We start from the raw sequence: 71,785 nt of genomic DNA on the forward strand, positions 1-71,785 counted from the left end.
TTTGCTGGGATGCTCCTTGAATATTGCAATCATTTTAAGCCCTTGCTCTAGCTTGACCTACACAAACCCATTAGTTTGCTGTTTAGACATGCAAACCAAATAAGATTAAAAGGCAAAGACAAGAATTATAAGTAAAATTACCTCTTGTGTGTCCCTACTGTTAGTGACAGGTTTGTTGTCATTGTTCTCAAGGGCAATGTGCTTCAACAAACTGTTGGGAATATCCTTTACAATATGCCACTTAACAGGGAAGCAGCCTTTCCATTTGTCTTGTTGCCAGTACTCCACATTCTTGTCAAAATCAACTGGCCCCACCATCTCCGCAAGGCCAACAAATTGCCCACTAGTGTTGACCTAAATAAGAATTCAGAAACATTGTTGAAAACCAATTTAAACCATAAAATAATGAAAGGCCAGTATGTATAGATAATTAGATGCTTACCGAGAAGAGAAGGAATACAGGGCAACCAGCCTCCTGGTATGCTGCCTGAAGCTTCTTGTTGCCATTTGGGGTACTGGCCCAAACATTATACTTAATGCTCTTATGGACATCATCCTCGCTATATGACTTAATAATGAAGAACTTAGCATCAGTACAGTCTCCAGGGAAATCTTCTCTGTTGAACTGTTCTTGGTCTGGCATCTCACTCGTCTTATCCTTTTCCTCACCATTAGTTTCAATTGAAGGCAAGTTCTGGCCCTCTGCTAAGACAGTGGGCACAGATTCATTTTGGTTCTTAAAACCTTTGCCACCTCTAGGCCCCTTCTTCAACTCATTCAAACAGTCCACATCATTAGCATAGCCAACATACCCATTGACTCGTCCCCTGTGTTTAAACTTAGGGTCAACTCCTAGATATCCACGCCGGTATGTTTGCGTATCATAACTATTGTATCCAAAGCCCATCCCATATCTAGCTATGTTTCCATAATGACCATGAAACTTGTACGGATAATTATTATTCATAAACCCATAAGCTGCACCAATGCCGGACATTAGTATTGGATCATGGAAACCCTGCAGCAACAAATAAGAAAATTCCTTATAGGACCTCCAGTAAAACTTTAAAAATCAGGTTATGACATAGGCTCTGAAAACCAAACTAAATTGATCACAAGTAGGATAGGCAGACAGTTTGGTCAGGGTCAACAAAACTTTTTTGGTTGGTAAGTTACAGACAGAACTCACCCTGTATCAGGGTTTACAGTTGTATAGCCAGTATAGTCTATGAAGGATCCACAGTCAACCACAAAGTTTTGGGACTAATGCTTTGTTGTTAGTAAGTTACACACAAATCCCATGAGTCTTGAACCCACGAACTTACCCTCCGTCCCAATTGTGGGAAAAGGACATGCCATTTAATCTAGAGCTTATTGGCCCCAACAGAACTTTCATGGGTTGAACCAGACAAATTATTCTAGTAATTTTTTTTTTAATTGATGAATTAGGTCTTGAACTCATGACCTCACCCTCCACCTTACTATTACAAGGGGAGGAGGTTCCATATGAGCTATGGGTCATTGGTCAAATTATTCTAGTCATATGATATAACAATATCAGATAGGTTCATGCAATCATTCAAAATTTACACTGTAAACTTAGTGAATGCTGCAGATTGCATTTCTAACCATTCTATTTGCGGATGCTGTCTGAATTTTATGAGATCAACACCAGCATCGCTATGCAGAAATTAAGTCCCAACTGAAGATGGCAATGTGGAATCTTTCTTACCATGAAGTGAGAATTCGGTTGGAAATTCTGGTTCTTTGAAGACAGAATGTTGTTGACATTTGACATTGACTTTTTGGAACCAGTCACAGGCCTGGGCTTCTCATCTGAAAATACAGGGCCATCAAACCTTGGGACGGGATACCTCACCCCATCAAAAGTAGATCTTGGATCCTGATAACCATAAGCATATATACTCCCTGGCAGGAAAGAATTTTCAAATGTTGGTTTTGAGAAAGCTGAGCCATTTTTACCTTTCAGACCCCCACAACTTGAAACATTAGAAGTTTCCACAGTTAAAGGCTTCTGGTCAGCAGCCATTGAGGTGGTAACATCCTCTTGGGAAGGAGCAACAGGACTAGGGGTGTGTGGCCTGCTGGTTGTAGTCAGCGACTGGAAATAGTGAGGATACTGGTAGTGCTGATGCCCATATAGCTGATCACCATTTCCCATAGTCGAAAAAGGGGGCCCTGCTACTGAATATGGATCATAGGGTGCATAGCCATAACCATAGGGATGCATAAAAGACCAATTTTCCCCGTATACTCCCTAAAAATAGACACCATAGACAAGGCAACTATTAGATTATAAGAAACTTTCTCAGTGAAGGCTACAATTAAAACACATGAAAGAGTATTAGGAATTCTAAGATGAAAAGTATAACCAACTACAGTGCCCACTTTTGAACATATTTATGCACAAATTAAACACAAACTTACAGAAGCCATTTTCATGCCATCTGGATTTACATTTGTTGAGTAAGTATTAGAATACCCCTCAGTACCAGTCCCATCATACCCTACAAAATATATACAAGAACATTAATACAATACAACATACCCTTCAATACACAAACTTCATCCACAATATAGACAATATACTACACCAATGATTTATGCTGTTAACATTTTGATATAGTTTGCACCTCCATCCATTGAAGCAAGCTTTGGTTGCATCAAATATAACACAAAGCATTCTCATATGATGAATATCATATGTTAACTTACCTCCAGAATAATGGGCAGTAGGTGAATAAACATTAGGGAAATTGCGCATGGTTGGATCCATAAGATCTGGTGACAATGGGGTTGCAGACCGCTGATATGGCCGGAACTCCTTGGTAAAAGGCTGCATATAAAATACATCAACCTTAATGCCAAAAATATATACCTCTAAAAATTTACACACCGAGTTATTCTCAAAAACAGGTTTTCACAATAAAATTTCCCTCGGGAGCATAACGACTGTTACATTCTAATCAACACAGAATGATTACAGAGAGACAACCTTCTAATTGATAATTGGTGAAGTCTAAAGTGAAATTTACCTTCTTAGCAGGCTCAGAAACTTCGGATGCCTTTGTCTGGGAATCTAATGACAAATCCTGCTGCAAGTCTGCAGCTTCTAAAGAGAGGGAAAAAAAAAATACAAGAAATCAATAACTCTGTACCTTCATGACCTTATTCTCTTAACTACATTTGCTTATCCAAGAAACACAGAGAATTTGAAAACTCAATAACACATGTTATTGTCATCATGCATTTAACACTTCATCTTTCTATAACCCAAACACAACTAACAACACAAAACCTTAACCCTTCAATCCAGAATAAAGCACCAAACTTTTTGTAATAAAACCAAGCCCAAAACACAAAATTGATTAACCAAAACTAGATTTTTTTTTTTTTTTTTTTTTAAATGTCCATTCAAACAGTTTTGAGTAATTAGCACAATCAAAAATTTCATAGATCACCAAACCCATCTACAATAGCATCTCAAAAACCACAACCAAATAACATAACACAATATTTCACATCTATGAAACTATAAACAAGACTACAAAAACTAGCCTACAAAACAATAAAATCTAATAAAGCAAAAGCTTCAAGAGCCATACACAACACTGAAACACCCAAAACACAGTAATTTCCAGAAACACATCATACACAAAGGCAACATACAAGAAGGTAAAAAACCCAGTTTGGATCCATAGGCAGGCATAGAAGAAGAGATCAGAAACTAAGGAACAACAGCAAAGAAAACCCAGAAACCAAAGTATACCCAGATGAGCAAATTGAGCAAAGATACGACCTTCAAGAGGAGCAACGGTGGCCATGACCAAAGAGAGAGAGTTTTGAAGCTTTAGAGAACAACAGGGCTCGTAGCCGCCTAAAGGGTTTTGGGTTTTTGGAATGATACACTTACTCAGAGTCACAGGGTTTTTATTGGTGTGTAAACTCAGCCAAAATAAATGAAAGTTTTATTTTACTATGCTACGCAATCATTTATGGATTTTTTTTTCCTTTCTGCCAAAATTATTAGATATATATATAATATAATATAAATAAGTTTTATATATATATACACACACAAAATAAATGAAAGTTTTATTTTATTATGCTTCGCAATCATTTATGGATTTTTTTTTCCTTTCTGCCAAAATTATTAGATATATACAATATATAATATAAGGAAGTGATGAATTTAGTCTTTAACTATACTACTACCACACTCACAGATTAACAAGCCTACCACCCAAGTATTTTGTGATATTACTTCTCAAAAACCCAAAAAAAAAAAAAAAAAATGTATATTGTGATGGTGCCAAAATTATTCTAGTTCTTGGAAATTGGGAATTTTATTCCTAGATTTTTTTTAAAAAAAATTCTTAATTGAAAAGGTTCAAACCTATACGATAGGCCTTGCGTCTTTGATTAGGAGAAAGTAACAAGGCTTTATAAAATCACCATTTTACAATATGTGAATATCACACGCTTATGAATGAATGGCTTTGTAGAACAATTATATAAGATAATTTTCCTTAAGACAAAAGGACTAATGACCATACACTTTTATCTTACTATTATTGAAAAAGACAACGTCAGTTGAGCTGGAATTAAAACTTATTGATGTCCATTTTTAAAACTATACGGCAAGACTTAAAATACCTAAAAGAAAATAAGTAAACAAATAAAGATCACGTATTCTTGTATATACTAAAAAGACAATAGTTGAATTTTTATTTTGTTTCCTCATACCAAAGAATGTATTTTTTAAAATATTTTATTTTGCTTGCTTAGGCAGTCATTTATGAAATAACATCTTTTTCTTTTTGTCAAAATTATGACTTTACTTGCAAATTTATTTCTAGTTTTTCCCCCCTTAATTGATTAGTTACTAACCTATCTAACACATCTCGCACTGCCACTTAGGACTAAGAGGAAATATCGAGACTCCATAAAGTCATCCTCTCAATCTCATAACAGATAAGACCTACACATTTGTGAATGAGTGATTTTATGGAACAAATTCATAAGGTAATTTTCTTTATGATTAGAGTGCCTTATTCTTTATCTCATTATATTTTAAGAATACAACAGCATTTGAATTGGAATTTGAAACTCATTGCCATCTATTTTTGGAATTATATGGCAAAACTTAAAATAGAAAAATAAAAGGGTAAACAAATATATATCACCATATATGTGTGATAATTATAGAGTATGTATATATACTCTATATATTTGAGAAAATAGTTGAATTTTTATTTTATTTTACTTGGCACAAAAATAGGGTTTTATTTTATTTTGTTTGCTTAGGTGGTCATTTATGGGGTTTTTTTTATTTGGGTTTCTTTTTTCTTAATTTATTAGTTACAAACTTATCAAATAGGTGAATAGGTCTTGCTTCTAGGACTCATAGGAAGTATTAAGGCTCCATAAAGGCATCATCTCATGGTATATTGGATCTACAGGCATGTGAAGGGGTGGCTTTATGGAACAACTTCATAAGGTTATTTTGCTAGGGTTAGAGGACCATATTCTTTATCTCATTATTATTGAAAAAGTCAGCGTCATTTTTTTTTTTTTTTTTTTTTTTAGAATCAAGTCAGCGTCATTTGAGTTGGAATTTAACATTGGATTTTGAAATTATATGGCAAGAGATAATTACAATATGCTAATAATCTCGCAATTCGAACCATTTCTTCCCTAGACCTCCAGCACTTTGTTCATGGAGAGGGGTCAATTCAGTTACGCTATATACTATATATGATTTATAGAGTATATATACTTGTATATACTTGAGAAAATAGTTGAATTTTTATTTGTTTTACTCAGCCAAAAAAAAAACAGGTTTTATGTTATTTTATTTTTACTTGCTTGCTTAGCTGATCATTTATAAAAGGCAAATTATGAAATCACTTGCCAGTCTATTTCTAGATTTTTTTTTTTTTTCTTTCCTTAATTGATAAGCAACAAATCTATTTAATAGGTCGTGCCTAGGATTAAGAGGAAGTGTTGAGACTCCATGAAACCATCCTCTCATAGCATAAGGGTGCCACAAATATGTGAGGAGATGACTTTATGGAATGGCTTCATAAAGTAATTTTCCCTAGAACCATGAATCTACTCTCTCTCTCTCTCTCTCGTTATCATTGAAAAAGACTACGTCATCTGAGTTGGAATTTGTAATTCGTTGATATCTATTTTTGAAATTATATGGCAAGATTTATATACTTAAAGAAAATAGTTGAATCTACTACAAGTGTTTGTCTTATTGTAAACGAGCTCTACCTAAGAAAATGATAATGAAAGATTATATACTCTTAAGTAACGTTGCTTAGGCGTAGAGATGCAGATGATCTTTCTGCATACTACTACTACTACTTCTTAAAGGACACAGGCCACTACAGTATCTGTAGGGAATTAACCCGAATTGCCAACATGTGAGAAACAAAAAAAATAGAAAAAACACACGTCAAAGAAAAACAATTACACGCACAAGACAGTATTTACGTGGTTTGGCAATTTGCCTACGTCCACGTAGTTGCAGGGATTTCACTATTATCAGAGAAAAGTACAAAGTGCGGCTATAATTTTTCTCTCACTCAACAAATATGACAACAACAAACCCTATTCACAAAATTGCATTTTCTACATCCTGAGCACAGGAATTCACAGTGGGCTACAAAACGGACCAAAAATTTTCTATCTGCCCAAGCCTCCGCTCCATGGACCAAGCCTCAAAAAATCTCCCATTAAAAACCACACAACATTATTCGGGTCAGGTCAGGTCGTCAACCAGATCAAACACAACTAGGCTCCACAATGCCCAACAGTATCCAACTATTTATCTCATTTATTTAGGAAAATAAAGAATTTGATTGGTATTAAAAAAAAAATGATAAATGAAGCATTATCTAGCAATGAGATAACTAATTCGACAAATGGATCAACAACTATGTGTGGAGTAATCAAGTAGAAGCATGAAGTGGGTAAATTGAACAAAACCAATGGTGACATTCAAAATCATTCGACTATTTTTGTTTTATACAAAAAAATTTTGAGAAAGGGCAAGGCAATTATTGACCCCCCTCATTGTAGATAATGAAACTGCAAGAATCAATAAAAGTAATGTTATGCATTTGAAGGGTATGAAATGAGGGGTTTGGGATTCTCAAAAAAAAAAACAAAAACAAAGGTTCTGATTTTAGTTTTTAGTTTGATGACTTATTAAAGTACAAGAGAACAAGGGTTTCTTAATCATAAAATTAATGGGGATTTGAGTTTTGTTAATATGTAGATCTGGAATGATTAAATGTAAAATATTATACCAATTCCATATCATTTCAAATGTTTTTATTAGAGCAAAACCCCCAAAACTCAATCATCTTGGGTTGAGAAGTTCATATCAAATTATTATACTAATTGTTTTTCAAATTTCTTGATGTTAAATTTTCAAATCCAAATGTAACCTTACATGATCTATATTGCTTAACTTATTGTCGTGAAAATCTCCTGATATTGAATATGGAACAAGTTTGTGTTCTAAATCTTGTTGTTCACATAAATAGAAGTTATTTTAAATGATTCTCATTCAATGCCTTATCCTTTAGCAGCAATTAATTCACAAGTGTAGTCAAGTTTTTGGGAAGCAAGAAAGAGTGGAATACAAGATACAAAAAATATACACCTCAAAGTTTTATTTTATTTTTTTATTTATTATAAATTGATAATTACAATAATGATGGAAGGGGATTCAAACCTCGATTCTTCTCATAAAGAAAAACAAGCAACACCACTAAGTTACAAGACTCTAGTTAGACCTTAAGCTTTAATATAACACAAAATTGGCAGTAACCTTTGTCCTTTGGTGGAAGGTATGTGAAAAAAAATAGAGTAGTTGATTAAATTGCAAGAAACAGCTTCACCACCCTAAATAAGTTAATGTCAAAATGCATAGCAGTTAAGGAGCTCTAAGCGCAAGAACCATTACTAAGAAACTACGGAGCTTTTAGCACCCAAACAAAACAACAACAACAACAAAAAACCTATGGAGCTTTGCTAATGCAAGAAAATGCAATAATAATAGATTCTATCTAGTATCTTGATGTAGAATGGTGCAAATCACCTTTCATTGTGTAGATAATAGGTATAGGATAGTGGTAGGGGGGCTTCAAAGTTCAAATAGCTCAACTAAAAAAGTATATTGTCATCAAATTGACCTGGATGGTGGCTGAATCTTCCACCCACTTCTATGGCTTCCAAATTTTTATGATTATTTCTTGGTCATGTAATTCAATTTAACAAATCATATATATAAGCTCAAACTTTAAAAAAATTATACATAAGTCAAATAAATTAAATAAGCTCATGCAAACTTTTGCAACACTATCTTTTAAAAAACAATTGCTATATTGCTATTTTGGTTTTATCGCATGTTTTTTTTTTTTTAAACCCTCTTTCATTGTTTAGCCATAAGTTTATAGAATAATAATTTTATTGAGAAACTTTAACTAAGTGTTACGTAGATTGAATAAAATTCGGTGCTTTAAAAATCTGTAAATAATCTTTAAAAAAAATATGTAAATAATAAATTAATTATGATAATTTCCTCACATAATCATAGATAATTTAGTGCTAATTGTTATTCATTAGAATTTGAATTCTATATTAGAAATTATTATAAAACACTAGACTCATTACACGCGCTTTGCACGTGCAATAATGCTATTTCTTTTTGGTTATTTGATTTTTGGTTTAGTGTTATAATGTGGTAAGGTAATGTGAAATAATATTTAAAAATGAGATAGATAACCATAAGAAGTTGAAACCTAATGGACATTTGAATTTATTGATTGGGATAAGAATTGTAATAAGTAAAAATTTTGAGATTTAAGCAAAAGAAAGATCATATATGCTAATGTAAATGGATGAGGATTTGTAATAACTGTATAGAATTTGGATAACAAAAATTTTGGAATGTTTTAAAGAATAAAAATAAAAATAAAATAAAATAAAATAACTATAGAAATTTCGGGATAAGAATTAATAGCTTTTACATGAGGTAGTAGATTTTTTTTTTTTTTTTGGGAATAAGTAATTTTGTATTTTTTTTTATAAAGATAATTGAAGTATTTAAATTTAAATAGATAACAAATACATATAGGAATCAAACATTTGAATACAAATGGATGGTAAGAATAACGGGGTTTTTTTTTTTTTTTTTCATATTTTGTACATGAGATAGTATTACTGTTTTAACCTTTTTCTTTTTTATTTTTTTGGTAGGAAAAAATAAATAAACTAAAGGGTATGTTATTTCAGAATTTGTATAAGGATATTTTGGTATGTCAAAAATTGAAGACGAAATAGGAGAATCTTCTTATTAATAGTATAGATTAGGAGTGTTCACCAAACCGCACAAACCGCACCAAAACCACCCGCAAAATAGCATAACCGCACCGCACTGCAAATAATAGTGCACCGCACCACACCGCATGGTGCAGTGCGGTTTGCGGTTTTATAATAAGAAAACCACACCACATCGCACCCTCTCTATATATTAATATATTTAATTATTTTTAATATTAAATATATTATTAATAGTTTAATAACCCTAGTTTTCAAAAAAAAAAAAAAAGTTTGATAACCCTAGCAAGTGTTGATTAAGAAAGTTAGACCAAAATAAAGAAAAATTAGCTTAATAGTTTAAAACTTCGACCAAAATAAAGGAAAAAATTAGTTTTGGGTTGGGTAGAAAAAGCCAAAAATTTGAAAAATATACCAATTTCAAATCATTCAAACCGCATCTTATACACCGCACCGTATATGTGACCACAAAAATGAGTTGCAGTGCGGTTATGGTTTTTGCTAAACTTTAAACCGCACCACAAAAATAAGATGCGGTGCAGTTATGGTTTTATCTAAACCGCACCGTAAAGTACGGTGCTAAAAATGACCCAAAACCGTACCGCACCGCACCGCGAACACCCCTAGTATAGATGATACCTATATTATCTAATTATATATATCTCACATAAGATTAAAAACAATCTCAAACTAATCCAATAAGAACCCTCAAATAAAATAAAATAAAAACTAATCCAATAAGTATTAATAATTAGAGTTATGTTAGGACTTTTGTATAAATCTAACTAAATTTTCTAATGAAAAGAAAGGTTGTGACAATAAACAACTGTATCTTACAAACATAAGACTTTATTAGAAATCTTATAGAATTGAAATCCTAATTTTTAATATGATAAGTTCAACTTATACAACGTTGACAACTTTTTTATTTGAGCTAAATTAAGATAATGAGATAGTAAAAAATGAGATAAAGTAATATTTCTTATATGAGTTGTATCCTTAAAAAAATTACTATATTCAAACAAATATTACTTTATCCCTTTTTTATTTATCTTCAATTAATATAATAGATTTTATTGTTCTTTTTATACTTGTGCTCAAAGTAAAAAACGAGTCCTCTGACTCAGCAATCTTATCTACAGCTCATTTATTATATAGACATATCGTCCATGAATTATGTTTTACCGCACGTTTTTTTTTTTTTTTCATTGCATATTGTACCCAAAAGCCCAGAAGAAAAGCCACAAACACCAGTTGTTTTTTCTTGAGGTGCAAATATCATTTATTGCCTATCAAAATTTTTGACTTTTTCCCTGAATGTGCATGTGAACGCTACTTGCCCATTGTGACAACCAGGAATATTTACTCAGTACAGCATTTCCTTTTCATCCAAAGATGAGAAAAGTCCAACAGCAATAATGCATAAAATGATAGAGCTGCCACTCTGATGTATGATTTACAAGTTATTATCAGGAAACAGTTTTACCGGTAAAAGCTTTTTACTTTTCTATTTTTTCCTTGATTAGTAAACACTTTCTACTTCAAGCACATACACGAGCTGTCCGTAGAAAGAATATAATCATTATGTTATGCAGACCCCCTAAATGAGTATTATTTTATTTTCAACAAAAAAATTGACCAAAATTTGAAAACAAAGCAGACAATAATACCATAGTAAACAGAGGACAATGATAACAACAGCAACAATTGCAAAATATAAAAGGAAATCTTCTTAAACTCTTGACTATATTGTGCAGTATTTTCCCACCTTGCTTCTAGCTCTCTTACAAATACAAAAGCAAAGCTGCCCCCTCGACAAAGTAGATCTAGATTTACAAGATAGGAAATTGCCAAGAAAAAGGAAAACCAAAAAAAAAAAAAAAAGGAAAAAAAAAAGGAAGAGAAAAGAAAACATGAAGATAACAATATAAAAGCCACTAAGACATAACCCCCTAAACCCAAAATCCTAGCGAATCAAAACCTGTTAGGAGCTACCACTTTAAAACAGACCCAAAGAAGCCCTCCTTGCCTTCACCATAGCTTTGAAAAAAACTAAAGATGACATTCTATTGCTTAACTTTAAGCAAGAGCAAGACAGACAAGAGATGGCGGCCCATAAGATATGGAAACTAAGCCAGTGGTTAGTTCTGTATTATACATAAACCAACATAACTTCTGGCTAAGTTCCTCATGAGAAACTTCAGTGCACATGGACCACCATTGTGTGAGGCAGAGACTAGCAACCATTTGCAACACCATTAGCTAGAATCCTCTTCTCTGACACAACTGGTTTAGCTCCCTTAGGTGCATCTCCAGTTTTTGCAACTGAACCATTATCCAAAATCTTGGGGTCCTCATTAGCCTGCACAGAAGGGATAGGCTCCTTGATCAAATCTGAGGCAGCCTCCACCGAATTTTGGGTTTTCAGTTCACCATTTACCCTTTCTTTCTTCTCATCAGTATGCTTTCCTTCCCATACCTGCATTCACAAGATCAGTAAGTATACAATACTATTTTAACCTCACATGACAAACAATGTCAAATCTTGTCTACAAAAGAAAACCAATTTGACCGCAATTATTAGGATATATCTAATAAGAAATTCATTGTTACTACAAAGGACAGAATGAGTATGAAAAGCTTATAACAAGGAAGAGAAGGCTTAAGAGTTAAGAGTCTTGCCTGTTTTGGAAACTGCAGTTGCTTAGCCTTCTTCTCCTGAATTGTTTTCTGGCGGGCCTCATAAAACCCAAAGTCATCCAAAATGCATGTTTTGCTGGAATGCTCCTTGAATATTTTAATCAATTTAAGCCCTGGCTCTAACTTGACCTGCACAAAGACATTCATAGCTGTTTAGAAAGGAAAAACAAAGAAAACCAGGCAACAACAAAAGCAAGAACTAATATTACCTCTTGAGTGTCCCTACTGTTCGTCACAGGTTTGTTCTCATTGTTATCAAGGGTAATGTGCTTCAACAAACTGTTAGGAACATCCTTAACAATGTGCCACTTAACAGGGAAGCAGCCGTTCCACTTATCTTGTTGCCAATACTCCAAACTCTTCTCAAAATCAACTGGTCCAACCATTTCCGCAAGGCCAACAAACTGCCCACTTGTATTGACCTAAACAAGAATTCAAAAGACAATGCTAAGGAGCAATCAAGGAATTAAAAGAAATAAACCCATTAAATTCTTGCATCCATATTCTCACCGAGAAGAAAAGAAACACGGGGCAATCCCCAGATTTCTCCTGAGCCTCCTGGTATGCTGCATGAAGCTTCTTATTGCCATTTTGTGTGCTGGCCCAAACATTATACTTAATGCTCTTATGGACATCATCCTCACTGTATGACTTTATAATATAAAATTTGGCATCAGTATACTCCTCTGGGAAATCTGGTCTGTTGTACTGTTCACGATCTGGAACAACACTAGTCTTATCCTTCTCCTCATCACTAGTTGCATTTATTGTCTCATTCTGACCCTTTGCTGCCAAGACATTGGGTGAAAAACCCTTATGGTTTTTGGGGCCACCCTTAAATCTAGGTCCTTTGTTCAGTTCATTCAAACCATCTGAGTTCTCATTACCATAGCCAAATCGTCCTCTTGGTTTATGCTTACTATCAAACACCAACCATGGACGTCCATTTGCTCTTGAATCATATCCATGAGATCCAAAGCCCATACCAGATCTAACAGTATTCCCATACTGACCATATAACTTGTTTGGTTGGTACACCCTACCCATAAACCCAGGAGTACTCATTCCAGGCATCGGTCTTGGATGGTGCAAACCCTGTCAGATAAAACAAACCCTTCAGTAAGCAACATATAAAAAGGCAACCTTATCAACAACCAAAAATAAAAAATTAGATCCTCCAGTGAAATCATAATAAATCTGTGTACGACAACAATCATAGGAGAATTTCTAAGATCAATTTTATCATCACATTATATGTTCACCAGAAAGGCAGACAAAACAGTATGCTCCAGAGTCCAGACATTTATACAAGCCAGTTAAACCTTTATTGGTGGAAATTGAAGTTTGGAATCAGCCCACAAGTGGAACTAACAAAAGATATCTAATAACACATTTTCTTGTAAGCTATGGGTTTAAACTGTCTGCACAATGGCCATAACTTAATCCAAACAGCAGGAAATCTAGTTCATCTTTCAAAAGTTCCCATAGCAGGAAAGCACTGGCAATCAAACTACCTGTTCAATTACAATATGAAACATTAAAACTATAAAAACCAAATGAAATAATATGCGACTCATGCATACCATGTAATTAGTATTTGGACGGAAACTTTGATTCCTAGAAGATTGAAGGCTATTGCCATTTGAAAATGAAGAAGGGATTGTTGTGCTGCTCACAGGCCTAGGCTGCCCATCTGAAAGTAGTGGGCCATCTAACAATGGGAACGGTGACCTCAACATATCAAAATTAAATCTTCCATCCTGATAATTGGAAGTAGGACCACGCCCTGGCACAGCACCCCTTCCATATGAACCATTAGAGACAAACGAATTCTGATGAGCAGGTTTTAAGGGTGCTGAAGCATTATTCCCTTTGATGCCTCCACCATTTGTAATGCCATTAGAATTCCCGTTAGCTGCTTCCACAGGAAGCGGCTTTTGATCAGCAGCTACAGAGGTGGAAACATCAGTTTGAGGGGCAGCAGGACTAGGGTTATATGGCCCACTAGTTGGAGTCATCGGCTGGAAGAAAGGATACTGGTAATGCTGAGGCCCATATAACTGCCCATCATTACCCATAGTTGGAACTGGAGAAGCTGCTGGTGAATATGGACCATATGGTGCATATCCATAACCATGGTGATACATAACAGACCCGTTATCCCCGTAAACTCCCTGAAAATATGAAGCAGCACATTAATAGACAAAATTAGAATAAATCAGAACCATTGATATACATAACCATCAAAATGTATGCAGGCTCATAAAAAATTTAAAACATGATAACTGACATGTACAACCGATCACAAATTCACTTGATTGACCAAGCTTATAAAGAAGCCAAGAAAATCACCAATGATAAAGCACAACTTACAGAAGGCATCTCAACTCCATCATTCACATATCTTGAGTAGTCATCCCACTCATTACCAGTCCCATCATAACCTACAAAAGGTTCTAATGCACATAAGTACAATCTAAACAGAGCCTGGCAAACATTATTTTGTGAAAAATATCCAGAAAGACAGAATCATTTATAATAAGACATTTGAATAGTAAATAGGACTACTTTATCTCCTAACCAAAATTGTACAAGTTCATTCAGTTAGTTCACATATTAATTTACCTCCATAGTAATAGGCAGTGGATGGATAAGTATTGGGAAGATAGCACATGTTAGGATCCATGAAATCAGTTAGTAATGGAGTCACAGACCGCTCAAATGCTGGGATCTGACCATTCAAAACATTGCCCGAATCAACCGATCCATATTGATTAGTTGAAGGCTGCATCAAGACACAATCAATCTTAAGACACTTTCTGTATATTTAGTATAACATAACGCCAGAATAATTTACACTATTACTGATTTTTCCTTCCAACTCAATGCTTTTTGTTAGCTTTAGTGTATCAAATATCTTTACATGTGAAATTTGGATTCCAATAAACACATAACGAGATGCAATTAACTAATCAATCACACAAAACGCAGAGTGAAAATTACCTTCTTGGTAGGCTCGGGAATTTCCAGAGTCTTCGTCTGAGAATCCATAGACAATTTCTGCAGCAAATCTGTAGCTTCTATAAAAAGAAGAAAAGTAAAGGAAATACATACTTTCGGAAACTGAAGAAACACATTGATCACAATATATCCTCTATATAATCCATCTTTCAAAAGCATAAATAAACAAATCAGACAACCACAATTGTTTCCAAAGCCTGATTCCAAATTATGGTCTCCTATAATTCACAGATAACAAATATTCAAATCATATAATTTCACCAAAATATGAACCAATCTCTCCTCAAACCAATTCAAAGTAGAATTACCCACCAAACACCGAAATTTTAAATTGCAAACAATCCAGATCTTAAAGATAACCAACAAAATTACTTAACAAATAGGCATATCATTAAAAAAAACAACAACAACCAATACAAATAACCCATCAAAATTGTCAATTCAATCATAATTTCAACGAAAGCATCATGAAAATCAAATACCCATTAATTCTTATACGAAAAAAAAAACCCCCAAATAAATCAAGAACAGCTTCAACATATATAACACACAACAAATGAACAAATCACACCATAAAACCTAGCAGAAACAAACCCTCGACATCAAAATCCAAGCCAAACAAACACATCTCAACCCGATCGGAACACATAATCTTCCACAAGGACCAATAAAACCCCATAAAACGAAACACCCAGATGGATCCAAACCAAACCCAGGTCACACAAGAGCAGATCAGCACAACAACAAAAAAAAAACCCACAAAACTCAATCAGACCCAGATGGAGAAAACGCTAAAAAACGAGAAAACAAGGAAAACCCAGATGAAGAAATCGAAAAAGGATACGATCTGCGGTGGGAGGAGAAGGAGCTGGAGCAACGGTGGCCATGACCGATATTTCTGGATAGATCTCGTTGAAAAATAGGTTTCAAAACCCTAAATAAATCAAAAAAATCCCCAAATAAAGGGTTTTAGAGAGAGAAACCCTAAGAGAGAGATTAGGAGGGAACAACGGGTCTCACACTGTTGTATCTCACACACACACACACACAGCCGCCAAGGGTTTGTGGGTTTTGGAAGAGAGAGGGTTTTGTCGATCCTAAAGCGGTGATTCAAATAGCACCACGGCTCTCTTTTTACAAGCTCCTTATTCGGTCACCCGCGGGTGAGGGATTTCGAGCTCTATGATTGGACTGTGGTATACGTGGCGGGAATTGAGTGGGTTTGAAGTGTTGGAAGGTGGTGAGGACGTGGAATTTGATTGGTCTGTGAGGTAGTTTTGGAAGACAGGTGGGTACACACGCGGGGGGGCCTTAAAAGCCCTTTAATTTTCAATCTCTCAAATTGAAAGAGTTGTGTGCCCTTTGGCCAAAAGATGGAAACCCTAATTAGAAAAGGACACAGCTGTCCCCATTTTGTTAGTCATGCAATTAACCTTTACCTTGGGTTTTCTTGTCCAATGGCAACCAAGAAAAATAATATATATTAAAAAAATAAATAAATAATTGGGCTTTACTTTGAAGGGGCCTTTGTACTATGGGCCTTTTTGTGATGGATGTGCATGTGTGGTATCTTCAAAGAGATGTGAACACACTGAAAATGACAAAAAAGACAAAAAAAACTAAAGGTATCTACAAGACATTTCATCTTTTCATTTTCATGCTTTTTTTAGTATGGTGAAATCTATGATATTTTTGAATTTTGAATTTTTTAAAGGGTTTTTTAAATATTCCAAAATACTACTACTCTTTCCAATTACCTTACTTTATATATTATTATTATTATTATAGGGGAGAAAATTTATAGGAATATAACAAATGGTACATGCATAATGCATTGATTTGTACAACACCGCCACCAATAATAAATATATTATTATATTAGTCTCAAAATTGTAGAATATACTAAGAATCCTTAACGAACATATTAGAACTCGCCACATGTGTTATTCCAATCATTTTATCATGTTCAAATCATACTTCATCAGTGACAGTGAGCATGTAGAGAGCATTTTAGTGAGTTTATTAAAATTGCTAAATTCAGATCAAATTTGTCCCTTATAGGTGGCTTGGAAACTAGAAGATGTTTTGTTTATTTTTGAGAGCTTCAAAGTCATTTATATTTCTAGGGTACCTTTAAAATTTAATTGTGCTACTAATAAAAATGAAGAGGTCATTGTTTGTCTAGAAAAGTGCCCCTCCTTTTTCATTTCTATTTCTCATTGTAAAGATGATTATAAATAAATAAATGTTATATTGTCGCTTTACTAAATAAATAAATAATAATAAAAAATGAGCATGCTAATTGCAACACAATGCTCTGTCAAAATTGTCCATTTGTAATAAATAGTAGTTTGGGATGACATTATTGGACTACCACTATAGTAAATCTAAAGAATTTTTTTGAATGTCTTAAGAAATTTTGTTTGGATAAGTGGAAATATTGAGAACCATCTATAATTTATTATATATATATATATATTTATTTATTTATTTATTTATATAATCGAGTAAGCTTGTTATAAAAGAGAGAGAATTTTATTTTATTATATATTCCTATTCATTGCACAAATTCCCAATCAGTTAAGAACACAATCTAAAATTTTCAGAGTTATATATATGTAAAGTAAAACGATTATATATATATATATATATATATATATTTTAAGCTAAACCATTTTCATTAATCCTAAATATTTATATATAAGTTTGGAAGTGCTTTTTTTTTTTTTTTTTTACATTCAGTTTGGAAAGTGCTTTTTAGCAATGGGAAGATTCTATTTTGTTCTTTTTATTTCAAGAAATAAGTATGATAGCTTATGAATACATGAGCATATCAGTTACTTGTACAATTAGTGAATAAGTCATCCCTGTAAAATAGCTAGCTATAACACTAAATAGTGTAACCAAAAAAAAAAACTACATCAAATACCACCTAATGAACTGAGGTGTCAAACCCTCTTGTAATGTTAGGGACACGCTTTCTAACACCCAAATCTATACACTTCTTATTTGTCAACTACTGATTGGATTTTAGTTTTTTCAAATACATGTGGTGGACCTATATGAAAGTATTGAAATTCAATCAAAAATGGACACATAGGTAGGGTGTGAAAAAGGGTGTCTAGTGCATTTGCATATCAAATTGGTTAAGCCCCCCAATATATATTGGCATGAACTTTGGGGACTGATAAATGAACTTACACTTGCTCTTAATGTTGGAATCCAAATAATTCACATGGATTTGGATACCTTTGAAGATATCAATCTATTTAAGAACTCACACTAAACTAATAAATTGTTAATTGCTTCTGTCTATGAATGTAGGAAGTTACTGCCCATGTTTCCCAAAGCATCACTGTGCATTTGCATAGAAAATGGAACAAGCATGCAAACGCCTTGGTGAAGAAAGGATGCTACCAAAAGGTGGGTTTTTGACATTTTGTTAGAGCATTTGCAGATGTAGGTATATAATAGAAAAAAGTGTCAAATTTACACATTTTAACCTCAAAATCATTTACATCAATCAAGTTAAACTTGTGTAAATTTGCAAAAAAATGCTATAGTGACCATGTAAAATATACATGAATTATGTAGCTTTGTATATCATTATTTTAATTGTTTTTCTCTCTCACCTCTTGTCTCATCAAATTCCTCTCTCTCTCTCTCGCTGAAGATAATAATGAAGAATGATTATTTAAATAAAATAAAATGTAGAATAGATAATCTGATATGAATGTTTTTGAAAAGTAATTGTGTAAAATAGAAAATGTAAGTTTTTATGCTAAAATTGACAGAAAGTTTTGCATGAACTGATACGAATACTCTTACGTATGAGATCTCCTCTCATGTGGATTTATTACCTCTAGTAATTTTGATTTTATGACATGTTCATGTTGGTTAACATACTATCACAAATAAAATTCACAATCATAACAAACTCTTCTAATTATAGCTTCTCTTTTCGCCCCCTCTCTATCTACATATCAATCATTGACTAATTGTTGACCAATTGTTAATTTTTTTTTTCTCTAATTGACTAATTGTTGACATTTTTTTTCTCTAATTAGTTGCTTTCATGCTTAATTTTCCAAGTGGATTCAAATTTATTGTCTATTTTTCCATTTAGGGTTATGAAAAAAGCCTTCCCACTTAGGGTATGTCTTCTTTAAAGAAAATTTTTGTTCATACAATTATTTGAAATGATTAAGAATAGTTTTTCTCACTAGTAGTTAAATCAAATAAGGATATACAGTCACTCAATTCTATTTGAAAAATGGCGAATAAAAATAATTGACAAGACATTGTTATACACTTGCACTATATTGTCATTTTTTAGGGAACATTTTAAAAGGTAGGGAAAAACATAATAGACCACAAAAATAATTTGACACATTTCAAATGAGAAGGAAATGGCTTTTATCTTTTGCTGGCTATGCTGCAAATCAGGAAACAAGCCACCCTACAGTCCACCACATGTCTTAGACGATGAGAACAATTTTTGTGCATATGAATTGCAGACACTTAGAAATTACATGTGCCACACATTAGGTGCACAAAATCTGATTTGGTAGTTGACTACCAGTCTACCATGAACATTTAGCTGCATTTTGGTCACACTTGTAGGTTGAGGCAGATGACAAGGACTTCACTATACTGAGGAGTGAGGAGAATATCAAAGTAGATAACAGAGCTTTTACTTCCTTCCCCATATTAAAGACAATGTAAAAGTAGTAGTAATTTTTTACTGTTAAATTATGTAGTCATCCAATCCAGTTATCTAGATTACTTACTTTGTGGTGAATTTGAAACCAACAATTAATCTTTGTTTGTTTTAGTAGAAAACTTAAAAAAAAAAAAAATTGTGAACAAATTATTCATTTTCTAGAAAATTGACTTGTTTCAATGCAGACTTTTTAAGTTTAAAAATAAGTTAGCCAAGGATTTTAGCATCACCATTTTTATTGTAGAACTTGAAATCTTATCTGTGGTGCACCTCCTAAACAATTCAACTGCAAATAACTCTTTGGAATCTCTTCTCTCTAATTGCATTACCCAATTGAATGACTGCCCCGAAGATTGAGCACATCTTTCTGGATGCTAATCGATGTGTGGATGGCCTTGCGAAGCTTGGAACCTCTCAATCATATACTTATGTTTTATTTGATAATTCATTGTCTGCGATGGAGAATTTCTTAACTCTAAATAGTAAATATGGAAGGTTAATCCTATTAATAGACTTATTACTATCTCTTAGTTAATGCATTATCCTTTTATTATCAAAAAAATTTATTTTTTTTTTGTCGTGTAGCTCTCAAGGAAATAACTAACATCTCTTCCAATTCCAAATAATTATGCAAACAAAACTTTCATCCTCGAAACAAAACCCAAGTTGGAAAATATTTTCTATGTTTTGTGCCATTTGGGAGGAGAAAATAAACTTTAAATTTTGAATTTATCCAAAAATTAGAGCAAAAAAGATTATTTAAAAAAAAAAAATCAAACGGTTAGTTAAAAACTAGACTCGTCACATGCGCTTTGCGCGTACAATAATGCTTTTATTTTATTTTATTTTTGTTTAGTGTTATAATATTTAAAAGTGATATATAAATAACTGTGTGTATTTTTTTTTTTTTAAAGAAAGAGGTTAGATAATGTGGAATAATGTTAAAAAATGAGATTGAGAACCATAAGAAGTTGAAACACAATAGAACATTTGAACTTATTGATTAGGATAAGAATTGTGATAAGTAAAAAAATTTAAGATTTAAAAAAAATATATGATATATGTTTAGTGTAGATGGATGGAGATTTGTGATAATGGTATAGAATTTGGATAACAAAAATTTTGGAATGTTTTAAAGAAATTTTTTTTTTTAAATAGAAATTTTGGGATAAGAATGAGTAGTTTTTACGTGAGGTAGTGACTTTTTTTTTTTTAAAGAAGTAATTTTGTATTTTTTTTTATAAAGATAATTGAAATATTTTAATACAAATAGATAACAAATACAGGTAGGAATCAGACATTTGAATACAAATTAGTTGTGAGAATAACAATTTTTTTCCCCTTTTGTACGTGAGATAGTATTACTTTTTTAAAAAAAATTGGAAGAAGTAATTTTGTATTTTTTTATAAAGATAATTGAAATATTTGAATTCAAATAGATAACAAATACATATAGGAATAAGAATTTTATTTATTTATTTTTATTTTTATAGGAATAAGACATTTGAATACAAATGGGTGGTCAGAATAATGATTTTTTTTTTTTTCCTTTTGTACGTGAGATAGTATTACTGTTTTAACATTTTTTGCTTTTTTGTAGGAAAAAAAATTAAACTAAAGGGTATGTTATTTCAAAATTTGTATGAGGGTATTTTGGTACACAGAAAGTTGAAGACGAATCAGGGGAATTCTCTTATTAATAGTATAGATAATTAATGGTTAATTACTTATGATTAGTGGGTGCTCTTAAGACATTTGTCAATGAGTCATTTTAGAAAAAATTTGATACTACTTTCATAAAAAATATAAAAAACTAAAAAAAAATAGTTACTTTTTTTTTATTAAAATTAAAAAAATATATATATTTCCTAAACTAATATCTTTAAAGTATTCGTTAACTTTTTCCTTCCTTAATTTACGAAGAGAGAGAGAGAGAAAGAGAGAGAGAAAAAAGCTTCAAGTCTAGGAAACATTTGCTGCTCTATATTGTGTTTGTTTTTCGCTGACCACAAAAAATGTTTTAGGTTGAATTGTTTTCTGCCTAACTAGACAGAAGAAAATAAGTAAACGGAGCACAAGTTTTTCATCTACTTATCTCCTTGTTCATTTCACTTGCCTACAAATAATAGAAGTGTAGTCTATTATCAAAATAAAATAAAATAAAAATTCCCATAAAAAATCTTTTTATTTTCTTCTTATTCTTATTCTAGCTTGTTTTATGGGGATTGTTAATCGCCAACAACTTTTTTTTAACGTATTGTTGATTTAATAAGTAATTATTGATAAGTGAAAATGTGATGTTACAACAAAAATTTGTAAAAATTGTCCGATTAATAGATACTTTTAAGACATTTGTTAATGGAATATTTTAATAAAATTTTAATACAACTTTTATAAGAAAGAAAAAAAAATTTCAAAAAAATTAGTTACAGTACTTTTTTTTCTATAAAAAATTTTTAAAAATAATTTTTAAACCAGTGCCTTTACTATATCTATTAACTTTTTACTAGTAAAAATATCATAAAATAAATTATGAAAGTTACTCTAAATAAAATAAATTAGTCAACTATGTGAGTAACGTGACTACTGTTTCTATCGCTTCAACATTGAGAGCAACAAATGTTTGGCGGTCCCTCCTATGTGAGGGAAACCCCACACATATTAATTTATATTTAAAAAAAAAAAAAAAAAAAAAAAAAACTATGTTACGGTAACTTTTGGTAACAGTTTTTTTTTTTTTTTTTTTTTTTTTTTTTTTTTTTTGTTATTACGTGAAAACACGGTAACCTAATAAGATATTAATTTTAGAGAGAGACAAAAAGAAATTTCAGAAATTTGAAATTTCTCTACCAAACCTGTCAATTTCAAGTCAAAATTTGGAAGATTATTTCAACTCTGATTTGGATGAAAATTGGGTATGTTATACCTGACAAAAAAGAGTTTTGTGTTGTTATTCATGATGTTTTTGGTAGCCCTTATCATTTGTTTTGAACCCATTATTTTATAGTGGAAGACTGTAATTTTTCTCTTCTCGTTACAGGATTTTCCATGTAAAAATTTGGTGTTTTAATTTTGGATTGTTGCTGAATTTTTATTTATATTAGTTATTGTACTTGACTAATGTATTTGAATTACCCATTGAATTTGCGCAAAATAAGAAAAAAAAAAGAAGAGACAATTTCATAGCATGTTGTTGCATTAATTGAGTATTTTTTTTTTCAACCACAAGAGGCATCTACCATTTTGTTCTAGTTTATAACTCAGATGGCTGTAGAAGAAAAGTATCTTTCATCCCCATTTCGGCTTATAATTAACATTGGTACACCATCTATGGTATAGTGGGCACATTTTCAATGTGACATTGCAGTTGCTACTAGAGTTGCTGCGGCAGTTGCCTTTATAGTTTATAATGACAATTCCTTGGTCCAATATAAAACTTGTGGTTGATTGTAAAACACCGACTCCCCTGTTGAGACCTAACCTAATTCAATCCTCATAGATTTCTCGAGATAGTTTTTTACAATTCTTATAGAAAACAATTTTCAATAACTTCTTGATTCCTATCCCTATTCCCAGCCTAGCCTCTAAGTGTTGATTCCACAAATAGTAAGTTCCAAGCATTTTAATCAAGGTGAATAAGTTCAAAAGGCTGGAGCTTTCATAAGCACAATCCACCAGTTGTATGGAATCCCTTTTTTACTAAATGCACTATTGAATGAATTATTGAAGTAAAGGTTCAATTTCATCCAAAATGGTTTTGGTCCAATTATTTTATAGTAATTTCTGAAGTTACTTATTTTCCATCCATATGGAACTTCCACTCACACGTATATACCCAATACCTTGTTTATGTATGTATTACAATTAGGTAGAGCACAATAAGCTTTTTATGAAGATATACATTCAATTTCCAAGAAGACGAAGCCATGAGACTTCATCATAGTTATTAGGATAGATGGCAAAACAGCCAAATGTGTAAGCTTGCAAACTTACATAGCAAAAGCTTCACTTGAGTAACAATTGAGCTTAAATTGTGCTAGCTTGTGTTATGGAATCACTATAATCAACAGTAGTAGTGTTAACCAGTACAACCAATGGACTCCTTACATGATGGAAGCCATCTGACCAAACTATCTCTCCAAAATCATACCTCCCTTGAGACTTCTTCCGTGGTTTGAGAGTCACATAATAGGAGTTCTCTTCATTGAACCATGAGAAGAATAAAATTCTAGGCCATATAACTACCTCAACCCCATTAGGCTTAACAATGTTGGCAAAGTAAATGGCATTCCTGTTTTGTCCCACGTTACGAACAGTCCTTTTGATTGTCATTGTTGATTCTAGATTTGAAACTGTGATTGATGGGTAATTTATGTTTGTGTTGGTTTTATGTACCTTTGGACAGCATGTTTCCAATCCAGCAGAGGGAAGAACAATTTTCTCTATGTTTTCTTGGGTGTAACCCATATTGCAAAGGAAGAGTATGTAATCGCTGGTTTTCATGTCGTAAACTAGCCCTGGATCCATTGCTTTGAAGGGGTCAATGTGACCGGCGCCAATGTCAAAGGGATCAGAAACTTTCATTGATCCACCAGCTAGAATGCTGTCAAAGGTTGTGTCCCTAGTGCAAGCTGTGATAAGGAGCACAAGAAGTAAGAGATGTGTACTTGTTAGTCAAGATGATTTACAAGTAGAATGTAAAAGCAGAACATTTTAGGCATTTTTTTTTCTTTGATAGATAGTGTGGGAGGGGGAGGGGGTTTCAAGCCACAAATATCAGGCATCACAGAGGATGTCACTACCACTAGGTTATAACTAGAACCCAATACTATGCATCTTTTGCCTATCATCTAGTTTAGAAGATCCATGATAATACTACCAAATAAGGTGAATTTCTTGAAATGATTATAAAAAAAAAAAAGGTATTCTTCATTTCTTTGCCCCCATTTTTTCCGTAGGACTAAAGTGTCTTGTGGTGACTCATACTTCCTTTGTGTCACCGACTGATTTCAAAAGCATTCATGTATTGTCATGCTTTCTTTTTTTTTGATAAGTAAGAATGTTATATATATGAAAGCATGTATTGTCATGCTTTCGGTACTCGTCATGGAAGCATCCCCTCCTTTTGCACTGACTAGGAACACATTTGTGTTAGATTTTAGGCTTTTAGCTATAAGCCAATTGAAAGTTGACTGAGAATGTGGGCTTTCCTAGCTAAGACCCCTCTTTCCATGTGGTTGAGTGGAGTACCCTATCAATGTAGCCTTATCTTTCAGCTTTAAAGAAAAGTAGAAGGACAAGTTAGTTCACATTTTAGTTAGGCCCTATGCTCTTTTTGCCATGGTCCATAGCCTGACAATAAGATGCATGACAATGTGGCATAAAAGGTGTTTCTTCTCAAAAGATTAAACTTGTTAGCAGGGACCACTTGTTATGATATCCTGATAAATTACTGTCTCAAAAATTTAAGTTTGCTAAGAAGTAATAAAGTTAATCTTTTAAGTTTTAACCATTGTTCTAACACTATTCAATGGTTGAAGTCATTTTCTTCTTGCCTGTTGTCATGAGAGCAGATCTAATGGCAGATGGGGACCAGTTTGGATGTGCTGATTTGATAAGGGCCACAGCACCAGACACATGAGGGCATGACATTGATGTTCCTGACTGAAAATTCCACTTCACAGAACGTTTATCACTTGGTGACAATGTTGGTGAAGTATCAGTAGGCCATGCTGCTAGTATATTTACTCCTGGAGCACTTACATCCGGCTATTAACAAAGAAAGAAGAGAATGAAGTTATTGTATGTATACAAAAAAAAAAATTTCTTATTATCTTTGATGATGAAAGTACAAATTCACATTTGGTGACCAAATGCACTTGTCATTTTCAAGTTGGATGCACATGCACAAATGCGACATCAAATAGCATTAGTTAGAATTCATTTGCAACCTCATTAATTCATTTTAACATAGTAATATAATATAAATTGGATCCTGAAAACAAGAAGACAAGATCAAGACCCCGAAACAAAAAATTGAGAAGATGTACTAGAGCTGGGGTTTTATTCTAGGAAATGGAATACTTTTCCAAAATTTCTAAATTGTCACAACATACCTTGAGGATATCGGGTGTTCTTGAGCTTGGTCCTCTAGAAGAAAAGGTTGCAACTGTAGGTGCTGGTGTCTTTCCAATTATGGTTTTAGTTGGTTTTATCTGCACTGCAGGGAACCTTCATATATGGTCCAGAATATATGCATGTCAAAAGCCTTTCCCACTATTTGTTATAACATTAATCATTTAGATTTACAGAATATTGAACATGTTTTTAAAATGCTATAGTGGCTATTATCATTTCCAATTACTAGGATTGTGAAGTTAAGTACCAAACAACTTCTTTCAATCATGTTCAGTTACCTAGGAGATTGAGCAAGATAGTCTTTAAGTTTACTCCCTTGCTCAATGTTGACAAGAACTGTGGGGATGATTTCAACATAAGGAATCTGCATAGTCATAGGTGCAGCAAAGATCAAGCCCAACCCATTGGCCATCTTCACTGCTGCTACTGCTTCTCCACTTAATTCTGATCCAATGGTGGAGAAGCATAGGACTACCTTTCCTGCGGCTGATTTGTTTAGTGTAGTATTATAATAGTCCCGATCACAAATCCTGGGAAAGTATTGCAACATAGAACAGCAATGTCAGACATGAAAGAAAGATTTTACCATTGCGTGTTTGTAAGAACTCTGCTGTATGCATGCATGCACATAAAGTATTAGAATATAAGCCCAATGGACTTAGGCCCATAGTGTAGGTTATTTGTACAGCACATATTGTCTACCTATATATATAAGGCAGACCTTTGTACTCTATTACTTACAGTTTAATACAGTATTTCAGACTTTCACATAAATTAAGAATGAGGTATCCAATAATATTAAGGTAGTTTATATCAAATCACAGAGAGAGAGAGAGAGAGAGAGAGAGAGGGAGCTAACCCATCTTGAAAATATATTCTTGAATCTGCCAATTTTCCCTTAACCTCAGTGGTAATAAAGCTTTCTCCCTGTACAAAAAGGAGTCTACTAGTTAAACTTCCGGCTTATATTCTAAGCATCTGTGAATTAAGACACAACATGCATGCTTGTTGTCATGAGTCATGACAAACCAGTGCTCATAATATATATCACATATCTCCTAATTAAGTCAAGAAGTAACGACCACCACAAATGTCTAAACTTTCATTTCTTAATTATTGGGTTATTATATGTTAAAGAAACATATGTGATTTCAACATGATTGATTGACTGTGACTTGGTTTAAGAATTAGAGAAAAAGGTGACATGCCCAAAGCCAATCAAATTTGATGGATATTTGGTCCCAATGCAATTTTCGGAAACCTATGAAAATGATGCAGTGAAATTTTATGATGTAACATTAATGTACTTAGCTTTCAAGTTTAGAGTGGAAAATAAAACATTGGTCTTCTAGGGCACCTCTGTCGGTCTGTCCTTGCTTTATCAAGTAATAGCCAAGTGAGATCTTTTGCACCATATATAGAACTAGGCAGAAATGGATACTCTCAATTTCAAATGGATCCATTTTATGGTTCAGATAAAATATTACAAATTTAAAGGTGTATCAAATATCACCTTTAAATGATGTGACACCACGGACATTGTTAGATGTAAGAAATAAATATTAATCGTGAAATGGGATCCTATTCCGATGCATGAAAATTATGTATCAGAAAATCAGTTCCGTCTGAAAAAGGTGCTTTTCATATCTTGTAATATATTACTGAAAAATGTCATGTTACTATATTATATGCATATTTGCTTCTGAAAACAACAAAAAATGATTTCCCTTAGCCAGAAGTTAATTACCATGAGGTCCATCGTAGAGAGAGTATTATCCAGGAGTACCTGGGTTGGAAACATTCGATCAATAGAAGATGCAGCCACTGAAATGGACCATGGTTGAACATTTTGTACAAGAGACGGATCAGGCTCATCATTATCATTATTACCTGCTGAGAATACTACAGTAATACCAAGTTGCATGGCATGAAATGAACCTATTGCTGCTTTTGATTCAAAAAAAGGACGAAAAGGTGGACTTTCACCAAATGAAGCTGAGATAACATGAACTCCATCATGCAAAGCATCATCAAAGGCTGCTAATATATCTGCTTCAGAGCACTTGCCTACAAATTTCTTTCCCCAACATATTTTGTACACTGCTAGTCTAGCTCTAGGTGCTCCACCCCTGGCAATGCCCTGACCTAAACCAAAGAAACTTGCATTTTTCACTATGGATCCTACAGCTGTTGAAGCTGTATGTGTACCATGGCCAAGAAAGTCCCGAGGTGATCGGTATTCTGGGTTGCCACTCTTACTTAGTGGTCCATAATCATATTCAAAACCTTTGAGGTAGTAACGGGCACCAATTAACTTCCGGTTGCAGTCTTTTGCAGGGTCAAACCTTTCACCTTTTACACATTCTCCTTTCCAATTTGGTGGAATTGGCCTCATGCGAGGCCCTTCTTGGAAACTTTCAGATTCAGGCCATATACCTTATCACAAAACAATAAGCATGTACATCAAGTTATATATCAAGAACTTGTGAATCAATGATCAAAATTTATCATTTGTTCTTATTGTTTCATTATATATCTGCAAGGATTGATCACACGATGACAAGGCCAGGTGAATGCATATTGATTTAATACACTTTAAACTTGAATTGAGACACTTTGTGACAAATATAAATGGAATCATTTTGTTAAGCATGATTGCCCATGTCACCAGAAGGCTGATCATCATGCCATCTGTAAATTGAGGTAGAACTTGTATAGTTGTATAACATAAAAAACTTAATTGAGTCATAATAAACTCTAAAGATAATGTGAAATTAACCAAATCCTGTTATATGTAGTGAGCAGTATTGCACTAAAACGCATTTAGAATTTGCAATTTGAAAGATCCCAAGTAGTGAACTGCCAGTGAAACTAATTTGGATTGGCAATGAGCTTAGCTTTAAGGCCTTTTCGGCCAAAGATAGAACAAGTTGAGTTACTAATTGGAAAACCTGTATCAAAGACCCCAACTACAATATCATCACCGAAGGCTAGCTGCCATGGAGTCACTTTACTATCCAAGGTAAGGCCTAAAAAGTCCCAACTTCTTGTTGTGTGCAACTGCAGTGTCTTGCTCCTAAACACTGATATCACTCCTTCCATCTCTGCAAATTCCTCTTCTCACGTTAATATTTTTTTGATAATTAAAGCTTGCATAAGGTTCTTATTCAACTCTAAAACAAAACAATTAATGATTTCCAGAAAATCTTAAAAGACATAGATTAAGAAGAAAAAACTGAAAGGTTAGCTCATTACTGGCTAAAGAAGTTGCTTGTGTTGAATTGAGCTTTGCTGAAAAGCCTGAGAAGCTATGCTTGTAGCTATAGAGTATGGATTGCTTAGCATCTTCTTCACTAAAGGATAATATATCCAATGAGAGAAGTGAGAAATTTGATAATAATTGAGTACATCATGACAAATTCTAAAGAATTAAAACATAGGATTTAGAATATGTAAACAAAAACCTTGCAAATACATTGGAAAGCAGTTGGTGATGGTATTTTGAAGTGAGAGTAGGATCATGAATATGGCTGACTCCTAAATAGACTATATAAACCTGTGAGAAATCAAATAAAAATCAGAAATAAAGATGACATGAGATCATTATAAGAGAAGGGGACAAAAGAAGCTGAAGCACTTTAAGGTAATAAAGTTACATGAGGTGTGGCTGTGGACTGAATAAAATAAAGTGAAAGTGTGAGAGATAGGCCCCAAAAACACTGAAGATAAGTAGCCATTGTCTCTCATGGAAGAACCACATGGTTGGTTGGCATTAAATAGTGTTGTGGTCAGGGCAGACTTATGATTTGCCAGAGCGTGCATTCAAAGTCTTCCAGGCTGCAAAAGCACTGACATTCCTTCTTGGGTCTATGATGATATTTTCTCTTTGAAGCTAGCTAGTTGACAAAGATGAGGACCACCCACCTCCAGCCTTTCCTCACTCTCTCTCCATTTTTTTCCTGGTATATTTGCTAGTATAGTATTGTGCTTAAGGTACAATTACAGCCTAGGACTACCTCAATGAAGTTGCATCATAGCTGCCATGAATACTACAAAGAGAAATGCATGTGACCATCATGCTTAAGACCTTTCAGTCTCCTTTTCCTTGGAAACAATATTAGTTGACTAAGATAACTGCTTTAAAAGCTTTTTATACCTTTCAGCCTCATTTCCCTCGTAAACAAAATTAGACTAAGACAATTGCATTACCTTATTGGCTGCTTGAAGCTCATATCTGGCATTTCTTGTGAAACTTAATTAAAGAGAAAGAGAGCACATGAATTCAACAATGCCCTAGGGGGGGCACTACATGATTTAATCTTTATAATAACTTCTATTTATCAAAATAAATTGTAATTGAAAAAACTTGAAGTTAAAATTTAAATCTGGGAGCTAGTGCAAGTGTTCTTTCTCAATTGAGAATACTAATTTAAGTTGCTTTGTACAACTTGGCTTTTACCAAGATTGGTATGACAATATTCAACAGTGTTATTTATAAGTCTGCAACCCTAGTTTTAGGTTCTACTGTTCCTTTAAGCAATTGAATGTTCTTAACTAAAGATTGATACTTTAGCCTGGCTAGCCTTGATCCATTTTGGTTATAGGATGCATCTATAAGAAATAATAATTCACAAACAAGCATAATCACATCTAATAAACAGACGAATCCTAGTGTTGCCCCAAGCTAGATAGTGCTTCTCTATTCTTGTTAATTACCATATGAATTAAGTTTTATCTTATAATCTACAAATTTATTATGCCCTAAGGAGTACATTTATGTAAGAAAACCATCTTTCAAACATAAAGGATTATATATACGCAATGCTCACTTGTCAACCTACAAAGACATACTAACATGATTAAAAAAAAATGCAATATTAGGCTTAATTAGGAGAATCATTGCATAGCTAAAACTTTCCTAACAAGTTGCGTGAATTGAGTGTAATCGTGTTGCGTAATCAGAAGTTTATAATCAAGGGCCTTAGACTTTCGATACACGTCTAACCCTTCCAAGTTAAACTTCACATCATTGAACCTTCTCAATATAAATGCATATGAACTTGCTTTGTCAACTGGCATTATATTTCAGTCATAGAAATATATTATGGCATTTTCATGCATCATAATTTGATTGAAGGAAAGCATTTATCTAGTTTGCTTTGACAAGCAGTAATTTCAAGTACAACTTAAAGATTTATCTCTGTTGGGACAGTTTTACAGCTGAATTATTTGGTCCAATTCAATTCACCTTCTAGGACTGTAGTACATGATCAAGTAAAATTGCTGAGATACATTTTGTAATTGTAACAATTTCAAGTGTGCACATCATGTATGAATATGACATTAGAAAATGATAAGAGGCATACTAATAATGTACCTATTAGCAAAATAGAGAAGATTAACTGTTAGATTATATGAGAGCCAACATATATAGTATTCTTCTTTGTTGTTTGAAGTTTATATAAGGATAAGAAGTCTTAAGACACATGACAATAGGGTGAACCCACTAATTACCCTGTTTGTCAAGATTTTGTTACTTTCTAACTGGAATCAAACAAAATAGTGTCTGCTAAGCAAGCTTAGAATTTTATAAATATAGTTCAGATTGCAATGGTCTATTAGATAAAACTAATGAAAGGATTCTGTAGGAAAACAATATCATCTGCTATGTAGGATGGCTAGAATAGGGTTATTTTCAAAGGTTACCTGTGAAGCATCTTACCTCTAGCAGGTTCTTATAGATTAGCATTTTCACTGAAAAGATTACAGGCACAGGATTGTGATCATTTGAATTCTTTTCTGCCAGGAAGTGTGTTCTTAGAGAGGTCTATGTCCTAAAGGCATTGTGCATGCAAATGAGGTATCTGAAATCCCACCCTTTGTGTTGTCTGATAGCATACAGAAACTGGCCTAGTTCCCTTAGTTGCATGGCTTTTAGGAATTCAACTAACGACTCACGGAAAATTATAATAAATGACCATTTGGTCCCAGTTCAAGCATGATTACTGAGGAAAAATTTGCATGCCGTTTTCTTAGCAGAAGTGGGACCAAAGTCTCATTGAAGCATTCAATTAAGCAATGGTAGTTACAAGATGCAGGTAACATGTAAGTCATTGATTTTACATATAGGCACTTTATTGATAAAAAGTGCTTTACAATTGAAATCTATGGTCACAATATACCACACCATGTTAATTATCACTTAGGTTAACATTAACATTATAACAGTTATATTAGATTATGATAAACAATATATATGTACATAATTCTCCAATTATCTGCATAAATGTCCATTATTATCAAGACATTGAGTGTGGACATTGAGTGTGGATGTGGGCGTGTGTATGTGTTAGAGAGAGAGAGAGGAGGATTTCCCAAAAAAAAGTGGTGGTTAGTGAACTTTTTTCCACTCATGTCAAACCGTGTGGTCATCTTCAGGGCTTTCTAGAGATAACAAGACAAGGAGGGGAGACCATTGGACCCCCCAGTCATCACTAACATATTCCCTTTCACTTAGAATTCTTCCTCTGTTAAGTGATTCTGAAGTACTTTCAGAAGAATGAGAATATCAAGCTCAGAGATAAGGTGGGACATTGAACTAATGTGTCCACTAATTTCCAGGCTGCTTTAGTATTTTAAGTAACATAAAACTAGTAGATAAAGAGAAAGAGAGAAAAAGAGTAATTTTTCTCTCATTAGAAGAATAATTAAAGGAAAAAAAACATAATCAGGACAAACATGGTAAACATGAGTGTTATTAACTTATCTACTGACCATGGGATGGGACATAAGTATACTTTAAATTACCTGCGGATGAGTAATAAGCAAGCTATTCTAATCTAGTTGCAAGCACAACTTGAGTGATTTTTCATACATCATGTTAGACAATGGTTATTACCCTGACCATATTTGCCTTGTCATTTCTGTCAAAAAGTCGTTATATATGAGCCACATATGTAATTGACATGTAGATTAATATCATCCTTACACTAGGCATGTTTTGATCAAAAGAACAACCTGGAATCCAACCAATTTTAGCTTTTATACAGTCAAAATGATATTGCCTAGCACTAAATTCTGTATCCCAATTTTTTCTTTTCAACACAAATCAATAACCAATGAAGAGCACTGATTACACATTAAGATGGTGACTCTTAGGCTCCCTCCAGCTGCTAAACATTTCTCACTGATTGCAAAGGTTGCTGATATAAAGTTTTTAAAAGTTCCGAAAAACATCACATCCTTTCCGTCAAATCCAACAATAAAAAATAGGTACATCTTGACTTTTTACATTTAAGCACTATCTTAAAAAAATGAGCTGAATGTGTTTGTGTCTGCATTTCTTTGTCCTTCATTATTTATCTTCCCAAATTTATTTGGTGAAGAGAGATGTTAAATATGGATAAAAACCGACATAAAGGTCATGAACACTTTGAGCTCTTTAGCTTCATTAATTTTCTTTTGCTTTAGCTAACAACTGTGCAGGACCAAATGTCAAAAGTTGCAAGCTTAACTTCTGCTTCAGAATAGGTTTAGATGAGGATCAATAAAATGATAGCATGATTGTTTAGCACATAATCATCGCCAGCACTGCACTGACAACTCAGCATTAAGCACTACTCTAAGTTGACAAGTTCCTCCCCATTATAGTTTGCAGGCCATTTTACCTTTTTAGACAAACTTTATGTTCAACTGATTTTCGTTCTTGAGAGCATATAATTACTTGCCAAATGAAATGACTTTTGGAAAATATAAAATAAGTACAATTCATTAAGGCTATTTGAATAGTGGGTGAATCGATTCAGTGAATTATTTCATGCTTATCTCCTTCCTAGTTCCTTCCTAGTTCATTAATGTCCATCAGTACTAATAGGCCACAATTTGCGTCTCATATTGGCTAAAGACTAAAGAGCAAAGTATGATAAAATAATCACACGTTACAACATGCTATGCATGTGTGTCACTCACATCAGTAATTCAAAATTTTCTATAGCAGTTGCAATGTGATCCTACCAGATTGATTTTTCTGCAATAGTAAGCGAATTCTCAGCTATTTTATGCACCCATAATCAATCGTATAAACATTTACAGATTAAAGGCCATGACGGCAAGATCACGATGTGTATGTGTGTTTGTATGTGCATGTTTCTTTTGCTAAGTAGATTCACAACATACAGTTATATAACATTGATTGTGGGAGAATTAAATTATTCACCCACTATATTATTCCAAATGGGTAATATGCACACACAAATATCTACTAAGGTAGTACTATACATAATTCAAATAATAAATTGTTAGGTAAGGTAGTTGCAAGTTTCCCTCAATTTTTATTTTTAATGGTAAAAGATAAAAACAAGTTTCCCTCAATTGGGGGAACTACACACCGTGGTGTGAATGCGTGAGGCAAAACAAAAAGAGATGGGCACAGAAGGAAAAGAATGAGATCATGTTGGAGAGTGATGAAAAAAGATTGGTGGGGATTAGAATGCACTTACACTTATATGCGCACTAAGAAGAAAGCACACAAAGGCACAATTTGAATCAAAACAAAATCCCCTGACTCTGTGGGCCCATTTCCACCATAGCCAAGAACCAGCACCCACCTCAACACTCACCACATCATTGCCATCAAGAATTTTCTTGCACTCTTTCTTGCTTTCATCAACAATTGCACCCACAACACAATTCTTACCAACAACATTTCTCATTTTCCAGAAAAATCCATCACTTAAAACAGAGTGTTTCTTTGTTTTTTCCTCTCTTAATTTGGGTCTAAATCTTCTTTCTAAAAGACTAACATAACTTTTCTTTGGTAATGGGAGGTTGGTGAGTAAGTGGGTCTTGGTCTGTTTCTGGATTTAGTGTGATGGGGAATTGCTGGTGTGGGTGGGAACCCTCTGTTTACAGAGTCTCATCCAATGCAAAGTCAGGTTGGTTTTTCAATAAAGTTTTTTTTTTTTTTTTCAAACTGTTTGGGTTGATTTTATGTAATATTTTTTTTTTCTACATGATTTCACAGATGGGTATCTGTTTTCTCTCTTTATTTCAATGAAATTAGTTATGTTAGAGTTCAACTTGGATTTGGTATTCATACTCTGTTTTTCCTCTGTTTGCTACACTTCTCTGTGTTTGATTTTTTTTGTATGAGTGATAAATTTATGCAACTTTTCTTCCTTGGATGATCTATGTTATCCCATGAAATATTCTCAAAAATAAAATGTTATCCAATGAAATCAGGGATTAAGGTTTGCATATTCAAGAATGTTATGTTTGCCAAAATAATTAACAAGACTCAATTCATGCTCTGTTTGCTCCTTTTCCTTTTGTGTTAGTTCTTTTTCTTAATACTGTAGTTGGTGAATTATTGGGAACTTAGCTAGATTTTATTCTAGTTAGAATCCTGATTTTAAGTGTTCCTGCACTCTTTTAGCATTGTAATCAAGACAATCTTTTTTTCTTATAACATTCTCTCCTAGTGTGCTTCTTACATCTTCATATATTATATCAAGTTTGAACTTCGAAAATCTTTGAAGAACTTTTGAACGTAGGATATTAAATTAGTTCGGAAAGATAACTTTTTTACGTGTGAATACATCACCAATTATGCTGTTGCACTGTAGTGAGAATTTTATATACATATTTTTCTTTCTCTTTAAGGCTTTGTCATGAAAGTTGAATAGAATGAATTTTACACCTGGAGGATGTGTATAATGCTCTCTCATCTTGCAGAACAAAGCCCATCAGTGAGAGAGAGGAAGGAGGATAGTAAGTTACCATCAAATCCAGAAGAAGTGGAAGACCTACGCCGTGATTCAGCAACAAATCCATTGATTGCATTCACCTTCAATGAACTAAAGATAATCACAGGAAACTTTAGGCATGACCGAGTGTTAGGAGGAGGAGGATTTGGAAGTGTTTATAAAGGGTTTATTTCTGAGGATTTAAGAGAAGGGCTTCCTCCCATTCCTGTAGCTGTCAAGGTCCATGATGGTGACAATAGTCATCAAGGCCACAGAGAATGGCTGGTGATCTCTATGTTCTTTATTGTTTCGTTCTTTCAAATTTATGGTGCTATATATATACCTGCACTCTTCTTTCAAATTTAGCAACTTATATTAGGTTGATGAAGTGCTTTGTGGGTTTCTAGGCAGAAGTCATATTTTTGGGGCAGCTTTCTCATCCAAATTTGGTAAAATTGATCGGATATTGCTGTGAAGACCAACAACGGGTACTAATATATGAATATATGGCTCGGGGAAGTGTGGAAAACAATCTTTTTTCAAGTAAGAATTTCCTATTGCTACTTACGTTCCTTTCCAATACCCTTTTTAATGATGTTTCCTGAAAGTCGAAGCTATAAATGATAATAGTTTAGGACCCTGGATTGCCATCTTAAGATGTTGGTTTAATATGTGTTAAGGATGCACCATTGGTGTAAAGCAGTTGGGAAGGTCAAAGGTGGTACAATGATGTCTAACAGCCTTTATCAGATGTTATTTGCAAGAAGAGGAGGTGCTAAAATTTAGTGAGATGAAAGGTATTTTAAAGGCTTAGGTCTAATTTCTCTTAGGAAAAAGTAAGAGTGGCAGGTTATTTAAGAAGAACCTATTAGCTGTGAATTTCTTGTTAGATATAACTAACTTGTTTCAAGATTTGCACTTGGGTGAGGCAGGCCTATTGTTAGTTTTCACTAAGGTGATTGAACTTTGAAGACTTAGTCTAATTTATCTTTAGTGATAGAGGCAAAAAACTGATTGGGAAGTTGTTTTTATACAATGTCTATAATTTCTGAACTTGTTATTGTTAAATCTAGTGAATTTTCTTTTTAAAGGTTTGTTGGTGGCATGGGAGGCCTATTGTTTAGTTTTCTATGACATTTAATGTAAATAATTACTCTTTTTCTGCAGGAGTGTTGCTTCCTTTGCCATGGTCCATTAGAATGAAAATTGCATTTGGTGCTGCAAAAGGACTTGCCTTTCTCCACGAAGCTGAGAAACCTGTCATCTATCGTGATTTTAAGACATCTAATATTCTGTTAGACTTGGTTAGTATACAGAATCCCTATTCGTCTCCTTTGGAAATAAATCAAGTGATCTATTTGGTCTTCCTCCTTTTCTTTTAATATCAAAAAAGTTGTAGAAAAAGGAGTGTTCATTTATGTTGGATGAAGGCTTGTGTGGATGGTAATGATAAAATTCAATACATCTATAAGTAAAACATTAAGAATTAAATCAGCAAGTACTATGTGGAACATTCTTTATTAAAAAAATAAGTACTACCATGGGGAAAATATCAAACTCCTAAAAAAATTGTTTCACATACCCATTGAGGTCAGCATAATATGGATTATGTGCTCCAAAGTCAATTGATAAGCAATGAGGTGGTATTTTCACGATCCGCTTTTCCACTTGCCAAATGCCAACTGCAATCTCAGTTATACTTATGGATTGTTCTGCACTTGGAAATTCAGCCTGGATCCCGAACTGAAAACAATTTATCTACATAGTCATATAAATTCATGCATAATATGGAGTCTAACTGATCTATTCTAATGCAATAAAGGTGCTATTATGTCAAGTTATAGTCAAATCAGTAGCTTTAATTTGCAACTATGGTTTTTGTATAAATGTTTCACAAACAGGACTACAATGCAAAGCTCTCTGACTTTGGCCTTGCAAAAGATGGACCAGTGGGAGACAAGTCTCATGTTTCTACTCGCATAATGGGAACATATGGATATGCTGCACCTGAGTATATTATGACGGGTAAGTTATCTTTCTGACTAGAATTTCCTAACACATATCTGTTAAGCACCCTTCTGTATTATGAGGTTTCTGGAAAACACATGAAAGTTTGTGTTATTCAACTAAGCATATGAAATGGACTAGGCCATTAGACATCGTTTGAGGGTTTCTTAAGACTTAGAAATTGGTTTCTCTAGTTAATTCCAAATTGACATGCATTTTCATCTTTTCTTCTGTGCAGGCCATCTAACTCCTAGAAGTGATGTTTATAGTTACGGTGTTGTTCTTCTTGAACTTCTGACTGGAAGAAAGTCTTTAGACAAGTCACGACCAGCACGAGAGCAGAACCTAACGGATTGGGCTCTACCATTGCTTAAAGAGAAGAAAAAATTGCTCAATATCATTGATCCAAGACTAGAAGGAGATTATCCTATCAAAGGAGTTAACAAGGCTGCCATGCTAGCTTATCATTGCTTAAACCGGAATCCAAAGGCAAGGCCTCTAATGAGAGATATAGTGGACTCCTTGGAGCCTCTACAGGTTTCTACTGAGGTTTCAACTGAAAAAACTATGCCTACTGTAATTATTGAGGTTCCAAATGCTGAGTTAAATAGAAAAGAAGATGCATAGAGTAACTAAATTGATCCTGGTTTTTCTCATTTAAGCTTCTCCAGCTTAAAGGGAGAGTTTTTGTATTAGGTAGCTTCTTTTTAATGTGGGTTTGGAAGGAAAGTTTTATGCTTGGTTATTTTTTTCCTTTGGCTATAACATGTTGGTTGCAGTTACTTGCAATTGGATTATTTTAACAGTAAGTAAATATTAATCTAAACAGATATATGCTTTGTATTATATCATCTTGCACCAGGATTTCTTGTGCTGGCTTTTAGTTTGCTTTTGGAAAACAAACTATTATCAGACATAAACTATTAACAAAAGTGAAACCTAAGACAATCTTTTTGCTTTTTCCCCACCGGATTATTTTAAAAACTTTATCAAAAGAGAAAGCAGAGAAAGCTATTAATATACAAAGGCATAAAGTCCGCAGCTCATATATACATGCATAAGTTTCCTACCAACCTTGGTTTCTTTATTCCTAGTTGAGCTCCACAAGATATCAAGGATACCTCAATAATTCACCCACACTATTTTTTGAAAGTGAACGAAAGAAATTAGTGGATGACGTGTACATGTTGATCCGTACCCATCTTCATGAGGAGAGAATATCTCATGAGACCATCCTTTCGCAGTAGGTGAGATTCATGAGTATTGTAAGAGAGGGGTCTGATGAGACCTTCTCTTAAAGATACTTTTTCCACATTCAAACTTCATCTCACATCACTACGCAGTGAGTGAGGATGTGAGTTTATGTGCTAAACATAGAATAAAAACTAGAGAACACTCTCATGACACTTGCTAGAATGGTCTAATACCAGTGAACTTTTTTCCACTTTTGAAATAAGTTTGTATAAGGTGGGTCTCATGACGTTAAAAATTTTTTTATCTTTAATAATCAACTTTTACTTTATAAGATTCTCACCCAAAAAACCACTTACTTTTAGAAGCACTAATCAAAATTGTGAATTTTTTTAATTATTAAAGACACAAAAATTCTCACAACGATTAAAATAGTATGCTATAATTAGTGCTACTAAAAATAACGTTAGTAATGTATGGTGTGTCTCATGAAAGTGATGTTGTTCTAATTATGAACTCAACCGTTGTAAAAAGTTTCATGGCTCTTACCTTTTAACATGTTTGAATAATTGCATTCTCGAGGATGTGTACCTCCTTCCTCCTTAATTCATTGCCAGCATCCATTTCCAGGCCCAGTTTCTTATTCTCTCTTTACTAACATTGAATCTGCCATTCAGATTTGATTTGCCAGCAACATAATTTTGTCTTCATGGCATACGAATATTCAGTGGAATGCCTTTCATGCCCTCTTAACAAGATTGCATCAGTGGTGCCAAAAATTTAGCAATTTGGCACCACAAAAAACTACTTTATTTATTTTACTATCTCACTTTACAAAACACCCAATATTAGTAATTTTATTTTAACATTCAACACAATAAAATAGTATAAACATCACAAATATATATATATATATATATATATATCTACTACAATAAACAACAACCACGGCTAGTTCAACAACTTTGGGAACCTTAGGCGAAAATTTTAAGTAGAGCATTTTTATATTTAAATATTAATTAAATAATATTTATTGAATTTTTTTTATTTTTTATTTAAAATCTGTTGATCCTTTTTGAGATTCAATTTGCTTTTCGATTTTTTTTTTCGAAGTTTTTCATATCCAGATAATTTTTTTTCTAGTAAACATTTATAATTAGCAAATATTTATAAATAAACTAAAAATAAAATTTAAAGTATAAAATAATAGAACCTGATTATTGCAACTTTTTAAACGTCGTGGCCACTTTATTCTTTAAAGTTTAAACCTACAATCTTGCACAAATAAAAATTAATTTATTAATTGGTTCAAAAAATTAGTATCATTATAATACAAATGGGTTGATATGATATACACCAAATTATCAATTAGTGTGATAAAAAGAAATTATGCATGTACAGGCGTTTATTATACAGTGGGTGGGTTTAAAAATGTTTTGTTAATAAACTTAAAATCCAAAAAATCTTGAAGCTTTAAGTGTTTAGTACTATTGTTTAAACAACAGTTTTCAATATTTAAATAACATTACACGTATTTCCACACATTTTTTCACTCACACATATTTCTACAAAACAACAATAACGTTACTAGAAATCTCTTACCAAATGGGCAAATGCTAAAACTCATCTAATCAATAGGTGGTTAGTGTCTTTAATGATAGTGTGTGGGCCATGTGGGATGTGGCTATGGTGTACTATAGTGATATTTGCTGTGTGCAGTGTGTAGTGCAATAATCTTTCCTGTCAGTTATGTAGTGTAGATTATTATTTCCACAAAACAACAATAACGTTACTAGAAATCTCTTACCAAAAAGGCAAATGCTAAAACTCATCTGATCAATAGGTGGTTAGTGTCTTTAATGATAGTGTGTCGGCCATGTGGGATGTGGCTATGGTGTGCTATAGTGATATTTGCTGTGTGTAGTGTGTAGTGCAATAATCTGTCCAGTCAGCTATGTAGTGCAGATTATTATTATTATTTTGAAAAATTGAATAAAAAGCTAAAGGTCATCACAAATCAGTACTTCAGTACTCTTTGAGAGAGAGAGAGAGAGAGAGAGAGAGAGAGAGAGAGAGAGAGAGAGAGAGAGAGAGAGAGAGAGAGAGAGAGAGAGAGAGAGAGAGAGTAAGCACCCCTAGGGCCGGCTAACACGTACACTGTGAAGCTCACACACACACCATTCACGGTACACCACTGTAGTGAAGCTATTGCAAATTGATTTCATAGTGAAGAAAGAAAGCTCATAAAAAAAAGAGATTCGTGATGATGAAAAGAAAGGTGAAAATATAGATGGAGAGACATAAAGATAGAGAGATTGAGAGTTTTTTTTTTTTTTTTCTTTTGTTTTAGAAATTTATAATCTCTTCTTATTTCTTTTGTTTGGTATTAATTTTGATTTTAGCATATTTCAAGAATGAGTTAATGAATCTGTCTCCTATAATTTAATTTTGTTAGCTGAATTTGACTATTTTTTCCCTTTTTAATCTACTGTATTTTAGGATATAATTGTGCATTTTTAATGCATTCTACTAACCAATAAAAGGAGTTAAAATTTTGTTTTCCTTAATTAAAAGATTTTTTTTTTCTTTTTTCTTTTTTCTTTTACAATTGGGGCCTTCTTTTCCTTTTTAATCTTCTGTATTTTAGGATACAATGAGACATTTTTAATTCATTCTATTGGCCAATAAAAGGACTTAAATTTTTTTTTCCTTAATTAAAATTTATTATTATATATATTTTTAATACAAGTGGGGGCCTTTTTTTTTCTATTTGTGGACCTTAGACGATTGCATCAATTGCATCCATAGTTCAGCCGACCCTAACAACAACCACAACCACCAACACAATATAATAATATATCTTTCAATATAATATATTTTTTTACACCATCTTAACTACTACACTATAGCTCTGCAACAAAAAAAATATAGATTTGGCTCCACTGATGCAGCCCATTTTTGCTATATTTTGATGGTAAATTTAGTATTTTAGCAAAATGCCTCCACCAATACTAATGCTCTAATCCAATCTACTTGCTTGTCTTTCTCTTTCTAGGAGATTCAATTTTGCATATGTACAAGAGGTGTAGAATTTTACACTCTTGGTTTTTTTCCGAATTTTCCATTGACTGTGTTCCTTAGATTAGTCCCTTTTTAGAGCCTTTCAAATACTTTGCCAAGCGAAGAGTCAAAATACTATCTTGTGATGTGTATTTAATATTTACACCTCAAGATGGATACAATAGTAACAATACAACACATGAAAAAGAGTAGGTTGTACTCGGTAGTTATTGAATATTGTAAAAGATTTGAAGTTTAAATCCTATACTAAGTGGGTTCCAGTTAGTTTAACTGGTAAAGTCTCTGATGGACGTTATAGATTGAAACTCTCTCAAAAAAATCCTACACCAATATTCAATTAATGTCTTGGTTATGGAACGGCCATATGTTGAAATTCTATAGTATCTAAAAAAAAAAAAAAAAGACTGTCAAAGTAAATTACAAGGTTTACTCCTAGTGGTTTTGTTTGTGTCAAGACTCAAAAGTGCCAATTGCATAGCCAACTCAGGGTGATATGTTTAACTTTAGGGGCTGTTTGGATTGGCAATTTTCATAACTCAATTCTCAGTTTCTATAACTCATAACTCAAAAATGGTGGGACCCATAGCAGAAATGTTGTTTAGCAAACGATAACTCTGTTTCCATAACTCATAACTCAATGACAATATTGTAATTAAACACACATAGGGAACCCGCAGCCGCAACTTTTGACCACTTTTGACTTTTTTTTTTCTTTTCCTGGGTTGGCTGTTCGGTTTTTTTCTTTTTTTTCTTTTTTTTCCCTAGGTTGGCTGTTCGGTTTTTTTTTTTTTTTTTCTTTTCCTGGGTTGGCTGATCGGTTCTTTTTTTTCTTTTTTTTTTCTTTTCCTGGGTTGGCTGTTAGGTTCTTTTTTTTTTTTTTTTTTTTTTTTTTTTCACTGGGTTCAGTGAGTTTGGGTACTGAAAAAAAAAAATGAAAAAGCTGCACCGGTGACAATTATGGGACCCACAAATAGTGTGAAAAATATTGAGTAATGGGAAGTGAGTGATGGTGTCAAACAAAAATGGTATTTTAGAATGATGAGTAATGAGTGATGAGTTATGAGTGATGAGTGATGAGTTATGAGTGATGAGTGATGGAAAAAATGAATCCAAACAGCCCCTTAACTCCTCTCTTTTAGAGATGTCCAAGTTAAACGAAGGACTCATTGGAGATTATTCTGGCTGGTATCCATTACTTTGGGGTAGGCAAATCCTTGTTGGATACCATATTGGGAGGTGATCTTTTTAATCATTATTGATTTATTTTTTCTGAAATTTGTAATATTATGACTGAATGTACGGTTTGTGTATTTTGAAATAAGTGTTATGATGTCATAGGATAACGAAATAAGAAAACATGAGATGTGGTAACCCAAACATTGTCCACCCCCTATTGTAAAGTGATTAAGTGTTACTCAAAATTTTTAAGGTTGACTTAGCTATATATGTCTATAACATCACCAAGAAGTGCAAATTAACAGCAAACCTGAGTTTTGTCAACCTCATGACCAAATTATGATTCATGGGGCAGATAGATGTTAAGCATGTTGGAGAGAAAAGGAAGGGGGGGGGGGGGGGGGGGGGGGCTGTGAGCCTAACTAGGAAACAAGTGAAGAATCCTATGTAGAAAATTTTTAGAAAGGAAATTGTTACTTTTAATTCTTTTTTTTAGTTTAGAATTCTCTTATTCCATCTTAGCATGCATATTATACATGCTCAATTATCCACTTAATGACTAATGTACCAAGTGCTTTGTAACTCAAGTTTTTAATTGAGACGTCTACAATTTAAATTCTTCCTTATCCATTCTAACTATAGAATTATAAAATTTATAAAATAAAAAAAAAAAAAAAAAAAAAAAAAAACTCTATAATGCGTGTGTATCTCAGTTGTGGCGGAGCCAAGAATTTGTAGTTGGAAGGCCAAGTAATGAATAAGAGGATTACATTATTTTTTTCTTAATATATATCCATACTATGTACAATTATCTAAAATATATAGTAGTATCATAAACACAATTCAATATACAATACATTTTTTTTTTTGTGATACATATATATAATATAGTTAAGTGGATTAATTTATAACTCAATACAGTTTTTAAATTGTATGTCGACTTATGTTTTCGAGTTAAATTACAACACACCAATTATAATGATTAAAATAAAAGAATATTATTAATAGGTTAAAAGCTGGCTAAAAATTAGACAACAATCATTGAAATGCATAAAAATAAATTGAATCAAAATATCTAGTAATATATTTTTTCAAATTAATAATAAGTTATTGTATTTATACATTATATAATATAATATATTTATCAATTAAAAAAAAGAATAGATGAAGACAAGCCATAATGGTTCTAGGACCATAATTATTTTACAACTTTTTGCCACAATTTTATCATTACAGGTTATGAATGGTTGTCTATTACTTATATAAAGACTCACTACTTGACTACATCTTGTAACAAAAAAATTGTGAAATAAGTTGTGGTAATTAATATATTTTATCCATACCACACGTGGGAGTAAACTAAGCTACTATAGTGATATATCAAGTTTACTTTTGACGTGTATGTTTTTGAACCGTACACGTGGTCATTTCTTAATAGCTTTATTGTATTGGAATTAGACAAAGTAGTATAGAGGTCTTGGACTCTATAAATTGTAAAGCATTAATATGGAAATAACTTATTTAACTGAAACTAAATTTTTTTTGCTAAAACTAATATAGAAAAAAACTAAAAATTAACTAAATTGTACAATAGGACTCATGAATAATACAAAAAAAAAGCTAAAAACTCTAATAAATTGTAGGTTTCATTACTTCCTAAACACACTCTAAGGGTGTGTTTGGTTGGGGTGAAAACAGGGAGAATGGAAAATAGGGTGGAAAATGTTGTTTTCCACTGTTTGGTTGAGGAAATAAAATAGGAGAGATAGAAAATAAGGGATAAAGTTTTCCCTCTGAACCCACTTTTTTTATCCTCCCAAATTAGAAGGAAAATGAGGAGGGAAAAGTGATGAGAAATGCATTTTACACAAATACCCCCACTTTATTACACTCACCTACCCCCTCTCACTTTCCCACTATTATATAACAAGGACATAATAGTCAATTTATATAAACTACATTTTCCATCCTCCCATTTTTCCCTCCAACCAAACACACATGAGGGAAAACCAAATATTTTCCATCCTCCCACTAATTTTCCATTCTCCCACTTTTTCACTCTTCCAACCAAATGGACCTTAAGTATCAATTACTTGAAGTAAAGAAGAGAAGGAAAAGGCAAATGGGACAGAGAGACAGAAGGAGAAAACTAAGGGTGTGTTTGGTTGGGGTGAAAACAGGGAGGATGGAGGCTAAAAGGGTACCTTCTTTGAAATATCATTTAAAATTTTGGGATATTTCATTTATGAGTGCATATGTTTCAATTTTAAAAAATAAATAAATAAATAAAAAATAATAATAATTTGCGCCCGGGGGGGGCCAAGGTCCCCCGGCACCAACGTGACTCCGCCACGTACTGATCTCAAGTGCACACATATATGATAACCCGTGTGACTCTTCAGACCATGAAGTAAAGAATTAAGTACAATGTCCTATTCTACTTTAACACTCTTTCTCAAAAAAAGGAAAAAGAAAAAAAATTGTCTACTTTACAGTTTACACTCCTGTGCGTTTTAATTGCCCTTATATCAATTGAGAAGATCGGTTTAGCCCCCAAATTCATTATGCAGCAGATTTATCAGTTTATTATTAATTAAACCAATTATGTGATCACAGTTATATTAATTTAATCGATAGAACCTAAAAGTTACCAAATCTGTATAGCAACAGACAATACAATGATATGGCGGCGAAGTAGAAAATCAGTAGAGAACGCTTTTAAGTGAAAAACCGCTACAGAGTGACACAACCCAAATAAGACAATCCACTATAAAAGAAGGAATTTACAAATTTAAAACATAGCCTATTTTTACCTAGACTTTACGCAATATTTTGGGACTTAAAAGTATCATAAAACAAACATAATTACATGTAAAATCTTAAAAAAGATAAGAAAATGTGTTTTGTAGGGTTCTTTTTTGGTATTAATATAATGCTAAGCCGAAGCAATCACATGAAGGGTCTTTTCAATGTATGAAAAGATCTCAAGAATTTTTGTTATATTTAGTGGACAAAGACTCACTTAAAAAGTTCATATGACACTGATCTTATAATGATAAGGTGTACAATGATGCAATAAAACTTCAACGTATAAATTAATTTCAAGGTCAAAAACTAGGATTTATCATCATGTGATTATCTCTTAATTCTAATTAATTGAATTAGAATTAATTTATTCAAATGAAAAAGTGATGTTAATAGTATGTTTAGATGAAATCCAGTAAGAAGTTTGCCACATCAACAATTTGTAAAAATATTGTAAATAATTTATATCTGTAGCATTACTCTTGAATATAAGTGATAACCCAACAATCATCTCTTGTAGTTTTCCATGCCTGTGTTTTACCTCCTTAATTAGTATATAATGTATGTGGTTGAAAGTTCAAACTTTAAACCCTACATTTCCTTTACTCTCTATCTACCTAATACCTATATATAAAAAATAACATTTATATTAATACGTTGCTACTTGCTTCCAATTCATCCAAAAAGAATGAGTCAAGAATTGTACAGTTTATTTCAAAATTCGAATCCTGGTAAGTTTGTGAACAAGTTTTGATTTTAGGTCTTGTACTGGCTCAAAAAGAAGTTGTATAGGCTTGGTAGTTGGTTCCATATTATTACTTATCAAGGCCAAGGAAAATTAATACTAGAAAACTAGAAATTAAGCATCAAAATATTTTCATGAAACCAATTTATTTTGCTAGCATGCACTTTGAGGTTAACCTTGGAAATAAGTGAGAATATCGATAATTCTTATTTGCATGCTTTCTTGTTTGTCGTAACTCTTAGGCGAGAAAATTCTAACCTAGGAATTCTGAGTCCCCCTTCCTCTTATAGTTTTTAAAATTTATATTGCTTTGTAAAACTAATTCTCTTAAATGATTTTCTCGATTTCATTGTCCAAGTCACTAGGACTAGGCACTCTAATACATAAAGTGACCTTATCATGGTCATCTTTGTTTGCTATTCATTTTATACAATATGAAGTTAGCACACTTTTTTCCCCAAGTGATTTTAAATTTTTTTTTTTTAAAGATAATTACAACATGCTGCTAACCCTGCAGTTCAAATCTTTTCCCCTCTAAACCCCCAAGCACTTTGTGCATGGGGAGGTACCAATTCAACTACAAAGCTTTTGGCAAGTGATTTTAATTTAAGACTGAAAGTAGCGTATGAGTTTTAAATATTAATGGAGCTAAAGCTTAATTAATTACCTTGAATTTTTTAATTCAAATTTCAAAAATCTCCACAAATATAAATTCGAATAAATGACAAATTTATATGCTTGAATAAAATGATAATATATTAAACAAGCTTTTTTAAAATAATAATAATAAATTCTTCATAAATAATTTGAACTAATACATTAAAATGAATTGGAGAATCTTTTTTTTTTCTTTTTTTTAATAAGCTAATGCATAACTTAAAGAATAGCTATTACAAACGTTTTGGTGATATTTATCAACTTATTTATTTATGTACAATATTTTAAGACCTCGATCTTTCCAAATATAAATATACCTTTTATTCATTTTTAATACATATTCAACTTATTAGTAAAAAGTTAATCCAAACTCAAACAATATCGGCACTGCAGCATTTGTGTTCATTAAAAGAAAGTTTTTTTTTCTTTTCTCAAAAAAAAAGAAAAAAAGAAAGTTTTTTTTTTTCCTTTTTTCTTTTTTTGAGAGAGATATAAAAAGAAAGTTTAAACTTCATGAACTCATCACATTCTTTACTCAATCCTTTTCTTTTTCTTTTTTTTTGAGAATTTCTTTACTCAATCCTTTAAAAACAAAAGGAAAAAAAATTAAAATTTTGTAAGTTTGGACCGTTTGGTAACAATTTTTTTTACTTTTTTATGCTAAACTGTAAGTTTGGTGCCCCTCCAAAAAAAACTGTAAGTTTGGTGACAAATTAATACGTACTGATGTCATTAAGGAGACGTGAGTTTATAGTTTTCCAAGTGCTTGGTCAGGAATCAAGATATCGGTTCTATCCATTCACCTCTATATTGTACCATTTTTTTGTTTTCTTAATGATATGGTGAACCATGGTCTTCCAAAGTTTCCATGCCACCTACGTTTAAGAATGACAAGTGGTCCAATAGGAATGATCCATGTTGTTCCACATCCTTCAGTTTCATTGGTTGAATGATCTATATCAAAGTGTGGAAAATGTTTCACCACACAGTCATAGGAATCCCATGAAAAAATGGGCTCCTACTTAATAGAATTTTTTTTCTCTAATTTGGGTAATATTGTCACCATGGAAAAATGACTAACCCCAAGAAATATTATTATTGTAGAATGACATTGACAAATTTTCTGTATTTTCTATGTTTGTTCCCATTGAAAATAATATAACTGGCCCTAGGAAAGAGATATCACTACCATCATCATAGAAAGAGAACAACATTTTCCTCTCACTTTCTCATCCATTTTTCCACAAAACAGCTAGTAGTAATAAGCTGAATACTTTTTGGCTCTTTCTGGGTGAGAGCAGCTACCATGAGTGAAGCTTCCCAAACTAGACAAGACTCCATGTACATTTCTTGCTCCTTTCTCTCTAACTTTCTTAGTCTTAGAAGGTCGGAGGAAAAGAAAAAGAAAATGTCAAAAGGGCAAAGATTATTTTCAACTATAGTTTTTCTTTTCATTTTCCTTATATCTTCTGAGAAATTTCCTTAAATCTCTTATATTTTTACTTTTTAAATCTTTCCTGAGTTTTTTATTATTTTATTTTATATATATATACATTAGATCTAGTGCGTCTTTGATCATGGAAATTTGGTTGCAAGCTTTTCCCTTTTGTTCTTTTTAGTTTTGCTTTCTAACTCTCTATATATGTGTGCATGTATAATAAGGATGTACTACAGGTATGGAGGTACTTTGAAATGTACCTACGATGCAAGTTTGTTGGTTTTGGTGCACGGATCTTGATTTATTGGAACCAAATACTGTGTTTTTCTCTCCTTGATCAACTTTGTGTTTCCTTGTTTGGATCCAACTTGTATAGGATAAGTAAAAAAACAAATTAATCATTTGTGTATTGCAAGGTTTTGTAATTTTAAACTCAGATCCGCCCCCACATATGCTCCTCTTCCACCCACACCATATATATATATCATCGTCTTCATCATCAAGGTGCACTTCAGCTTTACTTTTTGGCTTCATTCGTTCATTTTTTTTTCAGCTACTAATTCATTATCCGCCTGCCCTATATGATGATGATTGGATGCATTCTTGAAAGTTTTGAATGATAAGAAAAGCATATATATCTTTCACTTATACGTAATTGCTTAAATATATGGGAAACCATACTTGAAATTTCTCTCCCTCCACTCTTTTCTCACACCTATACATGCTTATAGGCTCATACATATGCGTTCAATATATAAAAATAAGTGTGTGTAGTCATTTTATGCAGTGACTGTATGAGAGAATATGTTAATCTGATCCTTGTGATCTTCCACTAGGGAAATATTGGAGGAGGGATATACAGAAGAGCAAGATATGGACCAAGGAGGCTATAGATTGGTGTTACCTGAAGATGGATATGAATGGAGAAAGTACGGCCAAAAGTTCATCAAAAATATTGGTAAAATGAGGTAATAGGATCATCTCCTTATGAATGATTTCATTTTATTTTTGAATGAACTATTTTGTAAATACATTATAAATACAAAGAAGTGCTAGCTGGTATATGCAGAGATTAAAATGAACAACTAGGGATTCAACTTAATTTCCAATATTTTCTAAACTATATATTGATCTATGAGCACCAAGAACCTTGTGTTTCTAACAAAAAAATCCAAAGTTCAAATCCCTCTCTCTCTCAATTATCAAATTTTATGTGTATATATATATATATATATTGATCTATGACCTATGCTAATGCATGTCATTACATGCCTTTCAATAATTTATATATGCTCAGAAGTTATTTCAAGTGCCAAAGGAGCAGTTGTTCTGCAAAAAAGAGAGCTGAGTGGTCAACCTCAGAACCCAACAATCTTAAAGTAGTATATAAGGGGGTGCACAACCATGCCTTACCAGCATCAGAATCTAGCTCCTCTCAGCTAGGGACTTCTTCGAATGCCAACCAATATGACTTGTTGACACAAGTCTTTGGAGATCGATCAACTGCTCATTAATTATCATGACAATTGAAGTACTAGTTCTGCTTATTACTATGCTTTCTAAGAGACCTTTTTCTCTTCCCTTGGAGAAAGCCTTGCCAGTTAAGAACAATGAAGGTTAAATTTATGTTATTTTAATTCACTGGAACATGGGTTTTCTTCAATCTGTTTGTAAATATTTTTGATATATATCCTAAAAAAAGTATCCTCCTTTTTCCAGTCTTTTTAGCATTCAAGTTTTTACATAATAATCATGTCATACTTGATTTGATGCCATTCAATTCATTCACCATATCATAAGATTATGAGTTTGGATGGAACCACAAATTTCATTTTATTTATTTTGAGGGTAACCACAGTAAATTTTGTCTTTTTAATCACTTTTCTGTCCTAAATCAATAAAATGAAGATAAATGGTCTCACATCCTTTCTTCTTGTTGTTTGTAATATATGTTAGAAATAGCCACATTACAAAAATCTATTTGAAAAAGGCTAATATGTTTTATTATCATCTTGATCTTCTACAACAAAATACAGTTTGTTCAATTGATCATTCTTAACTTTCTTAATTATTACTCCAAATCCACATATATATATATATATATATATATATGTTTTGATGTATATTACTTAAAAGAATTAAAAGGTTTCAAAAAATAAACTTGTTCAATTCTATTTCATTATGTTTTTCTATTTTTCTTGTAGATCTAACAAAGTTGATTGAAAATTCTTTTGGTTGAATTTTATTTCACCAATATAATTTGTTTCATTCATGAAATCATATATTTATTTTCCTTAAGTAGGTGAGTTGACAAATGACAAATTAATGAATATTTTTTAGGACTTTTATAATTGGTATATATTTCTAAAATTTGTATATAAAATAGAGGTGAAATAAAGAAGGTATATATATATATATATATATATATATATATTTTTTTTTTTGGGGAGAAGTCTTTATATATTTTGTTAAAAAAAATGTATTTGTAACCTAAAGAGAATTTGAAAATAATTGTTAGGGAGGCCATGACCTATTGGTCCCCAAACCATAACCTACGTCTGAGGTCTGCCCCAAGTTAAGAGTAGACTTGTATTTAATCGAGTTTGCAATGGGTTCCAAAACTTTTTTACTCCAATTCTAAACATGTTTTGACGATTATATTATTATTAGAAAGAATAAAATTAAAGGTTTACAAAAGACTTATCTTGATCAATTCTATTTATTAATTAATGTTGTTCTATTTTCCTGAAAGAAACAAATTTGAAAAGTTAGATCAAGAAACTTATAAATAATGCTTGAAATAATGGTTTGAACTAATGAACTTTCACATTAGGTTTGTTATAAGAATATAACTCTTTTTAAAGCAACTTTAAAAAATACTAATTTTATGACTAACATATTATTAGCATACTTTATGTCGCAAATTTGGACCAATTCTTGACAAAATAGTAGCAGGCTGCTTCAAATTTGGAGGATTTTCCAGCTGAAGTCTTCCACTAGAGGAACACGCCGCAATAGCAATATTCAATAAGGTGGCCATGTTTTGCTTTACAAACAAACAAGAAGTTTCCATGTAAGTCCATTTCCATTAGAGTTTATGGCTTTCAAACATATGTTTGAAAATAGAGAAAGTCTATAAACCAATAAATTTAACAAAAAATTGCATACTTGGATGATGTAAAAGATTGAATAAAAATTAATAAAAGCTTGTCAATTTAACTGTTGTGAAATTTTTTATGTATATATATAGTATTTGTTGGTGAGAATAGATAGGCTAAGTTCAATTCTTGATGTGGATGGATCATACGTTGGAAGCTGTCGTACTGTTGTATTTTTTTTGAAACCATTTGGAGCATGGTCCACTAACCTCATCCCTGGTTCTACACCTGGCACATAGTTCCCATGGGTTCTGAACTTTCACCAAATTTATTTCAACCTCAACAACCACTATATCTCCATTTATATTCACATCCTTCTGTGGCCAAATTATTTGTCACAACTTTTTGAAGTGGTGAAACTGTAAGCGATAATAATCATTTTCAAATAAATCCATCATTTTTTCTCCATTACTTAAAGTTGACCACATTATAGTTGTGGCACAAAAGCTGTGTTCTTAAATTTTTTTTCATGTTCATTTTTTTTTAGTGTTTAAATGCCCAAGCATAGTACTTTTTTTTAATAATTAATAATAAGTTTAATTACACATTAAATTTCACAATTGTTTTTCCCCCAACTACTAAGATGGTGGGTTGTGATTGATGTATAATTTAAATGATGTCAATGATGGTTCCTTTCAAAAATAATATCGCACTAATAATCACATTTTGCTACTTTAATAAATTGTGAAAAAAAAGTTATAGAATTTGTTAGGTATATAATATATATAGTTTTGTTTTACAAGGATAAGGAACTACATGACACATTAGTGTTTACATACTTTTTAGGATAGTCAATAGTAGGTGAACCTTGCAGCTGTGTGTCAGTCACATGCACAACTATATAGGACCCATATATAGGGTACAGCTGGGAGGGGGGTTGCCCCCTGGCTTCACTAAATTTTTTTTTTTTTTTTTGGTTAATAGGGTAGATATTATATTAAAAACCAGCACAAAACATTACAACCTGCCTACAGAGGTCAGTATTGGCAACATGCCTATAATGATACAACCCATTTTTATCAGAGTTAAGCAATATATACATATCAGTAGAGGGGGGGAATCAAAAACAACAAAATTTTCCTGCATAGTACAGCCCCTTTTAGCCAAAAGATCAGCGCATTGATTCGCCTCTCTATATATATGCCCCACCCGTACTTGCACAAGTCTTGCCAAGAGGTACCTGCAATCATTCAGCAAAGGGGAGTAACTCCGGTTAGGACATTTAGAACCATTGAGCAGCTCCACAATCACCTTAGCATCAAGTTCCACCTCTAGCTGGTTTATGCCCAATTGTATGGCCAAAATCAACCCATCCCTCAATGCCCACCATTCAGCTAGCACACTAGTGGTATACCCAATTGATCTTGAATACCCCTTGACCCAATCTCCATGAAAGTTCCTAATAACTCCTCCACCACCCGCCTTACCCGGATTCCCTATAGAAGCACCATCAGTGTTTAGCTTGTGCCAGCCAACTGGAGGTAAATTCCATCTAATAGGAATGGAAATTTTGGAAGAAACTTGGCTGGACTTACTCACACAAAAGTGGAATTCCCTTGCTTCACAAAATAAAACTCACCCTTTTTGTCTTATTACACAGATTTTTTTTAGTTTTCTTTTTACTTGTTTTAATTTTATTTATCTAAATTCAATATTTTTAGATACTTTTTAGACCTATTGCTGATACTAAGTAGCACTTTGTATATGTCAAACTTAATTTTAAAATATAGAAAAAAAATTATTCATATTTTATCATGTTTTCTAATGTTAAACTGTTATAAAATAAAAACTAGCATTAAAAAAAAGAAAGAAAATAAAAAGTCAAAAATTTTTTAACTGTAGATGAAAAATATGAAGAAAAAAAAAATAGCTTTAAAAGGGCTAAGACTAAGATCTCAAATTATTTATATGATTATTTATTATTATTCATAAAAATAGATGTATAAGTAACAAAATTTTAAGATAATAATATAATAAACACCATAATTTTATATTGATTCAAATTGAACTATAAAGTTTTTGATGCACAAATTGAACAATAATTTAATCATTTTATAAGTTTTACAAAAATTAAATGTGTATTTGAAGTTTATTAGACATGTGTTACAAGTGGAATTTTGATTAAAAAAACAAATTAGAACACAATTTATTCATATATAAAATTCCTAACAAATAAATACAAAATAATGAATATGTTATATTTTTATTATTTCGTTCACATTAAAATATCGTTTAGTATTCAACTAGTATCCCTTGGTGTCTCCAACAAAAATTTCTTGGATTCAAATCTTCCATTTTTTATTGTATTTATTGAATATTATAAGAAAATCATATATATAATATGCATGTGTACATTGAATATATATGTGCATATATGTGAATCTATGATGTTCACACCATCCGTGCAAAAAAATGACAGATATATCTCGACTACTTAGATATTTATTTAATTTATATTATATCTTCCAATATAGTTGAGCACTGCCACTACCCAATGCTTACTATTTGCAACAAAATTGCCTAATTTCTCTAGAAAGAGCTAATACAATTTTCTTTTGAATTCCAACACTCCTTCCTTTGATTGATTTTAGTGCCGTTAATCTTGCTTATATCCTAATTTTTTTTTCATTCCATTTGTTGATTTAGCTACAAAACTTTATCCCATCATTTATCCACCACTTGTTAAATATTCCCTCTATAACTATCAGTACGTGCTTACTGCCAATTCTTCAAACCTCATCAGGTTTCTGTCTTCTTTCTCTATTTCCCACCAGATTATCATCATGCTGCCAAGTTGCCTATCCTGTTGACTGTGTACATTGTACCTGCCAGTCAAAGACTTGGATCATTTGTAATGTTTCCATTGTAGAACACCCTTTGTTTTTTCCTTCATGCATGTACCACTTTGGCTCCTGTGGAACCACAATGTCCACAAGATTATTAGCATAATATGTATGCAAAGTAGAGAAACTTGAGAGCCTGGTCTTACAAAATATTTTGAGAGTGATCAGATTGGACTTGGCTGGTCAAAGGTCCAGTCGTAATCGATGTTAAAGAATCACATTAATGCATATTCATGAATCTGTCTCTTGAAAGCCAAATCAGTGCCCCCATGGCCACCAGATTGTTCTGGCACATTTTCACTCGTTTTCACACCCACTTTAATTGGCTCTGCCGCTCTAACAGGGCTGTAAAGGTCGTTCTGCTCTCTGGACCAAAGAAAACGCAGCTCAAAATGCACATGTTTTTTTTTTTTTCAAATTTGGCACGTTCAAAATGCATTTAGCCTGTTGCTTTTTATAGAGAATAATAATCAAAGTTCACGCGTACATAAGTCCTGATAAGTGATAACAATCATGTTTAATTAGCAACAAAGTCATTTAAAAATATTTCACTAATTAATATTATTGAAAGTGAAATAGATATAATTTCTTTCCATTAAATTTGATGAAAATTCGAACGGTAGAGGTAAGGTGCTTATTATCAATAGTTGTGGGGGCTGATTATTGCTTAATTTTGAAGTTTAGGGAACATTGCAACTGCAACATAGTTACAGAAGAGAAAGTACAAGTAATCCCTTCATTTTTAAAAACCCCTTTTATGTTAAATGATGGAAGTATATTGATTTGCACTGAGTTTTGATGAAAATTAAAAATGATTAGAATAATCCGAAAATAAAAAATGAAGCATCTTTTAAGTTTTTCCAAACTTGGTGATTGAGTTTTAATCAAAGTAGTATATATCTGTAGGTTCCAATTAGTTTAACCGGTAAATTCGTTTGTCATTGAATAAGAGATCAGGGCCGGCTTAACAATTTTAGGGGTCTTAAGTAAAAATTTTAAGTTTGATTTTTTTATATTTAAATATTAATTAAATAATATTTATTGAATTTTGTTATTTTTTATTTAAAATCTATTGATCCTTTTTGAGATTTAGTTTGTTTTTCGATTTTTCTCTTTTCTTTTTCCTTTTTTGAAGTTTTTCATATCCAGATAAATATTTTTCTAGTAAACATATATAATGAGCAAATATTTATAATTAAGTAAAACACAATTTACAATTAAAAATTATAATTTAACTAAAAATAAAATTTAATGTATAGAATAATAGAACTTGGTTACTGTAACTTTTCTAACGTTGTGACCACTTTATTATTTAAAGTTTAAACCTACAATCCTGCACAAATAAAAATTAATTTATTAATTGGTTCAAAAAATTAGTATCATCATAATACAAATGGGTTGATATGATATGCATCAAATTATCAATTGGGGTGAAAAAAAGAGACTGTGTGTATAGGTGTTTATTATACAATGGGTGGATATAAGAATGTTTTTTTAATAAAACTTAAAATCCAAAAATTCTTGAAACTTTAAATGTTAAAACTCGTCTGATTAGTAGGTGATTAGTGTCTTTAGTCATAGTGTGTGGGCCATATTGGATGTGGTTGACGTGTGCTACAATGATATTTGATATCTGCAGTGTGTAGTGCAGTAATTTGTCCTATCAGCTGTTGTGCATATTATTATTATTATTTTTGAAATATTGAATAAAAAGCTAATAGTCATCACAAATTAATAGTTCAGTACCCTTTTACGAAAATTTTAGAGAGAGAGAGAGGGGGTACCTCTAGGGCCATCTACACCACTGTAGTGAAGCTACTGCAGATTGATTTCATAGTGAAGGAAGAACGCTTATATTAAAAAAAAAAAAAAAAAGATTCAAGATGAAGAAAAGAAAAGTGAGAATGTAGATGGAGAGACATGAAGATAGAGAGATTGAGATTTTTTTTTTTTTTTTTTTTTGTTTTAGAAATTTATAATCTCTTATTTGAAGATATTTATGTTGTATTATTAATGATTTTTTTTGGTATTAATTTTGATTTTAGCATATTTCAAGAATAATTTAATGATTTATCTCCTATAATTTAATTTTGTTAGCCGAATTTGACTATTTTATTCTCTTTTTAATTTTAGGATATAGTTGTGCATTTTTAATGCATTCTACTACCAATAAAAGGACTTAAAATTTTGTTTTCCTTAATTAAAAGATATATATTTCTTGTTTCTTTTTTATTTTACAATTGGGGCATTCTTTTCCTTTTTAATCATCTGTATTTTAGGATACAAAGAGACATTTTTAATTCATTCTATTGGCCAATAAAAGGACTTAAAATTTTTTTCCTTAATTAAAATTTATTATATATATATTTTAATACAAGTGGGGGCCTTCTTTTGGGGGGGGGCAATTGCATCAATTACATCCATAGTTCGGCCGGCCCTGTAAGAGATTTGTGATTTGAATTTGCTTACACTAAAAATTAATTGGTGTTTTAGTTAGATAATAAAAAATTATTATTATGGACCAAATGCCATACATACATACATATATATATATATACTAGTCGCTAAACCTGTGCGATGCACGGAAAAACTATTTTGTATAAAGATGAAACATTAAATTACTTAATGAAAAATAGAAATCAAACTTAAGTTTAAAATAAAATGAAGAATTAAATCTTAAATATCCTCAACTATCCATAAAATGTATGAAACATAAAATCTTAAGGCAGTTATTCATTGCCTTACCATATACTATCGTGTATGTACTACAATGACCAATCACCACTTACCAAGAGATGCAAATAAAACATTTGCTTTGACTTCATCACCGAATTGCAGAAAGAGCAGCACAGTACGAACACACTACAGAATCTAAATAATTCCCAGCCAAGCAATAAACCATAAGAGACAAAAAGGCTTAACCTCATATAATATATTATAAGCCAACTATATTTCAAAACCAAACAATGCAGCGCAGGCACAATACGCACAAACCAGCAAATATATAGACCAATGTTCAGTCAAACAAAGATTCAAAGAAGATAAATATCTGAATATTATATAATTTAATTAATCCCACCACTACTTTCAAGCATCAAAACAACTTTATACAATGGTTGGAAAATATCTCAGACACAATGCAAACACAGCAAATATGACAAAGGCAAAACACTTTATCCGCAATTGGTTTACTTTGCCCAAAATTTTCTCAAACACATGGTGTGCACAAAATATTTTAATGCATTAGTTATAAATGTTTGTTATTATAAAAATTAAAAATTAAAAACAGAAAACAATTGCATGATTGTGAAGAAAAGAATTACCAATAGTAGTAGTGTCAAGGGTACTCTGTTTTTTGTCCACAATCTTCACTAGGTTTGTTCTCGCAGAGAGGAAAAAAAACAGAAAACGAAAAAATGGAAAGAAGAAAACAAAATGTAAACAGGGTATATAAACAATAATAAGTAGTTACCCACTGAAACTAAATAAGCAAACCACAGAAAAGATATAATTGTTTAGTGTAACGTGTTAGCAATTTATGTAGTCATATGACGGAATGAGGAGTGGTCAACGAAAAGTCAATCGTTTTGGCTATTAGTTATTATATAGATATATATATATAAAAGAAGGTAGTATATAAATTTGTGGAAACTTTGATAATAGAATTTTACTTAAAAACATTTATCTTAATAACTTTAATGGATACACTTAATTTTACAACTTATTAGAATTGGTCAAATGTAAATGATAAACAATTACTCTAACATTGATCCACACTTTTTTTTTCTATTACATACAGTTATTCATTTCATCAAGTTATGAAGTTACACGTGTCTGTCGATTTAATATAAATTTTAATTTTGAGTTATATGAATAAAGCAATATAACATTTACACTGTGCAGCATATGATATAACATTTATCATCTTTTGGGGTTGGTACCTATCATGGAGAAAATGGGGATTGGGGACCACTAACAATAACATAATAATATATACCACCATTAACAAAACCAAAGATAAAAATATCTACCTTTGTGATGCCAAAGAAAAAAAAAAAAAAAAAAAAAAAAACTCTGAATTTAAGCCCAGTTAAGTTCGGCTATATATTATTCACCCGGCTTGGGCTTGGGTTAATACTACATCCATCAAAGAAGTTCGCCACACTGCAGAGTACAAAGACATACTTGTGGTACTCGCACGAAGCCTTTAATTGTTTCACCTTATAATTGGAATTGGTGATCTGGGCAAGAGTTGGTTTAATTACAACATTTTTTTTTTTTAAGAGTGTGTTTGTTTAGAAGTGAAATAGAGAGGATAAAAAACTTTGAAGAAAAAATAGAAAGAAAAACTTTTTTAAAGTGTATTTGGTTGGATGGGAGAGGAAGGAAAATAAATTGTGGGGTTTAGGTGTTTTTTCTCATGGCCCACCGAAAAGTTTTCTCTCCAAAATGAAGAGAAAATTAAGAAGAAAAAACTCATAAAATGAGCTTCCAAAAATATCCTTAAAGCTCACCTCCAAATCTCGAATGTGTTGGCTTTTTTTTTTTTCCTTTCATCTTTTCTTCCTTTGTTACTGGCATGTTGACTCTTTTTTTTTTCCTTGATTTTTTTTTTTCTTTATTACTGACGTGATGATTTTCATTTTTTATTATTATTTTTTCTTTTCTTTTCTCTAAACGTAGCTTCTTTTCTTTCCTTCTTTTTATTTTCTTTGACTTTTTCTGGATGTGTATCTTTTTTTTTTTTTTTTTTGGCTCATATGTTTATTTTCTCATTAATTCTGTTTGGGTTTTTCTTTTTGGTTCTCTTTTTTTTTTTTTTTTTGAAAATATTTTGTTATGGTTTTTTTTTATACTTTAATTAGTGTCTATCTATACATAATTATTAAAATATATATATACATAATATGTTACCTTTTATTTTATTTCATAGGGACATGATAGTCAATTTATACAAACTTTATTTTCAACAAAATAAAAAAGTTTTCTATTCATCCACTTTCCACCCTTCCAACCAAACACAAATGAGGGAAACTAAAATCTTTTCTATCCTCTCTGCATTTTCTATCCTCCCACTTTTCCATCCTCCCAACCAAACAGACCCTTAGTCCCCAACTCTTTTTTTACATGTATATTTATTACAGAGAATTTAGTCTCCAACCTTTGTTCCATTATTTAAAATGGTCATCATCCTTTGAAATATTTATAGTCTTTATAGATTTAAATTTGTGTCAAAACACTACAAAAAAAATACATGGGCTATCCCAGCATTTTTTTTCTTTGACGGTTTCTATTTCTACCACTATAGGCACCTACTGTCGCGCTTTTTGGAATTGCTACTATAAGTCACCCATGTTATAGTCTTTCTAGTCTTTTTAAAATCATTGTTGCTTTGATTTTTTCTATCTCCAAACAAATATTAATAAATAGATAAATAATCGAATAACTAATTTCTTCTCTCCTTTACTGCTATCAAAATCCTTGAGATTTTGCTAAACATTCTCAAACTCAAATCAAAACAAGAATTAATGATATGAACTATTCGTACACAAACTTATGTATAGGAACGGTAAATGAAACATTTCAAATGACATGGATTATTTTGAAATATGGAGCAAATGTTTGAGAATTGGATGTGTAATTAAACCAATTTAGTTGCATGTATGTTCTGTTAATGTAGGAAAGTATGACAAGGTCTTTTTTTTTTTTTTTTCAAAAAGTTCGAGAACTGAATTTATAATTAAACCGATTTAATTGAACGCGGGTTCGATTAATGCCTAGCAGATACTCCCTGCAAGTAAAAGAATTTGATGTTACCACCGCACATCCTTAGTACGGTAGTTACTCCACAAGTATAAGTATTTCCTCACAAGTATAAGTGCTTGTGAGGTGTGAGGGGTAACAGTTGGGGCAAGGGTCGGTTCAAATTTTCAGGAGGGAGTTTCACACACACATACACTTAGATTAAACTAGAGTATAATTTCTATTTTATATTAAAAAAAGAATAAAGATTTTTTTTTTTTTTTTTTTTTTGGAGAAAATAGGTTTCATTCAACTGAAAAAGACATACAACAAGGTCATGAGTATAAATGAAATCAAGCTAACTACAATCAGATTGGACTATGTGTTGCACCATAGGTGGTGATACTCCTTTCCAGACTTGATTGGTGCCACATCATTTAGCATGCTAAGCTAACTTATGGGCTGCCTTGTTTTATGCCCTTTTCAGATGCTTGAAAATCATATATATAATATGCATGTGTACATTGAATATATATGTGCATATATGTGTATCTACGATGTTCACACCATCCGTGAAAAAGAAAATGACAGATATATCTCGACTACGTAGATATTTATTTAATTTATATTATATCTTCCAATACAGTTGAGCACTGCCACTACCCAATGCTTACCATTCGCAACAAAATTGCCTAATTTCTCTAGAAAGAGCTAATACAATTTTCTTTCGAATTCCAACACTCCTTCCTTTGATTGATTTTAGTGCCATTAATCTTGCTTATATCCTAATTTTTTTTCATTCCATTTGTTGATTTAGCTACAAAACTTTATCCCATCATTTATCCGCCACTTGTTAAATATTCCCTTTATAACTATCAGTACGTGCTTACTGCCAATTCTTCAAACCTCATCAGGTTTCTGTCTTCTTTCTCTATTTCCCACCAGATTATCATCATGCTGCCAAGTTGCCTATCCTGTTGACTGTGTACATTGTACCTGCCAGTCAAAGACTTGGATGATCATTAGTAATGTTTCCATTGTAGAACACTCTTTGTTTTTTCCTTCATGCATGTACCACTTTGACTCCTGTTGAACCACAATGTCCACAAGATTATAATTTGCATAATATGTATGCAAAGTAGAAACTTGAGAGCCTGGTCTTACAAAATATTTTGAGATTGATCAGATTGGACTTGGCTGGTCAAAGGTCCAGTCGTAATCGATGTTAAAGAATCACATTAATGCATATTCATGAATCTGTCTCTTGAAAGCCAAATCAGTGCCCCCATGGCCACCAGATTGCTCTTGCAAATTTTCGCTCGTTTTCACACTCACTTTAATTGGCTCTAACAGGGCTGTCAAGGTCGTTCTGCCCTCTGGACCAAAGAAAACGCAGCTCAAAATGCACATGTTTTTTTCTGAAATTTGGCACGTTCAAAATGCATTTAGCCTATTGCTTTTTATAGAGAATAATAATCAAAGTTCACGCGTACATAAGTCCTGATAAGTGAGTTTCAAAAAAAAAAAAGTCCTGATAAGTGATAACGATCATGTTTAATTAGCAACAAAGTCATTTAAAAATATTTCACTAATTAATATTATTGAAAGGGAAATAGATATAATTTCTTTCCATCAAATTTGATGAAAATTCTAACGGTAGAGGTAAGGTGCTTATTATCAATAGTTGTGGGGGCTGATTATTGCTTAATTTTGAAGTTTAGGGAATGTTTCAAAAAAAAAAAAAAAAGTTTAGGGAACATTGCAACTGCAACATAGTTAAGGAAGAGAAAGTACAAGTAATCCCTTCATTTTTAAAAACCCCTATTATGTTAAATGATGGAAGTATATTGATTTGCACTGAGTTTTTATGAAAATTAAAAATGATTAGAATAATCCGAAAATAAAAACCGAAGCATCTTTTAAGTTTTTCCAAACTTGGTGATTGAGTTTTAATCAAAGTAGTATATATTTGTAGGTTCCAATTAGTTTAACCAGTAAATTCACTTGTCATTGAATAAGATATCAGAACCGGCTTAACAACTTTGGGAGCCTTGGATGAAAATTTTAAGTTGGGTCTTTTTATATTTAAATATTAATTAATTAATATTTATTGAATTTTGTTATTTTTTATTTAAAATCTATTGATCCTTTTTGAGATTTAGTTTGTTTTTTTATTTTTCTCTTTTTTTTTTTTTTTTTTTTTTTTTTTTGTTGTTGTTGAAGTTTTTCATATCCAGATAAATTTTTTCTAGTAAACATATATAATGAGCAAATATTTATAAATAAATAAAACACAATTTACAATTAAAAATTATAATTTAACTAAAAATAAAATTTAAAGTATAGAATAATAAAACTTGGTTATTGCAAATTTTCTAACGTTGTGACCACTTTATTATTTAAAGTTTAAACCTACTATCCAGCATAAATAAAAATTAATATCATCATAATACAAACGAGTTGATATGATATACATCAAATTATCAATTGGGGTAATAAAAAGAGTCTATGTGTATAGGTGTTTATTATATAGTGGGTGAATATAAGAATGTTTTGTTAATAAAACTTAAAATCCAAAAAATCTTGAAACTTTGTGAGCGTTTGGGCAGGGCTGAAAGTTGCGTTTCAGCCCTGCGTTTTCGTCCCTTTCTTTTTTTTTTTTTTGCTCTGCAGTGAACAGTAAAATCACTGTGCAGGGGACAAAAAACACTATTCGTGCACTGTTTATGTACTGTTCATGGGTCCCACAACACTATTCACACATTTAAAAATTATTTTGCTACAGTGTTTTCAGTTTTCAGTTTCAGCAACAATAAGCTCAATCCAAACGGACCCTTTAAATGTTAAAACTCATTTGATTAATTGGTGATTAGTGTCTTTAGTCATAGTGTGTGGGCCATATGGGATGTGGCTGACGTGTGCTACAGTGATATTTGTTATGTGCAGTGTGTAGTGCAGTAATCTGTCCTGTCAGCTGTATAGTGCATATTATTATTATTGAAATATTGAATAAAAAGCTAATAGTCATCACAAATCAATAGTTTAGTACTCTTTTATGAAAATTTCAGAGAGAGAGAGAGAGAGAGAGAGAGAGAGAGAGAGAGAGAGAGAGAGAGAGAGAGAGAGAGAGAGAGAGAGAGAGAGAGAGAGAGAGAGGTGCCTTTAGGGCCGGCTACACCACTGTAGTGAAGCTACTGCAGATTGACTTCATAGTGAAGGAAGAACGCTTATATAAAAAAAATATAAATAAAAATAAAAGATTCAAGATGAAGGAAAGAAAGGTGAGAATATAGATGGAGAGACATGAAGATAGAGAGATTGAGAGTTTTTTTTTTTCTTTTGTTTTAGAAATCTATAATCTTTTATTTCAAGATATTTATGTTGTATTATTAATGAATTTTTCTAGTATTAATTTTGATTTTAGCATATTTCAAGAATAATTTAATGAATTTGTCTCCTATAATTTAATTTTGTTAGCCAAATTTGACTATTTTATTCTCTTTTTAATTTTTTGTATTTTAGGATATAATTGTGCATTTTTAATGCATTCTACTACCAATAAAAGGACTTAAAATTTTGTTTTCCTTAATTAAAAATATTTTTTTTCTTTTTTCTTTTTTATTTTACAATTGGGGCCTTCTTTTCCTTTTTAATCATCGATATTTTAGGATACAATGAGACATTTTTAATTCATTCTATTGGCCAATAAAAGGACTTAAATTTTTTTTCGTTAATTAAAATTTATTTTATATATATTTTTTAATACAAATGGGGGCCTTAGACGATTTCATCAATTGCATCCATAGTTCAGCCGGCCCTATAAGAGATTTGTGATTTGAATTTTGCTTATACGAAAAATTAATTGGTGTCTTAGTTAGATACTAAAGAATAATTATTATGGACCAAATGTCATATAAACATACATACATTTATATATATATATATATATATATAAGAGAAGGTAGTATATAAATTTGTGGAAACTTTGATAATAGAATTTTACTTTAAAACATTTATCTTAATAACTTTAACGCATACATTTAATTTCATAACTTATAAAAATTAGTCAAATGTGAATGGTGAACAATTGATCCACACTTTTTTTTTCCTATTACCTACAGTTATTCATTTCATCAAGTTATGAAGTTACACGTGTCTCTAGATTTAATGTAACTTTTAATTTTGAGTCATATGATTAAAGCAATATAAGATTTACACTGTGCAGCATATAATATAACATTTATGATCTTTTGGGGCTGGTACCTATCATGGAGAAAATGGGGATTGGGGACCACTAACAATAACATAATAATATATAATATACCACCATTAACAAAACAAAAGATAAAAATATCTACCTTTGAGTTTCAAAAAATATATATATATATATATCTACCTTTGTGATGCCCAAAAAAAAAAAAAAAATACTCTGCTTTTAAGCCCAGTTAAGTTGGGCTATATATTATTCACCCGGCTTGGGCTTGGGTTAATACTACATCCATCAAAGAAGTTCGCCACACTGCAGAGTACAAAGACATACTTGTGGTTCTACAAGGCCCACTAATCAGTGAAATCAGTACATAGTACTCTCACGAAGCCTTTAATTGTTTCCCCTTATAATTGGAATTGGTGATCTGGGCAAGAGTTGGTTTAATTTCAACATTTAGTCCCCAACTTTTTTTATATATATTTTTTACATATATATTTCTTATATAGAATTTAGCCCCCAACCTTTGTTCCATTATTTAACCATGATTTTTTTTTTTTTATACAAAATAGAAATTTTACTCTAACCTAATCTAAGTGTATATGTGTATAAAACTCTCTTCTGAAGACTTGAATTCTTACTCCCCACACCCCACAAACACTTATACTTAGAGGTGTTCGCGGTGCGGTGCGGTGCGGTTTTAGGCCATTTTTAGTACTGCACTTTGCGATGCGGTTTAGCCAAAATCATAACTGCACCGCACCTCATTTTTGCGGTCACATATGCGGTGTGGTGCGGTGTATAGTTTAGACAAAACCATAACCACACCGCACCTCATTTTTGCGGTCACATGTGCGGTGCGGTGTATAAAAATTCACTTGCTATATAAAAATTCAACATATATATCACCATATAATTCAAAATGTATCAGTAATATCACTATCTCAAATTCTCAAGTATACATCAAACATGTAATGAAGTTAAGTACTTTGAATAAGGTAGAGTAGCAAGCAACTTAAATGTTTTAACTATCAAAATCTAATGCTCTTCAGTCCTCACTTTAGATCAAGAATATGAAGTAAAGAGTTTATGTGAAACACCAGGTACAAAGCAAAAAGGATTTACCCATACTCAAAGCAATTCTAGTCATGCCTACTAATTTCAAATTTCAATTATCAAAACCATATTGTAAACAAGTCTAAAGAAAAGCATGAAATGAATTACAAATCCAAAAAAAGTATTAATTATAAACCCAACAAGAAATTGTTTAAATGAACATGAACGCAACCAAAAAAAAAAGGTCTGTCCATCCAATGCTTTACTTCTCCAGTTTTCCCCCTCCCAATTCTATTTTGTAGCTCACACTCCAAGTCTTCACTTAATCTTCTTTCTCTGTTGCCAATTTCATCAATTCTATGAAAATAAATACAAAAAATGTTAGTAAACTAATAAACAAAGAACAATAAACTAATATACAATTTAAATATATAGTTTTAGAAAATTACCTGCTTCGACATCTTGCTCAAGACTTTCCACTTCATTCATTGCTTCTCGAAGATTGATTGGTTTAGATGAGTTTTTTAACCAATTTTGAGAACAGATAAGGGCCTCCACAATTGTAGGAGCTAGTGAGCTCCTAAAAGGATCCAAAACACAACCCTTCGTGCTAAAGGCTGACTCAGAAGCAACAGTAGACACAGGAATAGTCATGACATCTTGTGCTACCTCGAAAAGGATTACATATCTAGTAGAATTCACCTTCCACCAAGCCAAAATATCAAAACCCTCCCTATTTTTTTCACTAGCTTCATTAAGATATTTGTCCACATTAGTAGTGCATTCATTATCATCTTCTGTAGTTATGTGTTCATCAAACTCATGTGAAGCAATCTTCCATGGATCATATGGAAAACTAGGACTTGATTCTATTGAAGAACCAACATTAGTGGCCTACCCATTGCTACTAGCACTTGATAATTCAGTATCCTTTGCATAGTGGGCATACAAGTCATCTAAAGCATTCCTTACCAATTTTAAAGCAAACTTTGTCTTCTCTTTTGAATACCACTTATTAAACCAATATTTCAAATATTTCATCTTATATCTTGGGTCAAGAACCACGGCAATAAACATTATCAAATTCATATTTTTAATGTCTCCCCAATACTTCTCATATTTTTCTTTCATAGATTGTGCCATTTCTTTTAAGAGAGGATCACCATCAATGCCACACAATCTATGCAATTCATTTTGAATGCCCCCTATCTCACAAAAATAAGTATTTGAAGTGTCAAATAAAGAACCAGAAAAAGTAGAGTTACCTCATAAAAAAGCCAGAGAAAATTAAAAAACATTCTAACATTTACCCAATCCTCACCTTTGGGAGGACCTATGTGCTTCTGATTCTCATTTCCATCTACCTCCATAAAGTAAGAAATAAATTTCACATCCTCTTCATGCATCCTATCAAAGGCTGTTTCAAACTTCTCGGCTGCCTCTAACATAAGATATGTGGAACTCCATCTAGTAGGGACATCAAGAGATAATAAACTCTTAGATTGGATTTTTTCATCCTCTACAGCTTCCTTGAACCTATCCATCCTTTTTGGAGATAATTTAACATACCGCACTGCATTCCTCACCTTAACAATTGAGTTATGAATGTCTTTCAATCCCTCTTGCACAATGAGATTCAATATATGAGCAGCACATCTGATGTGCAAGAATCGCCCTTCCAACATACAACCATCCTTCATCTCCAACTTTTTCTTCAAATAATCAAGAGCCACATCATTAGGTTTAGCATTATCAACTGTGACAGTTATCACCATTTTGATACCCCAATCATTCAAGCACCTTTCAATAGTTTTCCCAATTGTCTCCCTTTTATGGTTTGGAACTATACAAAAATTCAAAATCCTTTTTTGATAGGTCCAATCACCATCAATATAGTGGCAAGTGAGACACATGTAGTTGAGGTTTTGAATGGAAGTCCATGTGTCAGTAGTCAAAGACACCCTTTGGCCCAATTTCAAATAACTTATCAACTTCTCCCTTTCCCCTAACCAAGTTTAATACAATCCCTTGCACTGTGAGACGAGAAGGCACAGGAAACCTAGGCTCAACCACCCCCATAATGTATATAAAACCATCATGCTCAACAAATCTAAAAAGTAGCTCATCCACTATAATCATCCTCGCAAGTGCCATCCGAATTCTCTCAATAGAAAATTTAGCAACAACAAGCTCATTACTAAACTCTCCCTTAACACCACCAGTTTTTTTTTGCTTGGAAACTTAAAGTGGTTTGGCTCGTGTCAATGACACCTAGAATCTTCTAACATTTTAGTATATGAGCCCGCATGGATGAGGTCCCATTCCTCTTTGCAACATTGTATTGCTTCTTACAATATTTGCATTCTGACTTTTCACGATTTTGTAACTTAACAAAATGCTCCCAAACATCAGATGGCTCTCTAGAGGACGGATTCTCATTAACTCTAGTTTTTTTTTGCAGGGGTTCATCGTCCACAATCAAAGGGTCATTAGGGCCATTTGGTGCCGGTGGATTTGGATTTGAGGGAGCATCCATTTAGGGCCATTGAAAAAACAAACACACATATATATAGGTTAGAAAAGGAGTTTTGCAAGAGGTCAAGGCAAAAAAAAAAAATATAGATATATATATATATATATATATATAGCAGGGACACATATGATATTTGTTACTTTATGAAACGAAAATTTTTATTGTCATCAGATGGAATATTTATGAATTAAGTTGCAGATTATCGGAATTGTTTCAATCCAATGACATCATGTTCATTGATTACTGGAGAGGATAAATAAGAAGTGGTTTTTCTAAACATGCTAGTGCAATATATTTATTCTTGAAGAACATAGCCAACTAAGATGAAATAGAGTTGTGCAGATCAAGCTTGCAAGTTGGAAGATCTGAAAGGTCATGAGGAAATAAAAAAAAGTTACATTGGAAATTGCTCACAACCTATAGCTTAGGCTCTCACTTCGTTGCCACTTGCCATAGAATATATAAATAATAAAACGGTTTTGCTAACGAGTGTCCTAATGACACTTATTAATAATCCACTTTGGGAAAGTTTTAATACCACTTTTATGGAAAATGAAAAAAACTGTCAAAATATTAATTACTTTTTTTCATTTCCTATAAAAACTTTCTTTATATGGATTATTAATCAGTGCCCTAAGGGCACTCGTTAGCATTTTCCATAATAAAATAACAAATTCCTTGAAGATGGAAATTGATCACAACCTATAGCTTCTAACAATCTAACGTAAATAATATCTAACATAAAATATATATATATATATATATATATATATATCTAACTTAAATATCTAACATAGGAAGTTCCAAGTGCCAGTATACTAAAGAAAAACTTTAACAATAGAATAATGAGATACAACTAATAGTCTGGTGCAATGGCAGTGAATTGAACAAAGAAAAACTTTAACAATAGATTGACTTTAACAACTTGTCCTAAGTGAATAGTATAATAGGCCAATAGATTAACTTTAACAAAGAAAAACTTGAATTGAACACATGAATACCTCAATAGTAAGCAACTGGTACGGCAGTGAGTAGTCTAGGACTCTAGGTTGAAGTGTGGCGGTTATATTTACAAAACAATTAGATACTGCTAGGGTATTTAATTATTAATGTATTGATCTTTTGTCCTTATTATATTTATATATAATATTAAATAAATAAATATATTAATATATATAGAGGATGTGGTGCAGTGCAGTTACGCCATTTTGCGGGCGGTTTTGGTGCGGTTTTTGCAGTTTGTGCGGTTTGATGAACACCCCTACTTATACTTGTAGAGTAACCATTATTTAAAATGGTCATCATCCTTCGAAATATTTATAGCCTTTATAGGTTTAAATTTGTGTCAAAACACTACAAAAAAATTCATGGGCTATTCCAACATTTTTTTTCTTCGACGGTTTCTATTTCTACTACTATAAGCACCTACTGCCGCGCTTTTTGGACTTGCCGCTATAGATCACCCATGTTATAGTCTTTCTAGTCTTTTTAAAATCATTGTTGCTTTGATTTTTTCTATCTCCAAACAAATATTAATAAATAAATAAATAAATAATCAAATAACTAATTTCTTCTCTCCTTTACTGCCATCAAAATCCTTGAGATTTTGCTAAACATTCTCGACTCAAATCAAAAAAAGAATTAATGATATGAACGGTAAATGAAACATTTCAAATGACATGGATTATTTTGAAATATGGAGCAAATGTTTGAGAATTGGATGTGTAATCAAACAAATTTAGTTGCATGCATGTTCTGTTAATGTAGGAAAGTATGGCAAGGTCCTTTTTTTTTTTTTTTTTTCAAAAAGTTCGAGAACTAAATGTATAATTAAACCAATTTAATTGAACGCATGTTCAATTAATGCCTAGCAGATACTCCCTGCAAGTAAAGAATTTGATGTTAACACCGCGCATCCTTAGTACGGTGGTTACTCTGCAAGTATAAGTGCTTCTCTACAAGTATAAGTACTTGTGAGGTGGTTGGGGTAAGGGTCGGTTTAAGTTTTCAGGAAAAAGTTTCATACACACATACACCTAGATTAAGCTATAATAGAATTTCTATCTTATATTAAAAAAAAGAAAAAAAGAAATATATATATATATATATATATATTTTTTTTTTTGATAAGAAAACAGGTTTCATTCAACTGAAAAAGGCATACAACAAGATCATGAGTACAAATGAAATCAAGTTAACTATAATCAGATTGGACTATGTGTTGCACCATAGGTGGTGATACTCCTTTCTAGACTTGATTGGTGCCATAACATTTAGCATGCTGAGCTAACTCATGGGCTTCCTTGTTGTAGGCCTTTTTCAGATGCTTGAACTGCCAGGAAATGAAGGAGATAAGAATACACCTAACACCTTGGAACAAGTGGCCATTGCAACCACTTTCATCACCAGCATTTACACTATTAACAACTGATAAGGCATCAGATTCAAAGATGACTTGCTACAGCTCCATTTTCTTGGCTAAAAGAGCAATTTAGTCTCCAAGATAGAGTACTCACCAGGGAGGGGCATACAATGGGTAGCAATGGTTTCTCCTTTGTTGTTTCTAATGATCACACCAATGCTGAAGGGTCAACCATCATTTGAGGTAGCGCCATCCACATTAACTTTATACATACCTAAGGGAGGGGGACTCCATCCTTCCTTTAAGGAAGATTGCTTACCACAAAAAGTACTAGAAGTCTCCATGAAGTCGCGAGAGAGCCTTCTAGCAAAATTCCATACTTGGGTAAGGGGTGGCAACTATCTTCAAAAACTTTTTGGTTTCTATTATACCAGATGGACCAAGCAGTCAAGAAGAATGTTTCAATATCTTGGGATGTTCCTTCAGCCATAAATCTCATAGCAACATTTAAGATATCATTGTTATTGATTAAAATGTTAATTGGATTTTTAGACCAATTATCCCAGACCTATTTAGCATACTCACATGAGATAAGGGAGTGTGAGGTGGTTTCAACTTCTTCATCACATATGGGGCAGAACATTAGTATTTACTTCTCTCTTGCTTAAGTTAAGCTTTGTGAGTAGAGCATTCATGCAAGCACGCCAAGCAAATATTCTGAACTTTGCTGGAATCTTAAGGTGCCAAAGTTTCCTCCATAATGGAAATCTGGGATCCCCCTTAGAGCTTTCACCCGTTTCATTAGTTTCCAATACCTTAAGAGCAATGTAGTAGGCACTCTTGATAGTGAAGTCCCCTTTTTTGTTGCCAACCCAAATTACCTTATCCTTAAGTAGATTATGGCTTAAAGGAATGTTAAGAATTATGCTGGCTTCAAAAGGCAGGAACAAAGCTCTTATTAAATCAGCTTTCCATCTTCTTGTATCAGGATCAATCAAAGCAAATATCACAGGGTAATCATCAAGCATGCAAGGAGGGGAGATTACCTTATAAGTTGTGGGAGTGGGTAGCCACTTAT

General features: G+C 32.3%; 5 protein-coding genes across 12 annotated transcripts in view; 2 read left to right on the forward strand and 3 right to left on the reverse strand.

The window, feature by feature from the left end:
• Positions 1 to 3,989, reverse strand: part of LOC126720638 (YTH domain-containing protein ECT4-like) — a 5,065-nt gene extending 1,076 nt beyond the window's left edge. The window contains exons 1-9 of one of the 4 annotated variants that reach the window (XM_050423392.1): positions 3,791 to 3,958; positions 3,057 to 3,133; positions 2,737 to 2,857; positions 2,449 to 2,528; positions 1,984 to 2,278; positions 1,733 to 1,836; positions 443 to 1,018; positions 142 to 354; positions 1 to 57 (exon numbers count right to left, since the gene is read on the reverse strand). The exon at positions 1 to 57 is cut by the window's left edge and continues 90 nt beyond it. In XM_050423392.1, coding sequence (XP_050279349.1) covers positions 1 to 57; positions 142 to 354; positions 443 to 1,018; positions 1,733 to 1,836; positions 1,984 to 2,278; positions 2,449 to 2,528; positions 2,737 to 2,857; positions 3,057 to 3,133; positions 3,791 to 3,845 — 1,578 coding nt within the window. In that variant the 5' untranslated portion in view covers positions 3,846 to 3,958. Of the gene's footprint in view, positions 58 to 141; positions 355 to 442; positions 1,019 to 1,732; positions 2,279 to 2,448; positions 2,529 to 2,736; positions 2,858 to 3,056; positions 3,134 to 3,790 lie in introns of all 4 variants that reach the window. The other 3 variants (XM_050423376.1, XM_050423383.1, XM_050423367.1) reach the window with 3 other exon arrangements.
• Positions 3,990 to 11,088: 7,099 nt separating this feature from the next.
• On the reverse strand, positions 11,089 to 16,197 carry LOC126720658 (YTH domain-containing protein ECT4-like). Of its 2 annotated transcripts, none has more exons than XM_050423403.1 (9): positions 15,947 to 16,197; positions 15,085 to 15,158; positions 14,707 to 14,866; positions 14,455 to 14,525; positions 13,665 to 14,255; positions 12,592 to 13,176; positions 12,291 to 12,503; positions 12,064 to 12,210; positions 11,089 to 11,860 (listed from the first exon to the last, which is right to left on the reverse strand). In XM_050423403.1, exons 1-9 carry the CDS (start codon positions 15,987 to 15,989, stop codon positions 11,618 to 11,620), a joined length of 2,127 nt encoding a protein of 708 aa, XP_050279360.1. In that variant the 5' UTR covers positions 15,990 to 16,197; the 3' UTR covers positions 11,089 to 11,617. The 2 variants fall into 2 exon arrangements, with proteins under 2 accessions (XP_050279360.1, XP_050279353.1); XM_050423396.1 differs by having other exon boundaries at positions 15,085 to 15,161.
• Positions 16,198 to 23,655: 7,458 nt separating this feature from the next.
• LOC126720670 (subtilisin-like protease SBT3.18) lies at positions 23,656 to 39,035 on the reverse strand. Of its 2 annotated transcripts, XM_050423420.1 has the most exons (11): positions 38,788 to 39,035; positions 37,289 to 37,449; positions 29,428 to 29,519; positions 29,219 to 29,316; positions 28,915 to 29,067; positions 27,711 to 28,399; positions 26,823 to 26,890; positions 26,242 to 26,493; positions 25,942 to 26,056; positions 25,381 to 25,594; positions 23,656 to 24,456 (listed from the first exon to the last, which is right to left on the reverse strand). In XM_050423420.1, the coding sequence occupies exons 5-11, from the start codon at positions 29,063 to 29,065 to the stop codon at positions 23,852 to 23,854; spliced, it is 2,094 nt and encodes a 697-aa protein (XP_050279377.1). In that variant the 5' UTR covers positions 29,066 to 29,067; positions 29,219 to 29,316; positions 29,428 to 29,519; positions 37,289 to 37,449; positions 38,788 to 39,035; the 3' UTR covers positions 23,656 to 23,851. The 2 variants fall into 2 exon arrangements, with proteins under 2 accessions (XP_050279377.1, XP_050279369.1); XM_050423412.1 differs by lacking the exons at positions 37,289 to 37,449; positions 38,788 to 39,035 and adding an exon at positions 29,620 to 29,726.
• LOC126720679 (probable serine/threonine-protein kinase PBL16) lies at positions 34,359 to 38,559 on the forward strand. Of its 2 annotated transcripts, none has more exons than XM_050423437.1 (6): positions 34,359 to 34,896; positions 35,624 to 35,991; positions 36,114 to 36,249; positions 36,874 to 37,010; positions 37,608 to 37,731; positions 37,952 to 38,559. In XM_050423437.1, the coding sequence occupies exons 2-6, from the start codon at positions 35,668 to 35,670 to the stop codon at positions 38,338 to 38,340; spliced, it is 1,110 nt and encodes a 369-aa protein (XP_050279394.1). In that variant the 5' UTR covers positions 34,359 to 34,896; positions 35,624 to 35,667; the 3' UTR covers positions 38,341 to 38,559. The 2 variants fall into 2 exon arrangements, with proteins under 2 accessions (XP_050279394.1, XP_050279387.1); XM_050423430.1 differs by having other exon boundaries at positions 34,362 to 34,896; positions 35,696 to 35,991.
• Positions 39,036 to 48,529: 9,494 nt separating the features above from the next.
• On the forward strand, positions 48,530 to 50,524 carry LOC126720692 (probable WRKY transcription factor 3). 2 transcript variants are annotated; one of them, XM_050423456.1, is made up of 3 exons: positions 48,530 to 48,709; positions 49,643 to 49,774; positions 50,104 to 50,524. In XM_050423456.1, exons 1-3 carry the CDS (start codon positions 48,675 to 48,677, stop codon positions 50,318 to 50,320), a joined length of 384 nt encoding a protein of 127 aa, XP_050279413.1. In that variant the 5' UTR covers positions 48,530 to 48,674; the 3' UTR covers positions 50,321 to 50,524. The 2 variants fall into 2 exon arrangements, with proteins under 2 accessions (XP_050279413.1, XP_050279404.1); XM_050423447.1 differs by lacking the exon at positions 48,530 to 48,709 and adding an exon at positions 48,915 to 49,310.
• The last annotated feature ends 21,261 nt before the right edge of the window (positions 50,525 to 71,785 follow it).

Source organism: Quercus robur, chromosome 1, assembly GCF_932294415.1.
Source record: "Quercus robur chromosome 1, dhQueRobu3.1, whole genome shotgun sequence".
Lineage (NCBI taxonomy): Eukaryota > Viridiplantae > Streptophyta > Magnoliopsida > Fagales > Fagaceae > Quercus > Quercus robur.

What these genes read in the sequence shown, in the direction of transcription:
- LOC126720679 (XM_050423430.1), top strand. Translation starts at nt 34,833, where the DNA reads ATGGGGAATTGCTGGTGTGGGTGGGAACCCTCTGTTTACAGAGTCTCA. An exon ending in AAGGCCACAGAGAATGGCTG is followed by an intron (nt 35,992 to 36,113) that starts GTGATCTCTATG and finishes GTGGGTTTCTAG; the next exon opens with GCAGAAGTCATATTTTTGGG. An exon ending in ACCTGAGTATATTATGACGG is followed by an intron (nt 37,732 to 37,951) that starts GTAAGTTATCTT and finishes TCTTCTGTGCAG; the next exon opens with GCCATCTAACTCCTAGAAGT.
- LOC126720692 (XM_050423447.1), top strand. Translation starts at nt 49,258, where the DNA reads ATGCTCCTCTTCCACCCACACCATATATATATATCATCGTCTTCATCA. An exon ending in TCATCGTCTTCATCATCAAG is followed by an intron (nt 49,311 to 49,642) that starts GTGCACTTCAGC and finishes ATCTTCCACTAG; the next exon opens with GGAAATATTGGAGGAGGGAT. An exon ending in AAAAATATTGGTAAAATGAG is followed by an intron (nt 49,775 to 50,103) that starts GTAATAGGATCA and finishes ATATATGCTCAG; the next exon opens with AAGTTATTTCAAGTGCCAAA.
- LOC126720670 (XM_050423412.1), bottom strand. Translation starts at nt 29,700, where the DNA reads ATGGCTACTTATCTTCAGTGTTTTTGGGGCCTATCTCTCACACTTTCA. An exon ending in AGTCCACAGCCACACCTCAT is followed by an intron (nt 29,520 to 29,619) that starts GTAACTTTATTA and finishes GATTTCTCACAG; the next exon opens with GTTTATATAGTCTATTTAGG. An exon ending in ATCTGCTCTCATGACAACAG is followed by an intron (nt 24,457 to 25,380) that starts GCAAGAAGAAAA and finishes TCCTTATCACAG; the next exon opens with CTTGCACTAGGGACACAACC.
- LOC126720658 (XM_050423396.1), bottom strand. Translation starts at nt 15,989, where the DNA reads ATGGCCACCGTTGCTCCAGCTCCTTCTCCTCCCACCGCAGATC. An exon ending in TTCCCGAGCCTACCAAGAAG is followed by an intron (nt 14,867 to 15,084) that starts GTAATTTTCACT and finishes GTCTTGATGCAG; the next exon opens with CCTTCAACTAATCAATATGG. An exon ending in GTCCAAATACTAATTACATG is followed by an intron (nt 13,177 to 13,664) that starts GTATGCATGAGT and finishes TTTATCTGACAG; the next exon opens with GGTTTGCACCATCCAAGACC.